The 72,089-nt window shown below is 45.2% G+C and overlaps 2 protein-coding genes and 2 pseudogenes across 2 annotated transcripts; all 4 read right to left on the bottom strand.

The window, feature by feature from the left end:
* Nucleotides 1-777, bottom strand: part of LOC121833787 — a 2,637-nt pseudogene extending 1,860 nt beyond the window's left edge.
* Nucleotides 778-19,243: 18,466 nt separating this feature from the next.
* On the bottom strand, nt 19,244-38,653 carry LOC8052339 (sulfotransferase ssu-1). The gene is made up of 3 exons (XM_029974327.4): nt 38,603-38,653; nt 22,860-22,953; nt 19,244-20,299 (listed from the first exon to the last, which is right to left on the bottom strand). Exon 3 carries the CDS (start codon nt 20,290-20,292, stop codon nt 19,348-19,350), a length of 945 nt encoding a protein of 314 aa, XP_029830187.2. The 5' UTR covers nt 20,293-20,299; nt 22,860-22,953; nt 38,603-38,653; the 3' UTR covers nt 19,244-19,347.
* On the bottom strand, nt 25,668-26,691 carry LOC8052340 (sulfotransferase 1C2A-like). Its single transcript, XM_002436099.5, has one exon. It carries the CDS (start codon nt 26,657-26,659, stop codon nt 25,709-25,711), a length of 951 nt encoding a protein of 316 aa, XP_002436144.3. The 5' UTR covers nt 26,660-26,691; the 3' UTR covers nt 25,668-25,708.
* A 16,917-nt stretch (nt 38,654-55,570) lies between the features above and the next one.
* Nucleotides 55,571-56,304, bottom strand: LOC115322398 (annotated as a pseudogene).
* Between the last annotated feature and the right edge of the window lie 15,785 nt (nt 56,305-72,089).

Raw genomic sequence — 72,089 nt, 5'->3', positions numbered from 1 at the left:
TGGCGCGTCTGTCCGTCAGGAAGTCTTTCACGTAGTTGTAAGAGCGCAGGCCGAGGTTTCGTTGTGAAATTTGTCGCAGAATCGCCGAGTGAACGACCTTGTCGAAAGCGCTTTCTTGGTCGAGTCCGAGGATCGCCCTAGTTCCCCTGGTCTTGTTATCCAGCACTTGGTGTTTTAATTGTAACATGGCGTCGTGCGTGCCGAGGTTTTGGCGGAAGCCTATGAGGGACGGTGGGTAGATCCCTTTTTGTTCCAGGTACACTTGCCGACGGTTGAGCAGTGCGTGCTCCATGACTTTAACGACGCACGATGTCAGCGATATGGGGCGGAGGTTGTCGAGGCTCGGTGGTTTGCCGGGTTTTGGTATTAGGATCATCTTCGCAGTCTTCCACTGGCGCGGGAGGCTGCCTCGCCGCCAGCAGGTGTTGATGTAGTCTGTAGCTGTTCCATTGAGCGGTCATCGAGATTCTTTAGGGCGCGGTTCGACACCCCGTCGGGGCCCGGTGCCGACCTGCTGTTGAGTTCGTGCAGTGCTGTTCTGATCTCTTCCACGCTGAAGTCTCTGTCTAATTCTTCAATGGGCTCGCCCTTGTACGGGCCGTGCTGCGCGGTCGGGGTCTCCGGAAGGTATTTCACTCGCAGGCGGGCAGCCACCACATCTTTCCCGCGTTCACCGATCTCCTTGTGTATCAGGCGTGCGAGATGGTCCCTCTGGTGACTCTTGGTGTTTGTTGCGTCCAGCAGATGCTGGACGCAATAGTAACTTGTAATACACATAAAATTATTTTTTTATAAAACAATATTTGAGAAGTTATTTAGACATTCAATTCTGGGCGGTTCCCTAATGTCTGAAGGTGAGCTCGTGCACTTTGCTATGGCTAGCGCGGTTGGCTCTGATGAATGTTGTCACCATTTGACCTGGCTAGATCACGTGGCTGCTTGGCTGCGATTTGGGGGGTTTGAACCCTGCTCGTGTTTCTGTAATTTTTTTCCACGACTCCAATTGGGTGAGCGTAAAACTAATGCGGGGTTCGTCGGTCATGAACGTCAAGGATCAACCCTATAGCGGTATTTACCGAAACAGGGATGGGAAAAAACATGCAAATATGTTTCGAAATACAAATACAAAATACTTCGTCAAAAATGTATTTAATTACAAATCTAATTACGATTCGAAACTAGCATTTAAGTACAAGATACAAATACAACCAAATGTATTTGGTCTCCTCCAAATACTTTTCCCAATACATTCCTCAAAATTTGCGTCAGGGACTTCAGGGCACCTGCGACGGGTTTCTGGGTATCTCATTTTAATTTTGCATCGCACACTCAGGAGTTAGTGTGCGAGGCTCTAGTTACGTAGTAGAAATATAATCACAAAAAAATGTAATCAGCTTGGACGTAACAGGTGAAAAAAGTACAGAGCTTCAAGCAGCTTATTTAGTCGATTACATTTTGGTATAGACCAACAACGAACCGAGACGACCAGGACGCTCAGCACTAGCTAGAGAATTTTTTTATTGTTGCAACTCGCACCAGTTACGAAAATCTGGACGACCCGCGCATTTGGAATGTTCCAGGCAAAAATATGGATGGAAATCAGGCTGGAAAGCATCACAAGTTGTCACAGATACTTATTTAGCCAGTCTGCCTGTGAACGTCGATTTCGTCACTATTCTTGCCCTGGACTAGCACCGTAATAACAAAGTCACTAAACGCTTGTGCTTGATTGAGAGACACTGCATTCGGTGCAGAACGTAGCTTTCTTCCTGCTCTGGACAGTGACAATCGATTTGAGGGATGTATTTTCGCCCACAAAATTGTATTTAATTACAATTGTATTTGAAATACCCACGTTTTAGTATTTAAATACACACGTCAAATACATGACCCAATTTGTAATTAAAGACAAGTGCAAAATACACGAAGTATTTGAAATACGTATTTCAAATACTTGTATTTGAAATACTGGATGCCCATCCCTGTACCGAAAGTACAAAACTTGTTCCATCGCCCCTTTGTGAACATGTCGTAAAGAGTTTCCGGTGGACTTGAGAGTTGCAATAAAGTTGGTGCAATAAGAACCGTTTCCAGCTGAGTTGGGTCAGGTGGGTGGTGTCTCAAGATGTCGCATCATGGTGAGTGAAAAACGGCGCTCCAGGGCCGCTCGTTAATCGTGACCTAACTTTCGCCCTCTAGAAGTGTACTACCCTTCCGGGAACGTCCTTGCAAACCCTTCACGCCACCAACAAAAAGAAAAGTTGCTTGATTACTGCGCATCCTCTTTAGCGAATGGAAAAAAACTGGAGGGCGCGAGGTTGATCAGTGAGACTCACCCACCCCTGCAGTTGTTTTACGAGCGGTCCAAGAAGCAACGTCTTAACTGGACAGCCTTCCTGTCTCGGTCACTATCGGAGACTGTAAACTGCTATCGTTTTTCCGGTTGAAATGTGAACGATAACGAGACGAGTGTGTGTGACTTTGCTTTATCGTTATATGATTTTAAATATAGCAATTTTGCATAAACTCGAACGAAACCTAGACTATATATTTTACGCGTAACAGGTGTATCGTTAAGTTATTTTTTTTTAAAGTCAAACAGAAAAAAGAAGAACAAAGCATAAACAAGGGCGTTTTTTTTTTTTTTTTTTTTTTTTTTTCTACTAGCAATGACATTTATTTTGACGGCGTGTGTTCGACGATTCTCCAGCGCTTTCGGGGAGAGGGGAACACCTGAATAAAGAGACAGAATAAAAACGAAAGTGGGAAATGATGATTTGTAAAAAAAAAAAAAAAAAAAGAAAAAAACAACCTTGATTTTAAGTTGGGCTCTACATTCTAAAAAAAGCCCATGCGTCCTCTTTCCCGCACAACACTTGAAGAGCTAATCGCCGCAACTTACGGAGGCAGCTCAGCGAGTGACGATGCCGAAACATATGTTTAGACCAAAAAACACAGTCTGGGTTGAGACATTAAGCAATGCAAAACGTCACGCTTGCATTGCCTAAAGTCACAACTCAGACTGCGTTTTTTGGTCTAAACATACGTTTCGGCATCGTCATTCGCTGAGCTGCCTCCGTAAGTTGCGGTGATTGGCTCTCCGAGTGTTGTGGAGGATTATAGACGTACGGGCTTTTTTTCTTTATTTTCTTTTAGAGTGTATTATTTATTTAAGATAAATAATTTATGCGGCTTTTTAGTAAAATATATTTTTGTCAGTGTTGCTCCAAGGATATCAAAGCGGATAAAAAAAAAAAATGCTGTGCGACGCATATCTTAGAACTATCCTAAAAAGGCAATGATCTATCTACTCAAGTATGTGGCAATTATTCTCCAGTTAGTTTTTTTTATATATAAAATTGGTCTGCTCTGTTTCAAAAAGAAACAGTGAAGCTGCCTTTAAGATATTGTCACTGTATTCTACCGACAAGGCGTTTGAAGATCTCCACAAGAAAGTGCACTACTGTGTATTGGTATGTGGCAGACAATATTATGATGTTCTAGAAGTGCACATGCAGCAGTAGAATTCATATTGCATGTTTGATGATATGAAAATGAATTTGAACCACAACCAACTTCTGTTTCCCCAGTTTAGACCAAGCCAACCTTTCTGACGTCACACCACTGCGGTGGCGCTGCAGTCGGCACTGCGCATGCGCGGATGCTTCGCCTCACGGGAATCTGGTTTCTGCGCGGTGCCCACACCCGATGTGGGCAAACAAGGGCTTGTTTGTAAACAGGGTGTGTTGGTGTATTGGCTAACTTTCTTTGGCAAGGGTGACTTTCGTTGGCACTTGTTATCGGGTTCTGCTGACAAACTTTGCCTGGACAATATAAGATACGCATTTTTATGGGAATATTTTTGTAAAGAGTACTGCGGCTCATATCTATGAGTTATAACAGGGGTGGTGGTTACATATTGCCTCGGTGTGATATTCTTACGAGCATTTTCTAGGGGCAGAAGCGACTGCCTCAACAAAAAATATCAAGTGACGGAAGAAGTGACGGAAGGATTGCCATTTCGTCAGACAAAGAATTCCGTTCGTTTGTTGTCCGAAAGAAAAAAAAAATATTTCAAGACATCGTGCATAATTCTATATTGTTTAATAGTTTTAATATGTTCAGTCTAGCCAAACCACTTGTTGAACCACTTCTCATTTTGATAAACCGCTACCATCACGTCGATCGTGTCTTACTTTCTTCAAATCCCAAATCTCCTAATCCCGGGTGCCGAAACCCGGGATTAGGAGACGCCCGACAAAACGAATGACAGATTCCCATCTGACAGACACGGAACCAGGACAACAACTCGCCTTCAGAGAATAGACCGACTGCGGAGGAAACGAGCCGTCATCCGGTCAGCGGTGACCAGTTGCAAGCTCTGCTGGACTCCCCGGATGCCACCACTGGTGAGCTCACAGAAAACATGAATATCCTCGAACTGAAGGAAGCAGCATTGAAGGCAGTTGACAGTGAGATTGAAGATGGGGTTGATATTGATCACCTTGAAGAAGATATGGAAAGCGTCGAGGTTTATCAAGTGTCGATCTGCCGTTTACGAACAAGAGCCACGCTCAAGCTGGGTGCACTGCGCACGCCTAACATCGTATCGAATGCTGTGGAACGGTTACAGGATCGGGACCAGGGCCATCAACGGTCAAGAACGATAGCGATCAAACTTCCAAGATTAGAGATCCGAAAGTTTGAAGGAGGTCTCCATAACTGGAAACCTTTCTGGGATGAATTTGAAGGGTCTATACACAACAACCCGGACCTTTCTTCAAGTGATAAATTTAGATATTTGACGAGCTATCTATTCGGAAAGGCGGAAGACAGCATACGGGGATTGTGTATAACGGAGAACAACTATAACATCGCTGTGGATCTATTGAAGGACAGGTTCGGCCAGACCCATGCAATAATTGACGACCACATGACGCGACTCTTGAATTTAAAAAACAAAAGAACAAAAAAAACGTCACCACATGAAGTGACATCACTGCTCTGAAACGGCTGTACGATGATATCACGATAAATGTCCGCAGCCTTGAAGCACTTGGCGTAAAGGCGGAAGGGTACAGTGTGCATCTACATGCTGCCGTGAAGAAGCGACTTTCTGGCGACCTTGTCCTCTGCTACTGCCAGCAAAGAGCTACGGACATCGCAGATAGCACCGGTAGTCTGCAAACGTTTCTGAATTTTTTGAATTCCGAGGTAGAGAGCCGAGAGCGCGTCCTGGAAATAAAGCCCAATCAAGCCAATCTATCAGAGGCCCAAAAGAAGTACTCATCAAACCAAGTGTGCAAAGCATACCTCACTCAATCGGCAACAGCTTTATTTCCAAGGACAGACGCTCAAGATGCAGAATGCTTTTTTTGCGACACACGTGAGCACTCGTTCAGTCAATGCAATCTGCGTTCCATCAGTGAGAAAAAATAAATACTGAAGAAAGACGGCAGATGTTTCAGGTGCTGCAAAAGATATCACCGGGTAAGAGAATGTCGCAACTCCAGATTTCTCCGCTGTGCCAACTGCCAAGGGAGACACATGACCTGCCTTTGCGATCCTGACCTCGAACCCACGAAGGCCAGTCCTAATCCGTCGTCACAGCCAGGCACTTCGGAAGTGTCAGTAACGAGTGCGGTGCCTAACAGCGTCGAAACAGTTCTTCTGCAAACCGTCACAATTTGGGCAGAAGGGGAGACTAAGCGCCGCCTATTCCGGTGCTTACTGGACGGAGGGAGCCGGCGGACGTTTGTAACAACCAGGCTTGTCAGCGAGCTGTCTTGTAAGGAAAAAGGCTTTGAGCATCACAGTCCTCGGCGATACTTCCCTTGATAAACTCCGAAAGGTAGAGGTATGGCTACAAAGCCAATACGATCAGAGACGGGTACGAATTAAGGCTCTAGATGTTCCTGCCATTTGCCATTCTTCTGCGTTCCCTGTAAGTTTTTGCAGGACAGCTCAAACGTGCACGCTGCAACTCGCCGATCCTTCATGCTCGGGGTTTAAGAGAGACATTGGCATTGATATACTGATCGGAGCGGATAATTACTGGAAGGCTGTCACTGGGTCCATCAAGCGACTTGACGAAGATTTGACAGCGGTAGAAACAATATTTGGTTGGACACTGCAAGGTCCAGTACGACCAATACCTGAAGTGGGCTGGCACCAAGCAACTGTTATGCAGATAATGACTCGACATCAAAGCGACCAGCCTTCTCAGCAGCTACGGGAAAGGAATACCCCACCTGTAATGGTGGATACTTGGGCTAGTTGGTGGTTGCTATACATAATTAAACAGCGCACAAGGAGAGGGACAGAAAAGGAAGACAGAACAGGCAAGCGCTGACTCGCAACTGACGATTTACTATGAAAAGGAGAAGGAAGAAAACTACACACATGAACATATATCGGAAAAGAGAAAGATGTGAAAAAGCTAATAAATTAAATAAAATTACACCTAAAATAATTATAGCTGAAAAGGAAAACAAAATAAAATGAAAATCAATCTCTCAAAGTCCTAGGCATGTCCAGTGCCGGCACTCCGAAGCCTTGACCATACACCTATTTGTGCGCAGCTGCCCCCATAAACTCATACTCGCTGTCTTGTAGTGTTAATGATGGCTGGCTCACACATTTGGATTCGAGCTTTCTTATCCAAAAGGCTTCCACTATTTCTCTTGTTGTTTTTTCTTTATGGGAAGCTAGAACAGTTGTTGCACAAAACTCTGGATCACATCCACAGGTTCTGCAGTGGATGGCTAGGTGGCTTCCAGTGGTGGTTTGAAGAGACTGTTTATGTTCCCTCAAGCGGTCGTTGAGACAACGCCCAGTCTGTCCGACATAGGTTTTCCCGCAGGACAGAGGAAGATGGTAAACCACTTGTAGAATGCAAGACACAAAGTGCACCTTGTGGTTTTTCATGCAGCAAGCCCTGCTGTCATTGTTCTTGTCCACAAGCGTGCAAATTCTACCCAGTTTGTTTGGAGCTGAAAACACCATGGGCACGTTGTATCTATTGGCAACATTTTTTAAGTTGTGCGACGTCTTGTGGATGTATGGTATAACTAGTGGTCGGATATTGGTAAGGTCTTTGCTCTTTTTTCTTTTGGTCGATCCTTTACAGGTTTGTATCAGAGTGCCCGCCACTTCACTTAACATGGCTGATGGAAAGCCGGATCTTGAGAGTTTGTTTACTTGAGTGCTGAAACTCTGTTCGATGGTGTGGTGACAGGATTTTTTCAAAGCTGAATACATGCACGAACTGGCTATCCCTCTTTTTATTAATTTTGAATGGGCAGATTGGTAATTAAGAATTTCTTTTTTGGAGCGTGGTAGGTAGGACCAACAAATGTGGTGATCTGAGATTTTTATAGATAGGTCCAGGAACTGCAGCACATTTAGAATAGGTTGTTCATACGTAAAACTCAGACCTTTACCGCTTCTGGTAACTGGAGAAAACACTCAGGATTGTATCTATTAAGTCTTCTGTTTGTTCTTCTTGGAGGATAATAATAATAATAATAATAAGAAAAAATAAGAAAGAAATTACCAATCTGCCCATTCAAAATTAATAAAAAGAGGGATAGCCAGTTCGTGCATGTATTCAGCTTTGAAAAAATCCTGTCACCACACCATCGAACAGAGTTTCAGCACTCAAGTAAACAAACTCTCAAGATCCGGCTTTCCATCAGCCATGTTAAGTGAAGTTGCGGGCACTCTGATACAAACCTGTAAAGGATCGACCAAAAGAAAAAAGAGCAAAGACCTTACCAATATCCGACCACTAGTTATACCATACATCCACAAGACGTCGCACAACTTAAAAAATGTTGCCAATAGATACAACGTGCCCATGGTGTTTTCAGCTCCAAACAAACTGGGTAGAATTTGCACGCTTGTGGACAAGAACAATGACAGCAGGGCTTGCTGCATGAAAAACCACAAGGTGTACTTTGTGTCTCGCATTCTACAAGTGGTTTACCATCTTCCTCTGTCCTGCGGGAAAACCTATGTCGGACAGACTGGGCGTTGCCTCAACGACCGCTTGAGGGAACATAAACAGTCTCTTCAAACCACCACTGGAAGCCACCTATAGCCATCCACTGCAGAACCTGTGGATGTGATCCAGATTTTTGTGCAACAACTGTTCTAGCTTCCCATAAAGAAAAAACAACAAGAGAAATAGTGGAAGCCTTTTGGATAAGAAAGCTCGAATCCAAATGTGTGAGCCAGCCATCATTAACACTACAAGACAGCGAGTATGAGTTTATGGGGGCAGCTGCGCACAAATAGGTGTATGGTCAAGGCTTCGGAGTGCCGGCACTGGACATGCCTAGGACTTTGAGAGATTGATTTTCATTTTATTTTGTTTTCCTTTTCAGCTATAATTATTTTAGGTGTAATTTTATTTAATTTATTAGCTTTTTCACATCTTTCTCTTTTCCGATATATGTTCATGTGTGTAGTTTTCTTCCTTCTCCTTTTCATAGTAAATCGTCAGTTGCGAGTCAGCGCTTGCCTGTTCTGTCTTCCTTTTCTGTCCCTCTCCTTGTGCGCTGTTTAATTATGTATAACCCCACCTGTACTTGAGGAGGATATGCCAGAGCCCAAGCAGTCAATTATCAAGAGTGAACCGGTGTCCGAGGAAGCAGCCCAGAAACACAGTGACGTGGAATCCGACAAAACGGAGGCCCTGGAATGGGCGCCCTGTACGGTACTGACATCTTGCAATAGCCCCGGCAATGGCAGGGAATCTGTCTTCAAAGATGACATTGAAGCAGCTGACGCTCAACTACTATCGGAGCCTGTCGGTTTCCAGCCCAAGCTGAGTGCCAGTGACTCTAAGGAGGACAGCGGAATCCCCGACGGGAACGTCATGAGCAATGATGGGGAGGGGTATGAAGCGACTCTCACTGGTACTGTTGAAACACAGGGGAAGATTCTGAAACCGGCGAACCTCATAAGCGTTTTCACTGAGATTCAGGAGAGCAAAGTTGTCGGCGTCGACTGCAAGAAATTTCGAAAACGAGACCGATCCGGAGCGTCCATGAGTTCACCTTTGAAGATGTTTGCATCACAGAAGGAACAGTTGAATTGCTCAGCGAATCGAAAGGTGGGGGGAAGATGTTGACGCAGTTGTTGGCAATGTTCTTCGTGGCCTCATCGAAAAGAGTGTGGAAGGGTCAAGTGTACTACTGGGTGAAACAATCTCTACCGAAACCCTCAGACATCTATTGCGAACGTTCCGAGAGAACAACGATTACCGTTACCAGGACTTTGTGAGTGACGAAGCGGGGCTGAATTTAAGTGCCCTCTTCGAAGAGCCTTCGCCCTTACAAAAATATGTATGGACACTTCTAGGACGTTCTATAGACCAGCGTCCATAGGGAGAACAAAAGGCATCTATAGGCAGACCACGACCTCTGTTGCCTCCGTGAAGTCGTCCTATGGCTGCCCTATAGAATATTGGCCAACGGACGTTCTATTGACGTCCTATTCTATAGATGATGTGTTGTCATCCTATACCCTCTCTATGGCAAGGCGCCATATAGAGTCTATAGGGACTCTATAGGGTGTCTACACAGGGTCTTTACGGTGTCTATAGGGTGCCTGCATAAAGCCCATACGAAGTCTACAAGGAGTCCCTAGGGAGTCCACAGGGAAGCCATACAAGGTCTACACAGGGTCCTCATGGGGTCTGCAGAAAAGCCATACAAGGTCTACAGGGAGTCCCTACAGGGTCCGCAGAGAAGCCACTCAGTCTGCAGGGGGTCCTATGGGGTCCGCACTGACGAACGTTTCTAGAACAAGTCAGTTGGGAAACTGCTAAAGAGCTTGCTCTGAAAAAGCGGCACTGATCTGTACTCGAAAACCAAACTAATTGCGATCGCAACGCCACCATTCCGCCCGCAGCGGCCACTTGGATAACTGCACGACTGCGTGTGTTGGTTTGGGACTATCGATATTCGACAGCGTGTGACTGTTCTGCTTTGGCTTTAATCGGTCACTTTGGCGCCGAAACATATACGGTAGAAGAGGGGTTTCAGGGATGCCAATCCCCGTCTCCCAGGCGGACACGCCACGAATTGCCACCGAAGTTAGGACGCACCCAAGTTGGGACGCGCTACCTGAAGTCGCCGGTGAGGCATGGCTGTAAAAAAAAAATATTAATTGTGCCGCAAAACCCTGTAAGCTAAACGTATGCCAACATCACGCTCTTGTCATTTTGTACTGATCTCCGATAAAGGAGTCTACAAAAAGAGCTTTTCCCCATTTGTTTTTACGCAAAAACGTGCTCTGTAAAAGTCATTTAAAAGAGTGTAGGGTCCTTGGGGGTCTGCAAAGAAGCCATACAAGGTCTATAGGGAGTACGTAAGGGGTTCACAGGGAAGCCATACAGGGTCCACAGGGACGCCATACAGGGTCTACACGGGCTCCTTATGGAGTCTGCAGAGAAGCCATACAGGGTCTGCACGGAGTCCCTACGGGGTCCATAGAGAAGCGAATTTAAGCGATGGTGGTACCGCGGTGTGAGAATCGCACTCCCTAGCTCCTGGATGATTGGCATCATAATAAAATGGCTTGCCTACACTTTCCTGACGTGAAAAAAAAACATAAAGTAAATCTCTGATACTGCGCGTATATAGCAAAACTACAATTACTTACGCGTCGCGCGCAGACCCAGCCTAGTATACCGCTTTTTAACGACGATCATCCAGATGACCGCAATTTTGATAGGCACCAGTGCGCCCCCTATGTGTTGTGAAAGTTGCGAATATCTACGGGGGCCGCAGCGACCCACATATACCTACCTCCCACTGAGAAACTAAAAACATTATTCCGGCACATACTATAACACTTCCATCTCCACAACGAGTATACCCTGAGGTTGGATATGCCTCCAGACATCAATGTAACATATTGATACCCGGAACTTAATTAACAACTCTTTAACTCGGACACTCGCTGCACCCAAAGAAAACGTCTACCCCGCATCACTTTATTAATGCACCAATATATAGCTCACACCATAGAGTGGCAATAAGGTGACCATAGACTCACTGGGACCATAGAACGGAAAGAGGAAGGAATGAAAAACTTTTTCTTTCGCGAAGATCTTTATAGCGTTTTTGTGCCCATTCTGTGGCAAACCAATGGTACATAGACGGTCTAAGAACTGTCTACAGGAATCCATAGGATGGACAAAGAGGTAATAGAACGGCAAAAGTATGGACATAGGACGTCCATACATATTTTTGTAGGGGCGGTGAAAATGCAAGATATTGCGATAAAAAAGCACCGCCGTGGTAGCTCGGACCACGGGTCGTCATCCCATCACGGTCCCGAAGTTCCACCCAGAATAATCAGGAAGCGGCGGAAATGTTCTACTCACGTTCCCGAGAAACGAACGCTCACACAGAGCCAGCGGCGCAGGACGTGTAACGTGAAATCTTTCAAATTTGGCCGCTTGGAGCTGGAATCTGCGAAATTGGTAGGCTCATCTGACTCTAGCGACATAAGAGTGGGAGATGTGGTGCTTCTCAGGAACGACCATCGCCCAAGAACATTCTGGGATATGGCCGTCGTCGACGAGACCTTCCCTGGTCGAGATAGGAAAGTGTGTGCCAGCACTATCCGACTCGGAAGGGGCGTGAAGAAAAGAAGGCCCATCCAGCTTCTGTACCGTCTAGAAATTCCGGCAAAACAGTCGGTCTGATTTTGTTGGGTGGGAGGATGTTGGAGAATGGCCACGAGACGACGAAGAAGTGGGCAACGGGATCACGCGCAGAAAAGCCCGCCATGTTCCCATTCTGGTAAACACGTCGATCGGGTCGTACTTTCTTTAGATCCCAAACAGCATGTGCATATGTGCACAAGTAAGCAAAGCCAATGCATGTGCATATGTGCACACGCAAGCCGTACTGCCTAGGGCTGACGGTACGTGTAATCCAAATGGTTAGAAAATTAGTAAAATATCGTATTTATTAAACTCTGGATAACAAGCAATAACGAATGAGAGTAGCATTTGGAACACATGTAAGAAAAATAACTGAAAATCAGAAAAAAATCGGAACACCCCCTCCAAAAAAAAAAAAAAGAAATGAGTTGTTTACAAATCTCTGTAATACGAAACTAGAGCGCAGCTCTTGAGGAGAAGTAGGGGAGGGTACGGAGATGAGGGTATGCCCCTCCTCCTCTACTCCTGCTCCTCTCCCCTCCCCCTCCTCCTCCTCTCCTCCTCCGTCTCCTCCTCCGCTAAATTACGCGAGGTAACTTAACCCGCTAAATTTAGCGGGGAAACGTCCAATAATGCAAAGCCGACGGCGACGCCGACGCCTATGCCGCTCAACCCGGAGACGGGCGCCTAAGAGCTGCACACTAGAATGTCCAAACCATCTAAAAAATCTACCATGTATGGGTGTCTCTTATACCCTCGCAATTTTGAAAAGAACATGGATCGATTTTTTAATATTCCGATGGGGTGATGAGCTTCTGGCAAGCAGCGGACAGCAGTACTTTGTTCTCGCCACCCTCATAAACATTGCTAAAGTGGCTGATTTATTCAGTCTTATTTTAAGACCTAAAATTGGCCTCAAGCTAGTGTAGCAGGCTAATAGTAGTTTTTTTTTTTTGTCAATATTCATCCATAAACAACCAAAACCAGCAGACTATACGTTGTATCAATGAATCGATCGAATTTTTAGAAAATCAGTAGCTCTGCTGATAAATCAGTAGCAGTGGCAACACTGCTTCGGCGACAAAGCACGACGTCATGTCCAATCGACGCGCTCCTTAAACCCAACTTTGTATTCGACGTGGCTAGGGCCCCTGGTTTGCCCTAGAGTTCCTGTATAGGCTCCCTACGGGAGCCAGAGTTGCGCGTCTGTTTTCCACGTGTCGCCCCGCCGCTATTCGCCGAAATCCGATCACGTGAGGAGCAGACTCAAATGCCATGCATGGGTAGATGTTGCGCGCGCCCCCGCGTACGTTCCCCTGCTTTCGAGAGCGCCGCTTGCCTCGAACGCGCCGCGCCGCTATTCGCAGAATTCAGTCACGTGAGAAGCAGGATCAACATGCCGTGCAGGAAAGACAGCGCAACAAGGAAGCCTATACAGGAACTCTATGGCAAACTGGAGTTCCTGTATAGGCTCCCTACGGGAGCCAGAGTTGCGCGTTCATCCCCGTGGCGCCGTCTTTCCTGCACGGCATGTTGATCCTGCTCCTCACGTGACTGAATTCGGCGAATAGCGGCTTTCGAGGCGCGCAGCGCGCTCAAAAGCAGGGGAACATAACGCCGGGGCGCGTGTAACGTCTACTTTTCTGCACGGCATTTGATCCGGCTCCTCACGTGATCGAATCTCGGCGCCGTTGAAGGCGTTGCACGTTCATTGAATACTGCGCAACACAGCACAAACAAACGAACGCCTTTTTTTAAAATTAATTTTCAGTCTGAGATTGAAAGTATAGACGCTTTACACACGCGCCAAATTACAGCCGCCATGGCTGACCTTCTCTTGTCTTACCGAGATGCCGAGCAACTGAAACAGTAGTTGACGATACTCCACAAAGGCCGATGCTTTAGAAAAGGACACAGTTGAATCTAATATGGCGATAACCTGGCCTGCTATGGTTATGATGAAGTGAAATAAACGAAATACGAGGAAACAAAAACTGAAGGTCAGTTACGGCGGCGTCCATGCACAGCTGCTGCAAAGCGTCTATACCATGTCTCATCAACGTGTAAGACAGCAAAGGATACAAGCGCGAGGTCGTTGCTTTTCGTACATGAGAGGGGCACGTGGTAACCACAATGTTTGGAAATGAAATGCTGCGTTTTGTACCTATTTTATTTATTTTCTAAGCTCTGGTGATCATGTAAACCTCAACCTATGATACTGTGTTTCGGCGACTGATTTGTCTGGTTGTAGCGCTCCGTCAAAACCGTATTTGTGGCTGTGGTTGAGCGAGAGAACACCAGCCGTACCCCGGAACGTTCTGGAGTGCTGCCGGCGGAAGTGAGTGAAGTGGATTCATTCTTGCCTTTAATTTACTCAAGATAATAGCACTCTAGTTCGGGTCCGCTGTCTTTGTGCCCGAAGGAAAAATCCATCATTGTAACCCTGTTTGGCAGTCAATGTTTTCTAGTGGACCGCTGACAGTGCCTGACTGTACGTCAAGCATGTCTGATTGGCCAACAAGTTACTCTGACCGACAGTCAAACTCCAGTCAGACCCCGCTTGTCGGCTTTCTGATGGTTTTCTGGTGGCAGTCGGCCGCCGAGAAATGCCATCAAGATGTCTTGGTGGTGATTCTGATTGTACATCGATTGTCTCTGACTGTACGTCAAAAAGCTTTGACGTGCAGACAGACGTACGGTAAAAGGACGTAAAGTTCGTTCGGATACCACTATTTCGTCAAATCTATGAATACGAAATATAATCTATTCACAAGAAAACGATTTCGGGACGTGAGCCCATAAAACCGCTGATGTTAGAGATATGACACGCAGCCGACCGACAACCTTGATCAGAAGCCGGCCGAAACGCCGAACACTCGGCGTTTCATGAACGATCGCTGTCGACTCGTTTTGTTTGCCCGCTTGCTCCAACCTGTCGATCCTACCCGGACTCTACAATGTCTTATGTTTTAGTAGAATTTCTACTCGACAAGACCCAGCCTGTTGTGAGTTCCGACGATGTAAGGGACTTTAGCGGTGTAGTTGAAGACGACAAGGTGTACCAGGTCTACTGGGCCGGAGACGCGCGAACAAAAGGATCGTTCTACGACGCGAAAGTACTCTACATGGCAGGTGAGTAGAGCTGAAGTACGGCGAGTGATGTACGAGTGCTTTGCATAACATGCTGAAGACTTAACTGCATTTGCAGCCGAAGCATCTCGTTTAAAACGAATGGTCAAATCGAGTTTCCCACGGGGTGGCATAGTATAGAGGTTAAGGTGTCCGATTTGTACGCAAGTGGTCGCGGATTCGATCCGCGGTGGTCCTGCTTTTTTTTTTTCTTTTTTTTTTTCTCGAACATTTTGTTTTATCGAGGCATTTGGCGATATTTATGCGTGCGTATAGCTTTACTCTTATAGAAATGCTGCCCTTGTTGATGAAATTCCCTTGGAAGTGGCAATCAGACGTCATCTGATGGACCATCAGATGACGTCTGATGGTCCATCACGTTCCACCAAGGCCACTGACTGGCAGTCAGTGTCCCAAGTTACGTATCTTGATGGAATTTTCAATAGGGTGGCGCTTGATAATGTTCTTTGCTTAAGAGTTCCAGTGTGTTATTCAGATTTGACAAGTTGCTATTCCTTGTCTGACCGATGCTGTATGTCAATTTGTTAAATAATTTAAAGTGCTTTAGTTAGTCTAATCACAGCATTGCGACAGTATAGTATGCATGTTTATCTAAGTTGAGCCTAAAATATGTACTTCAAGCACCGCCAAGCATCCAAACAATACTAGTAAAATATGTATATATTGAATATTTAATAACGCGCTCTTTCAACACGCAGAAAACTCCTCTTCTGCGGTTTTATGCAAACGCAAAAGGTTCCTCACAATCTTAATTTTCTATTGTCTTTGCAATGCGCCAACTTGGCAGTCAATAGATTTTAAGTCGGTTCTACTTCTGCTAAAACCATTCGGTGTTTACGTACTATAATCAAGTCATATACTGGGGTAACGAAAATTCTCCAAATCGAAAGCAATCACGAAACGTTGGTCATGCAAATATATCATTCACAAATAAAAACAATGACTAGTTTATTGTAGAGCGCGAATTCAGTACTCTATTATGAAAAGTGACATATTGGCAAATTTGCGAAATAAGTTAGTCATCGAATTGTGCTTCATTGCTGTTTCAACACGGAATGTTATGTTTTAACAATAATCTAAAGACAATAACTAAAATTTAAAGGAGCGTCTTGCAAATGTTCATCTGCACAAACAAAACAAAAAAGAGAGAATAAAAAAGTAGTGATTGAGATTAATTTTACATTGAAGAGATTTCCCGAGTTGCTGCCTAATAAAACACCCTGAATGCATATAAAATGTAAATAGGTGGGCAGTAACCATCCATTGAATGTTAATCACAGTGATTAGCACTTCGAGACGGAGGTCAACCCGAGACCGTGTTGCGTATCTTCAGCATCAAAGTGCATTTCATTGCTTATCCAGGATATGCCCGCAGTGTTTTGTCCACGATACCAAAGAGACAGCTCAGTTCTATCCCAGACCACCCACAGTCGCTGTACACTTTCAATACCTTCGGGGCGTACGCAGCCAACCGTAACCAACTCCGTGTTTGGAAGTTTGGAACACGAAAGGAGGCCGGGGAAGCAGAAGGCGTGCCGACGACTGCCGATCGCTGCGCTTCCTTGCCGGTTGAAGCGCTGACGATCGCCCAACTGCGGCGCCTTGTAGACATGCGCTCAGGGCCTCACTATTGCTGGCGAGGTACCGTAGTGAGGTACCTCCAAAAGCGAGTGTATAAGCTTGTGGTCGAGTCAAACAGGCTACACGTTCACCTTTCATGCACGGAACCGCCATGATATAGTGATGGTTCTTTTCAAATTCTTGATGATGTGATGAGATGTCGCTACCCCGCGCACTATACCAAACAGGGTGACCAACGGGCGGCCAGCACTCAGTTGGCGCGCACCAGTTTACCGCCGCCTTTTTTGTTATAATTAATAAATGACGCACGCTCCCATTCGCGCCATCCAGTCTCCGCATATATATACAGCCTCCAGATATTTTCGTTCGTGCAGTATCGCACGAACGCCGACCGGCCCAGACGGGAGCCAGAATATCGCGTTCATCCCCATAGCGCCGGCTTTCCTGCACGGCATTCGGACTCTGCTCCTCACGTGACTGAATTCGGCAAATAGCAGCGCCGCGCGTTCGAGACGCGCGGCGCGCTCAAAAGCAGGGGAACCTACGCTGGGGCTCGTGCAACGTCTACTTTCCTGCACGACATTTGAGTTTGCTTCTCACGTGATTGGATCTCGGCGAATAGCGGAGCGGATGTGGGGAACAGACGCACAACTCTGGCTCCCGTAAAGGGGTATTCACACGAGGGAGAAATCCCGGGGATTTCTCCCCGGCACGCGCGCATCACGAGATGAAAACGCGAGGCTTTTGCACATCGCAAAGCCTGACGTTTTCGTCGCAGGATGCGCGTGCCGTGGAGAAATCCCCGGGATTTCTCCCTCGTGTGAATACCCCTTAAGGAGCCTATACAGGAACTCTAGACCGACCTGTAGATCAGCGCCTTATCGCGGCGTGAAGCAGCAGGTCAGCGAGACTACGCGCGTATGACAGAAGGCACGCGCCTAGCCTCGCTCACTTGTTTTTTTCACGCCGCGATAAGGCGCTGATCTACGGCTGGTCGGCGTTCGCGCGATATTATAAAAAAATCTGGAGGCTGTACACAGTTTATCCACACTAGCACATCACATTCTGCGTTACCACTGACTCTGCCACGCGGCAAAGGGGCGACTTTCGTTTTAATGATAACACGGGAGCGTCGACCGGTGGCCCGTCAGCGTCGTGTCACAAAGCGCTGCGGCGTTATCAGCGAGTGTGAGCGGAGCTTTGATATCACCGCAGAGCTCCGTGATACGGAATGGACCGGCCCGCAGGTCGACGCTCCCGTTATTTCATTAAAAAAAAAAACGAAAAAAAAGCAGGGCTGTACATGCGGCGACAATCCAAACCTGCTCATCCATTTATATACCCCATGTACTCATTCGCAGACACGCTCAAACGAACCTATGCTATATACACACGCGCGTGATTGTAATTATGTTGTATGTTTATAGAGTAGGAAGTTAGTCAGCCTCAACGGGCGTCTGGTGTCTCAGCTTTAGATGAGAAATTTAGCCAGTGCAGTACAACCGATAGCCTGGGGTCTTTAACGTGCACCACGTAGTAGTAATACACGACCGCACGCCGGTACAATGCGCATCTAGATTGAAACGCGATGGGCTGGGGATTGAACCCAGGATCCCTGGCTTCTGCAGCGCGAGCTTTCGCTCCACGTGCTCCGAGCTGGTGTGCGCTAGCCCACTCAACCACCAATCCCCCCCTCTCACATTTTGTGAAAACCCACAGAACTGGGTCGAACGTTTCGATATGACAAGAAACATGTTTCCAATCCCGCTGAATATCTTGGTCTATCAAAGACCAAAAGTTTCCTTCCGCCATCGTTCCAAAACGCAAAGGCTGTGCGAATGTTTGTCTATTCATACTTCGGGCTACAGATCAAATGAACAATGTTATTGTGCGAACAATGTTCCCTCCAGACAGGCTGTATGTCTCTCCGTTTTCTCGCTGACGCAGATGTGGACTGGAAGTTTCATATTTGAAAGATGCGATATGCGGAGATTTTCGGGTAGTGAGATTCCAGAGGAGAAATGCGGGTCGAGAGGTTCGAGAACCGCGGAGCCACTGATTGTAAAAGCGCTTGGTTTGTCATTGGCTTCTTTTCCGCTGCAAGTCTCTGTGGGATCCTAGACACCGCAGTTCATGGATTTTGCCTTTAAGGGATCTTTTTGCGCAATTTTTACGCACAGCACAGGAGTCACTTGGGAAAGAGAGGGTGAGCATCTTGTTCTGCGCATCACGCTGAACAAGACAAAAACGAAGGAAGTACGGGGAGCTTTTGCGTAAACATTATGCCAAATATTCTAAAAATTTCGAAAATATTATAGCTTGAGAACGCTCTCTTTTGCAGAAACAGACAACGTTAGAACGACAACGACCGGCGGTCATATTTTAGCGGTGTAATAGGGTTAACTATACAAAATAATTAATGTCCGGCTAAAAGTTGAGCTGGAAGTTTACGTCACAGACGCACAAAAATAAATTAAATTAATTTCATTTTTCCTGGGAGTAAAAACGTCAAGGTAGATTACCTTGAACGACCCATATGAAAAAAAATATTTTCAGAATTAATTATCTTCAGACTCTTGGTTCCCAATGCTTCACAAAAATAAACATAACTTTTTTTCTTTTTTTTTTTTGCGTAAGCTATCTTGCATTGCCCAAGAGACATTACTGAGGGAGAGTGTTCTATTGTATTTGTTATTTTCCTATCAAATTAATTCAGCACAAGCACAGGGTAACGGAAACATACATAAACGCTGCTTCATTGCAAATTAACTAAAAAAAAGTGCTTTGCCACATTGAAACGTCAATAGTTGAGCTGTAGTCAGACCAAGCTGCTTGAATTCAACAAATTTATTCGCTTTCAGAAAAAAAAAGAATTCGATTAAAAAATTTTGCATATAAAAAATAAAATAAAAAAACAATAAAAAAAACACGCCCTAGAAGCCCAAATCGTGTTCCTTCCAGAGCTCCATCAAGTCCGAGCCGCGAACTTTTTCCTCCACTCTGGCCCGCATCCGCTCTGACTGCTCCTTCGTGAAGTGACCTTTCCAGTCTCCCACTTGTCCCTTTCGGACGAAATTGAGGCTCTTGTCGCCGCCGGCCTTGTCCAACATAGCCACCTTGAACCCTTCCGAAACAGAGTTCGGATCCTTCTCAACCCTGGCCTTGATTTTCTCCGGGTTGACGTCCAGGAGCTTTTTCATGAACTGGACGTCGCTCTTGGCCAGAACCTGACGGAACATCTGCTCGTCCTGTTCGAGCATCCGGCCGTACTTCTCTCCGAGGAAATAAGCGAGTTTGAGTACGACAGCCCTGATGTCCTTTTTGAGTTGCTCGTACGTGACGAAAAACACGTTCGGCTCGTGTCTGCGCTGGTACCAGGGCAAGACGTGGTCGAAGTAATCCCCGTACTCCGTTTCCCCCTTGAGGAAGATGTCGAGGAAGTCCGAAAATTCGCCGTCTTCAAACTGGTACTCTGGAAGCATGCGGGTGTGGTGGTAGAAGGAGACGGCGCAGTCCTTGGGGTTCCGACTGACATAGACGTACTTGGCGTCCTTGTTGAAGCGTTTCTCGTCAAAGGGCAGGTGGGTGAGCATGTCCCGGGGAGATGGGGCGCCTTCCAGCACCTTGGTGCCCGCCATCTCCAGGAAGGGCGTCTGCTTCTGGAACTGCCAGTAGTCCTGGGCGGATTCGCCACGGTGCAGGAGAAGTTGGATGATCTGTTTCACCCAGTGCGTGCCGCACTTGGGATAGGACACGAGCACGATGTCTCCGGGCTTTGGTCTGAAATTGAGCGCCTCTCGAATTCTCTCGGGACTGTAGGAGACCGAGACGCGCATGCCGTCCACCATCTGGTACGCGGGACGTCGGGGCTCGGCCATTTTCTTTCTGGAAATGACAACATCACGATGGGACCCCTTAATTAAATTTTATAACCTCATCTCAGATTATAATTAATTGTAGTTTCATGTGAGGGCTGATGACATAAATGGCTGTGGTCTGGTTTTGTTATTTAGAAGGGACTAACGCAGCCATATAGGGCAGAAAGTCAGTGCTTTCATTATTCGCTCTAGTCGCGTTTTATGCAGCTATTTTACTAGTTTGGCATATCATAAACTGGGCAACGCTATTTCCTTCAAAGAACGCTTCGGCAAGTTTTATAGAGCAATTGCAACGTATCGGTTGTCTGTGAGTATGATGTTTCACTTTCGCGCTTACATCAGCTTAAGGGTGATGACAGATTTGTACGAAGATATCTTTGTATAAGCAACTTAAGACTGCGGCTTTTTATTGTACTGTTTTCCGCGAAACATCGTTATCTCCAGTTTGAAGCGCTACCCTTGCATTTTTGTTTTGTTTGGCATCAAACTCGGTGGCGCCATCCAATGGGTAGCTCCGGCACACTCCCAGTTCTCGTATATTTCCTAACTTAGTACTCATCATTCTTTTACCATAAGAGTGAATTAAGTCTCACAGAAGTGGCCATTTCCAGAAGAATACGTGATTTCTCAAATACCTCTGAAACCCGACTCCTATAGTTCAAAACCGGAAGTGATTAGGGGCTATTTGCACACCGGCGCCACCACGTGTCAACTCACGCGAGAAAGAGCGAATAGTTACTTGAGGGTCATTGCATGTAATAATTTACGCACCTTCTGCTGCCTTTTAGGGACAAACTCTGATATGATACGATCGCTCAGACATGTAGCGCCGGGACTCCGTTTAGTTTTCGCCTTTTTGACATTTTTACTGCCCAAATTGATGTCCTAGATGGCGCATTCCACCACCCTCGTTGTTGTAAAGAGGTTAGGACACGCCAAAAATAAAACACGAGATAACTATACTGCTAGGACCCATGGTATGTTCCTATAATCCTGCTAATTTTGATTTGAATAGGGCGCGATAGTTTATATTTGTGCGGGACTCCGCATTCGAAAAGGCCGCGAGTTGGAGAGGTCATCCGTCCAACGCGCGATGTCTCCTTGCACGCAATCGCAGACTTGGCTCTCTCAGCGTCTCGCGCTTCAGCTTCCACGTCTACCTTCCACTTTTCGAAGACATGTGGAAGACAGGATGGAGACTTTGGGACGGAGTCACGCGAGAGGGAGTCCCAATTTTCCTCTGTCCCGGGTATCCCCAGCTGTATCGGTTAGTTTTACGTCATTTAATTTCCCCTGGATATTTTCCGCCAGTCTACCAATCTCATCTTTGTTATTAAAATGCAATTATCATCCATCCTTCCATTCTTTTCTGCAAACACCAGCCCTCCGGCTAAATCCGTCGCCCCCCCCCCCCCCCCCCCCCCCCGGGAGGGCGGGAGCTAGCCCTAGGCACCCCAACAGCACATGTTCTATTGTCTCGTCTTCTCCTTGACATTCAGCACACCACGTATCCATTATCTCATACTTTTTCCTATATATCCTATTCCTCAATACTCCTGTTCTAGCCTCCAATATCAACGAGCTCCCCCGTGAAATACCATACCAATGTCCCTTCCTTATTTCCTGTTTTCGTCCCTTATACATAGTTAAGGCTGATGTTTCCTGCGTTCTTTCCTCATACATCTTTCTCTCGGCTTTGTTTTCCCTTCTTTTTCAAAGAAGTAGTATCTTCCGCACCCACATTTAACTGTTGGTATTTGGTTTTTAGTTTTCGTGTTCGGTTTGTTCATTTAGAGTTCAAACTTTTCACGTATAGGTGCTTATATACCTTTCTCGCCCATCGTGTATCCTCAATTGCGTCCAGTCTTTGTTAGAATTTCAACTTACTGATCACTAGCCTCGAAAGATGCCCAGCCCATGTCTCCCTGCACTCCTTGATTTGGTGTATTCCCATGCGCCCCCAGTGCCCGTCTGCCCAAGCTCCTCTGCCGGGTCTCTAAGCTCGACTGGACGTCAGATTTCATGCTTAAGACCGCATTGCCAAAAGACAGCCCCGGCACCATGACTCCTTTCCATATTCCCCTGACAACTTCAAATTTAGTGTAATTATGTAGTGCCATGGTGCGACTAACCTGAGCATGTTGCTTGGTTACCAGACGAAAATAATTAACATTCATACATTGAATATTGCAATCACTATAGCTCTAAAAATCGCGCAACTTTGTGTAGATACGAAGTAACCTATCATCATGCCCTTTTAATAATAATGGACCTGTTTAATTTTCATGTCCTAAATCATTTAACAGAAGCCTTTAGGATGAAATAAAAAATCAGAGGAGACAAGATAGCAGTCACGTGTCCGTTCTGACTGTATGGCACTCTACAAATGCCTACGTAGGCTTCAAGGAACGTCAGGTCCCAAGTATTTTCGAGTATCTTCAGACATCAGGCGAATTCCCATTGTCCACGGTGCAAGCAAGTATTACAGCGGTTCTGGTTAAAGGGACAGTTGATGCTAAGACATGTTTAGCTCTGCCCTCATGAGACAGAAAACCAAGTTGACTTACCTCGACAACACACTAGGAAGATACAGCGAGGAGGCTTCTGAAGACGGATGTGGTGGAAGAGCTTTTATGCAGTGCCGTTAGGACGGAAAGCGCCCTGCGATAAGATAGCGGGTAAATTGTATGCTCAAAGGAATAACCCCAGACATGTTCAGCGTTGGACAGTGATTATCAATGCCTTGTCTCGTTGTGTTTTCACTTTTTTTTTAAATTCTAGCTCATATACATGGAGCTCAATCGGGAATCCCGGCCATAAGCCCACACCTTCGAACTGCCAAATATTTGGCTCAGTTTTCGAAACATCTGCCAAGAAACAGACAAGACCAACTTTTAACGAGAAAAGAGTCAAAGTACAGGCTAGCTGGTGGAAGTCAACCATTTCGTCGTTTACCCTGAGACTGGGGTTTTTTTTTTTTTGAAGAGCAGAAGAAACAGGTTGAGACCTGTCTGTTTTTTCTGTTTCTTCTGCTCTTCAAAAAAAAAAAAAAAAAAAAAAAAAAAACCCAGTCTCAGGGTAAACGACGAAATGGAAGACCAACTTATCGTCCCTTTCTTTTTTAAAACAAAATAAAACGTCTGTTTTTAGAGATACAAAAAGAATGTGTACATCTGGGTCGGCTGAATTCACAAGTTATGCGATGGTTCTAGACACACAAAAAGAACGTATACCCTTCGACTGACCGCAGTGTTCAGATCATATTTTGTGTGCTTTTGTTTTCATTGCCTTAGCATCAACGCTTGTGTTATTTCTGGTGCTGATACACACCTACAAGGACTTGAAGCTCGAGGGTTGTCATATACAACTGTGTTGCCGACGGGGAACAGCGAGCGTTTTATACTAGCTGATATTCGGAAGAATTCAGTCATTGAATTCTGAAGCGAAAGCCAAACAGTAAACACAATTAAAAAAAAAAAAACTTCCTAGAGTTAACGCTGGTTGAAGAATCAGTGCCTATATACGTCAACTTCTGTCAAACACGAATTGGGATTTGATGCAGTTTGTGTTTGACAGAAGTTGCCGTTGACACTTATTCTTCAACCAGCGTTAACTATAGGAAGTTTTTTGTTTTTTTTTGTTTTTTCAATTGTGTTTATTGTTTGTCTTTCGCTTCAGAATTTAAGCATTGGATTCTACCGGGGAACACTAAGTAGAAAGCGCTCGCTGTTCCTCGCGACGGCAACAGAGCTGTATATGACAACCCTCGAGCTTCAAGATGTCACGACACTCAAACACCATTTGGGGAGCTTCATTTCGCAACCTGTTTTAGCGAGACATCTGTGTTTTTATGACTGTGTTGGCAAACTGGACACGTTATCCGCTCATCATAGCGATACTTGTTTTGGCCACGACTACAATACATGTCAACTCTTGGAGTTTCCTCCGAGAAACTTTGAAATGTTAACAGCTGAAAGTCCAGTTGTCGAGACTCAGCACAGATGTTACACCTTGTAAAATGAGGAGTATTGCATGGTTGCCGAAGGGTTATTCATTTTAGAGACTAATCCCCAGCCAATCATAGAATATATAATTGCATATTGTCGGCTTTGGCACAGGACGACATTGCTGCTGGTGCTCTGGCCTTGACGATTTGTTGGGAAACACCCTTAGCCCGGTTGTGACAACGACTTTTTATTAATGCGAGGTTGTGTTTCATGAACGGACGTGTCAGATGAAGCGCCGCCCACGACGTTTCCCCGACGTTTAGTGGACGGTGACGTGTATTTCACTGAACATTGCTTATAAGCATTGACTTATACAATAAGTATTAACCAAGTTGTATGCGCAAGTTGTATGCGTGTGGCTTAAGGAAGATAAAAAATGGTGGCGTGCTAAGGTACATTATTGCGAGCACTAGGGTGGCATATCAGTGACTTCGAAATAATACCAGAATATTACGTATTTGTTGGAGCGAGACGCCCACTGAACTAAGGAAACTGGCGATTTGCTCGTACCCCATGGCTCCTCCATTAAGGGTACGACCAAGACAAGGTCCCCTCGAATCTCCTGATTCCTGTGATGGTATACGAGTATGTTATCTCGACGAGTTTGCTTTCGGAAAAATCGAGAGAAGCCCAGCACATCAGTTAATTTATAATCAAACGAAACGATTCTTCAATTCAATACTTTCGTTCATCAAATAAGACGCCGTTATACAGAGCGTTTTACCAAGGAAAATGGTCTCGAAACGAGTTCTCGCGTTTCGACGTATACTCCCATCATCTGAAATTTGGACACCTTCTCATCGCTGGGGAACCTTTGAAAAATTAGAGAGTTCCCAGCTGGTATTAAAAATATAAAATATAGGGCCTTCAACTGCATGCTGGTGCTGCTATAGCAAACATACAGTCCCCAACTGTTACTATAGCAAATTCGGAAAAAACAAAAAGTAATTTCTTAAACCTTGGGCATTTATTTCCGACCCGTGCAGGCATTATTGTGCAATAATATTAGGAGTGTGACCCGTAAAGTTCTTAGGGGTTTGCGTGCCATTCACGCGAACCGATAAGAACCGTCAAAAACAGGCTTGAAAAAGAGCCTTTAAAGTATTGCAAGGGGAAAGCGATAAGACAGACTACAGGAAGAAGATGTGACATCATAGGCTATATCATGGGCGTATTTTGTCATCTCTTTTGTCGCCTCTATAAAAATACGTCACTTTATTGTCACATTATGACGGGGAACGTAGACTCTGCATGTCCCTGCACTCATTCTTGTCAAAAAAAATAAGAAAAACACTGCATTATTTAAATGAAATTTTAAATCGAAATTTAACTATAACCAGACAGAATATGCATCGTGGCACACACCAATGCACATATCATTTAATCGTTTTATTCGTGTGACTTTCAGCCTACGCAAATCGAATATCATCCGACTGCCAAAAGTCCATTAGATTGGTACCCTTGGATTTTTCTTCAATTGTGGCGCGCATTCGCTGGAACTGCTCAGGCGTGAAATGCTCTTTCCAGTCGCCCACTTTGCCTTTTCGTACGAAGTTGAATGTCGCTGGACCGTTTTTCTGCGCTTGCTTAGTGGGGTCCGAGATGTCGGTCGCCGGATTCCGGTTAGTGTGGAAGGTAGCCATGAGTTCCTTGAAGTCCACTTCCATCACTTTCTTCATAAACTCGGGACTGCTCTTTCGCAGCACTTTCTGGAAAAGCTCGTCACTCTGTTCGAGCAGCCGCCCGTAATCCTCTCCCAAAAAGTAAGCCAACGCGAGCACGCTCCCGGGTGTGTCCTTCTTTAGCGCTTCGTAGGTGATGAAAAACACATTGGGTTCATCCTTGCGAGAATACCCGGAGAGGACATGATCGAAGTAGTTCCCGTAACCGACGTACCCCTTCATGTAAGCCTCGAAGAACTCGTCGAAAGTGCCGTCTTGGAATTCATACAGCGGCAGGCTCCTGACGTGGTGGTAGAAAGACACGCAGCAGTCCCACGGGTTACGCGCCACGTAAACGTACTTGGCGTTCTTGTTGAAGTTTTCTCTTGTAAGCGGGAAATGGGTTCGTATGGTTCTGGGGCAGCTCATACCTTCGAACGCTTGCTCTCCGTGGTACTCGAGGAACGGAGACTTCTTCACGAATTCGGAGAAGTTCGCCACGGACTCGCCCTTGTTGAGGATGAGCTGGGTGATCTGCTGGACCCAGTGAGTTCCTGACTTTGGATAGGTCACCTGAATGATGTCTCCGTCGCGTGGCTTGAAGCGGAGCGCCGCACGTACGAGGCCGGCGTCCAGGAAAATGCTTCTCGGCTGGCCGCCGATCATCTGGACCCGGGGGGAGCGTCTCGGGACACTCATGCCTGCGTTGCGCTCGCTCGCTATTATTGCCGCCTACCTGGGCTCCGGGATTCTTTTATACACGAGTGCATTCTGGCACTGGGCGCTTATCCACGCGATTGGCTCGCATACTCGGGGGTTCCACGAGATAACATTAACGCGCGCGCAGCGGCTTGTTGTGTGCAGCTCCACTGGGTGCTTCATACAGGGAGGAAACGCGTTTTTATTTTCTTCTTCCTTCGCTCGAAACCACGCGAATGCATATTCAAAAATATCGATTTCTTCGACGTACTTTATCAATCTGAGGTAAATCGTGGCTTTTATATATATATATATATATATATATATATATATATATATATATATATATATATATATATATATATATATATATATATATATATATATATATATATATATATTAGTAAAAATTCTTAGCAAATATTATACCATATAACAGCAACACCAAGAATGGCGTTTTACATTTTTCAGTAGAACGGTATTATTGTAAGATATCACATAAGTCATAAGGATCAAGAGAGGTCGTCATTTTTCTTTCCATCGGTAGTTTTGTTTGTCTGTGCGTACAAGTGTATGAGAGATTGCATGAGTGTGTATGCGCTTGCACTCGTGGCCGTACGTACCTGTATACGTGCGTGTGCCTGTGCACGGGCACGCATACGTTCATACAGCGGCCACGACCAATCCGGGAAGGGTCCCAGTCGTGATGTGACCTACCTCATGTTGTCAGTAGTACAAGGGGTATTCAGGCATCCGCGGAGTAGCAGTGTTGCTGTCTGTGCTCGCATGCACCTCAAAAAGAGTAGTAAAAAATATGGCAAATTTCAAGGCATTTCTGTTGCATACGTGTAACGTTCTAACATCACAAACGTTTAGCGATACTGAGTTTCACGTATGCAGGGCTGAGAACCCTGGCAATGTTACAGAGCCTTCCATACCAACACCGCCAAGAAGACAAAGCCGCAGTGCTGCCATTCTTGCGTCACCAGCGAAGGAACGCTGGACACAGATGGGAAACAAGTGCTGCGTCAACGCTCGGCTTCGAGTCAAGTCTGAGTCGAGCGTTGACGCAACCGTAGTGTCCAAAGTCACTATGGCTCTGTTATCTAGGAGGTGTTGTCCGTACTCTCGAGATCCTCTTCCTTAGTGCGCGCAGGTGGTCGAGGTTCTCGCCTACCCCTCTGGTCACGTGACGACGTCCCCCGTTAACCAATCAGCATCCAGCTTCGCGACCACGCTTGTCAGGCTTCATGAAATGCAGCACTCTAAAAAATGTGTTTGTGTCTACTTTCGCAAAGAACACTCGGAGAGCCAAACAGCGCAACTTACGGAGGCAGCTCAGCGAATGACGATGCAGAAACATATGTTTAGACCAAAAAGCGCAGTCTGAGTTGTGACATTAAGCAATGCAAGCGTGACGTTTTGCATTGCTTAATGTCACAACTAAGACTGCGTTTGTTGGTCTCAACATATGTTTCGGCATGGTCACTCGCTGAGCTGCCTCCGTAAGTTGCGGTGATTGGCTCTCCGAGTGCTATGCGTGAAAGTAGACGCACAAACATTTTTTTATAGAGTGTGAGCACCTAGCCAAGAAACGCTTCACGTTAAACAATTTCGGCGTCTCGCGGAGCATTACTGAATTAGTCTTCCCTGTGGTGAATTAAGATATCTGTAGGTGAATTTTAGATGAGCTTGCCGTTATTTTATTAAAACGAACACGTTTGAAACGTTGAAAGGATCGTTTCTTTTTCCGACATTCAAATCTTGTAAGAACTTCATTTCGTGCAGCGCATATGAGTAATGCGCGAAACTTCCTTTTTTCGTTCTGTGACGAGCTGGTATCTTTGGTGTACTAAAACAGGAGCATTTATAGCAACGATTCGTATCGATTCCGGTCTGTCACTCCGGCTGATAACAAAAACTTTTTTTTTTTTTTTTTATAGACTGCGTTGTGAAGAAAGATCGCCTCAAGGTTTCTCAAGTGTGCCGGGGTCGTTTATGGTAGTAAAATAATGTTTCGTCGCTGTCGCCATTGGTTCTGCAGTAGGTGATCTGACGTCAGGCGTCGTTTCTTGAAGTCCAAGGGTGGTAAGAGTTGAGAAACGTCTTTATATTGAGGCTGCTCTTGCCTCCAGCATCGGCGGGTTAATTTGGGGCAACGTATGGAAGCAGGGCCCCCGGTCCTCCGTTTGTCTTGACGAAGTTATAGACCTGCTGCCACAGGGGAGATGCACCGTTCCGAGCGGCAAGTCCTGGGGCAGAATTCGCTTCTCGTAGCTTTCAGGTTTCTGGTCTTGCGGTACCTCCGAAAGAGTTCGTTTCCGGGCTTTGGAATACCCTTTCTTAAATCTTCATTATGTTATTTTTAATTTAAATCAGTTTATAACGTCTGCAAGGAAGGCATCAGTGTTATACTGGGTGTTAATTACAGACGGGATAGCCATGCCGGCGTCGGCAGTGCCAATGTGCCAGAGTCGCCTATTTTGAATTATGCCGCCACGGAGGAAGACGCTAGAATATAGCTTGAGTTGTGCTCACGGGAGGGCGCCACAAATCTTTGCACTTCGATTTTTTTTTTATTGCATTTATATATTTATTGTTATTAGAGTTTTGACACAAAGACAAGGTAGACAGGGTTGGAAAAGCGCGTCTTGAACAGGTTTTAGCGGAACAAAGAAACGGATACGAATAGTACTAGAATGTGTGGCGAGTGTGGTAGAGTTGGCGACAGTGGACAGTTGTTGTTGTGTGTGGCGGGAAAGAATCAAAATATATACTTGTTTTACCTTTATTGGGGTGTTACTTTATGTTTTAATGCATTCGGAGCGATAGAGAGAGAGAGAAAAAAAAAGAGAGATGGACGTTGAAGAAAAGGGAAAAACGTCGGTCCATAAAAAAGTTTAACCGAGCTTATGCACCCACGTTACATCCACGTGACCTTGTCATATGCGAGTTGGGTGGTTGGTTGTAGGATATGGCCGTAGCATTGCTCTCGCTTCCGTACGGTATGGTTTACGTGAGCGAAGCGAAGGCCCGCGAGGCCCTGAAGCTCCGAGGAGCAGACGACGGACATCGCGGTCCGTCGTGCCACGGTCCCACTGAATGTGGCAGTTTAGGTATTTTTCGGCAGGTCATTACTCATCTCCTTTTGAATACTCTTTAGTGGGATTGATGTCATTCGAAAGGCAAGGCAATCCTCTTTCATTTGATATTATGTATGTGTTGGTTTTTACTGTTCATACGCGTTTGTAGCGTTGCGACTATGATGGCGCGGACTCTCACTTGTTACGTTAGTTCATGTTTTATGAACGATCCATTAAAGATAACACGGTTCCAATATATCAGTTTTGTTAAGATGATGCCGGAGCAGAATGTAACGATACACTTTTTTGGTATTTGCACTACTTTGTTTTTTTCATCCCTCCAAATATTGCCCTAAAATTGACATTTTTCAGCACAAATAAGTTTTTAATGACAAGCGCTAGGGCAATAAAATTAGCTACACATGTAGTGCTTACAATTGGTAACATGCAGTAAAAAAATTAATGTTGTGTAAAATTTTTTTGTTTAGATATTTTATATCAAACGTAGCCCTTTTTTGTGCTCCGAGTCGTGGTACTTCAAATGCCGCTGAGCAAATAATAAAACTATGATAAAATCTTTTATAACATTTAGAGCTACAATGATTGCCCAAGAGGTGGACGATGGATTTTTTTCATTTTCAAAGTCATAACGCTCCAGGAGCCCTTCAAACTTATCTGTTTTTGACGCATATCTTTTTTGGACATCAGACAGATTTATTGGCATCTAATAACATTTATTGTTTGAAATAGATATACATTGCGATGTATTAAATTTTCACAATGATCTTGTCTTGGTTTCTTAATAGGTGTAGAGCTTAGCTAATTTTAAAAACAATTAAAAACTGTTTGGGTGTTTTGTTGCGCTACCTGGCGGATGGCAGACAAACTGCTGATTTCTAGTGTTCAAAAAATTTCCGAGGGCGGCGTTGGCGTCTGTATCATCATCAATCTCCGTGTCTTTTTACCCTCACATTTAAATAATATATTGAAATATTTACTCTCGATAACTGAATGGTTTAAGTACTGTGTCAGGCTAATAAATATAAGACAAATAATTGCACAAGCTTAGCGTGATATAATGTGTTCACTCTTCTATATGATTGAAATCAATAAACACTGAAGACGAAGAGGAAAAGAATACACCCGAGTTCAATTTATGCCTAGAGTCACTTAATGCGCTCAGAGCCGTATATGTAGAGAGTTTGGCCATTCGCTGGGAAGTATAGGAGACAAATGAAGCGGCGACATTGGCCGAAAGCGGGCTGGGCGTGTTCCCAGGGCGTCTTCAGAAATTCGAATGTGACCAACCAGAAGCCGGAAATAATACCCTGGCGGTGGTCGCGAGAAACAAACCTGATAACTGCATTGGAGTAACTTTCGATGGCTGAAAATATGGTACACGTGATGTTTCAATCACACTCATCTAAAATGATGGTGGAAGAGTGCGACTAGCGGAAAGATCGACACAATCCTTACGCCAAACGCCGAGCGCCGGGAATCTGCCGTCAGAGCGGTCACACTCTGTCCGCGCAAAACAGAGTTGAGCGGCGCCTTCGTTTCTTACATCTTTCTGCATGATCATGATGAAACAACACGTGCACCCTATTTTCAACCACAAAGAGTTACATACACTTCACTCTTACGCACTTATTAAAACCATATACGAACAGAGACCTTCGATGATCGATCGGCTCAGAACTGTTTCTCGCTAGCACCGCTAGGGGATTCTTTTCGGCTTCTGGTTGGTCAAGAGAGCATGCCAAGCCCTCTTTCCGAGTCTGCCGCACGCCCTGGCTCTGCCCGCGCCTCCCATTGACCAAACTCTCTACATATACGGCTCTGAATGCGCTTTAAGGTATCGGCACTCCGTTCCCCAAAATTGTTTTGGGCGCCGCCATTTTGGTTCTTGCTCAGAGCAAACGCAACTGCCGATCATCATGATCCAAAAGTACGACTTCCTCAGCATTAGATGCGGTGCTAGGAAGCTTATGCAATATTGCAATTCTCTGTCGCGGGTTGTTTAAACATTTGTGAGGGACGGAAAAGCGTTTCCTGTGATTTTAGATAAAGCTTCATATAACTGGCAACCATGATCTTAAGCCACAATATGGCCAAGTGTCATTACTCTGAACCGTAGCTAATTTACTGGCACAAGCGGAAACTATGAAGAAGAGGCAGGTGTCAAAAGGTAGTGGCTTGTGGAATCCACGGGGCTTACGTGATGGCCCCTCCAAGTATTACAAGCCTCTTGAACAAGAGCATGAATAGTGTCATTAAATAAGCTGTGCTTCAGAGTAGCGACACTTGGCCTTATTGTGGCTTAAAATCAGGGTAAATTATTTGAAGCTTTATCTGAAATCACGAGAAACGCTTTTCCGTCCTCCACTTTAAACAGTTTGCGACGAAGCAAAGCAACATTACATGAGCTTCCTAACACCGAATCTAATGCTGAGGAGGTCGCTCTTTTGGATCATGACGATCGGCAATTGCGCCTGCTCTGCACAAGCACCAAAATGGCGGCTTTCACAACACTGTCGGGGAATAGAGTGCCGATACTCTAAGCGCAGCTCATTTATTGGCTCTATTTCCCGCGAATCTCCTTTTCCCTGACTGAAACTGAAAGTAAATATGAATAATACACCATTATTATATCTTATATAGTTATAACCAAATACACATAATGAGAGGAGGAAGCGGGCAGGTAGGAGAGACGCGGGTTTTATGTGCGACCGTTCTAACCGTCTCAAAAGAGAGAACGCACGACCTTGCGCTGGTTTAAAAAAAAAAAGGCATCCAAAGAAAAGAGGCGGCACGTTGTGGTTTTTGTTATTATGCGTCTAATTGCAAATTAGTGTGTGTATGTTTATACAGCCGGAAGTTAGTCTGCCTTAGTGGGCGTCTGGTGTCTCAGCTGTAAATGAGCAATTTAGCCAGTGCGGTACAACCGTAAACCTGGGGTCTTTGACGTGCTCCACGCAGTAGTGATACACGACCGCACGCCGGTATGATGCTCTTCCAGACCGAAACGGGCAGGGGCGGGGTGGGTTACGCAGCGCGAGCTGTCGCTCCAAGTGCTCCGAGCTGGTGTGCGCTAGACCACGCCACCGACCCCCCCCCCCCCCCCCCCCCCCCTTTGTGCATTTAATTTATATACAGGTATAAGTATTTGAACATCGACGATGGACGTCGATCGTCCCGAGGTAATGTAACGTAATAACATTATATAAATAATAAACTTGTCGAAGGACTGACCGACTCAATTTTTCAATTCTTGGATTGTAATATGGCGGTAGCCTATTGTACTTACTGTTAATGAAGAGCAATATGAGGTGACGAGGTAATGATTAAATGATGAGGCTCTATAAGGACGACGACATTAGTGGGTGTCGAACCACAACGTACAGTGCCAGACTTGTTTCAAGTATCGTGTACCCAAAGACTTTCTTCACCCGCAACAGTATAGGGTAGAATCAATGAAAATGCTGCTTTCCAACTGTACGTGGAACAGGAAAACTGGAGAAGTGCGGCTTATTCGTTAATATGAGGGACGGATTTCTAGCAGCATTCCATGATTGACTACTTGAAACAAATGGTCTCGTTGACGTAAAGTGTCCCCGTTCCAAAAGATTCTTGAAGCATACTTAAACCGCAAAGGAGTATGAGGCGAAAAATAAGAAAAAGGAGCCTGGTGTGAAAGGTCCAAATCACCACCATTGCTTCTACTATCAAATGCAAGGGCAGTTACACAAAACACGAAGACAGTTTTGTGATTTAGTTATATTTCCACTTAAGGGCATTGATATCCAACGTATTCAGAGAAATGACACCTCTTGGTCAACCAACCTAGAACCTTTTCTACTCAAGTTTTACATGGAATGCCCGACTTCCGCTGAAATTCCTCACGTAGACGAGTTGTCCGACCGAATAAACTGCTATTACTCCCGATCTGGGCATCTCCCGATCTTTGTTCGTAGGCCATAGTATCATGAGATCGAGGGGTGTGGCACTTCGTCCGCCGAATATTGCTTCGGCGGGTTTTTTTCCGTGTAAGATGAGTCCGTCGCGTGCTGCCGGAACAAGAACCTGGGCCCGTTAGGGCCCGTTTGCTCGAAGCGCTAATCGCGGCTAAAGTTAGCCGCAGTACCTAGGAGAGGGATTTTGAAATCACGTCACCGACTCGGTAGGGATGCGGGGAAACATGGCGGTGCACCGGTGAGTGAGCGCCGCTCGCTTTGGAACTAATATGTCGTGGTAGCTGCAGTAGCGGGCGCGTTAGTCAGCAACAAATGGTGCAGGAGGCTTTCGCATTGCATTACCTCACTCAAACCGCAAAACATGAGCAATGACCTCGCCGCATTTTTAGATAGCCTTTCGATTCTTGCCATTCCTAAGCCTAAATGAACGCGATAATTGTCGGCATGACAACGTCTTTGGAAAGTGGACTGCCTTGACTCAATCGGCCGAGTATTGATAGCACACAAAAGTAGTCAGCGTCCCAATAAATCTTTTTTCTAAATTTCCCAATCACCGAGGTGCATGCTACGATTGTAGTTATACGTGTTGCACGTGCTGGCGTCTGCAGTAGTAGTTGTTCGAAAGCAAAAAAAGCCTAAAACAAATTTTGCATTGCACGCGCGTTGGTCAAAGCCTTATTATGATTGGCCAGCGCGCGCGGACCGTAGAATTACACTTCCAGTGTTTTCCTTGATGCTTGCGATCAAAACCCGGCCGATTGAGTAAAGACAATTCGCTTTCCAAAGACGTTGCCATGCCGACAATTATCGCGTTCATTTAGGCTTAGTAATGGCCAGAATCGAAAGACTATCTAAAAAATGCGGCGAGGTCATCGCTCATGCTTTGCGGTTTAAGTGAGGTAATGCAATGCGAAAGCCTTCTGCACCATTTGTTGCTGATTAACGCGCCCGATATTGCAGCTGCAACGACATATTAGTTCCAAAGCGAGCGGCGCTCACTCGCACCGGGGCACGGCCATGTTTCCCCGCATCCCTACCGAGCCGGGCACGTGGTTTCAAAATCCCTCTCCTAGGTACTGCGGCTAACTTTAGCCGCGGTTAGCGCTTCGAGCAAACGGTTCTTCACTGAACTGTTTCTTCCGTAAGCTTCAAAAGGGCTTTTTTTCGTTTTGCACACCTTCTGTTCTGCTTGCTCGTTAGTTGCAGGATGGTATGTTGCACTAATGTGATGCTTGATGCCGGTGTTTCTTCTTCAAAAACTTGTTTATTTTATTTGAAGCAAGATTTGGCGCGTTATCAGAGAAAAGTATTTTCGGTAGGGCAAAAGTAGGTAAAAGCGACCGTAGAACGCCAATGCTGTGTTTGGACGTCGTGGCAGGCATCGTGTAAACTTCCAGAAACTTAGAGTACGCATCGCCCATGACTCCGCAGATATGGATACGTTTCGCCACCCACGGACTGAATAGTGGATCGTTTTCAGCTACTTCGAGTCTTTCCACAAAGTTAGCCCAGGTGCCAGGACTTTTGTCGAAAGCGGTAAGTGTTCGAAACCTCGGCAACGTCGGTAGCAACGTGTTGTGCTTGACACTGGACACTTACCATTCGCTGAGAAGAAACTTGCTTGTGATGGCTTTCATCATATTCCTCCTGAGCTGTACTTACAACATTATGTGTGTCGGTACTTTCGAAAATATTGCAACGGCGTTTGTTTTCTGGGAACTATAAAGTTATAATGTAACAACCTTTACATCTTCCGGACCCCGTGAAACATAATATTTCGTGACCTTTTTTAGTCGTCATTAAAATGGTGAGTTAAGTACCGTAAATCGCGAAGCAGTTTACTTGACGTCCGCTTCCACTGGTGTCTTGGAAGATTGAGTCTACTGAGCGTGCATTCCTGCAGAGGAAATTTTCATTGATAGAATATTGACACGTCAATCAACATTTGATTCCTTCTTGGTAAGATTTATTGCGAAAGCCCGTTAAAACCGCCGAACCGCATATTCTCGCATACATCCGTTTGCTGGGCCACGCTACTTGAGCTAGCTGAGCACAGCTGGCAGCGGCGCGACCAAGGCCACGAGGGGAACGTGATGGTGCTCGAGCCATCCCACTGTGAACCAATGTTTCGGCCACCCCACGGGTGCGTGTCGCCATCTATTGGTTGAACTAACGCCTTGTTCAAGATGGCTGCCGTGGGACCGCAGCCTTAATAAAAGTTTTACACACACACACACACAAAAACAACGCGATGTGTTATATGTGCGTTTGGGAGTACTGAGCTCGCTCCGTCGGATGGGACAGTGGAAAGTTGGACTAGTTGGTGTAGCATTGTGAACGGGTAAAAAACAACGCAAAAAATGACGCGGCAGAGAAGGTGTGCACACACAGAGCGCTGACTTTCAACAGTTTATATTGAAAAAAAAAGAGGCCCACCGGCGTGGTCACATACAATCAAATACGTCACATCACATCACCTGACCATTACGTCGAAATCTGCTGATAAACGCAAGTTCGCAGTCATATAAACGTATCGAGGGAGCACTGACACTTTATCTTTGTTCATTGAAATAAATAAGGCTTCCGTAATCTCTCTAGTCGTCTGTTCACGATGCTTTCCAAGAATTTTGGTATCGACTAAAACAGGAGTACACCCACACCTATCGCAGTGCACCACCAAGTGCCCTGAGGGTGAAGCTCTCATCAAGGCCGGGCACCTATCCCTGGATCTGTTAAGCAGCATAAAAATAAGTTTGTTCCTTGCGCGGGAGGGCTGGTTTATTGCATCCCGCTGACGTGTAAGAAGATATGCATCGGCCAAACAGGAAGTTGTATAAACGACAAATTACGGGAACATGCGTGCTCGGTGAAGGCTTCACCGTCAGGAAACTTGGCGGTGCACTGCGATAGCTGTGGGTGTACTTCTGTTTTAGTCGATACCAAAATTCTTGGAAAGCGCCGTCAACAAACGACTAGAGAGATTACGGAAGCCTTTTTTTTTTATTTCACTAAATAAAGATAAATGTGACAGTGCTCTCTCGATAAGTTGTTATGACTGCGAACTTGCGTTCATCCGCAGGTTTCGACGTAATGGTCAGGTGATGTGATGTGACGTATTTGATTGTATGTAACCAAGCCGGTGGGCGTCTTTTTTTAAACTAAACAGTTGAAAATCAGCGCTCTGTGTGTGTACACCATCTCTGTCCGTATCGTCATTCGCGCTGTTTTTTATCCTTTTACAACACACGGTTTTCCGAGAGCAACGTGAAGGCAAGACCACGAAGATCAGCATGAAGGGCGAGACGTACGAGACACTGATGGGTGGACGATGGACCACGACGAGAGGACGAGCCGAGCCGCTCAGCCGTTGGAGGAAACGAAAGTGTGTGGCGTTGGCGATGCCATTGATGGGGCTTTGCAGTGTGAACGGCTGCAGAAGCAGTATCGAACCGAAATTTTTATCGGTTTGGTTCGGGTTCGGGTTCACGGCTTTCCGTTCAGCTCCGGAGAGCAAAATAACGGTTCAAACAGGTTCGAAGCAGTTGGAACGGCTAAAATTTAAATATATTTTCCGATTTTTTTTTTTTTTTTTGTAAAACCGTTTTTTTTTTTTTTTTTTTAACAAGATGTTAGGGCGCAAGCGAGCTGGTAATGGTTTAACCTAATTTAAGACAAAACCCCGAGACTGGGGAAAAGACGAAGGACAACACAACACACATAATCTCAACAAAGTTTAGACTGTGTGTTGTGTTGTCCTTCGTCTTTTCGCCAGTCTCGAAAGTTTGTCTTTTTTTTTTTTCGTTTGCATAAGTTATTTTTATTTTCAAGTAACTAAAAGGAGAAATTGTTTACACCAGTCGCATGTTTTATATCCATCGAGAAACTGTCACAAAGGGAGGTTAATCACCTAAAAGTTTAATGATTACTACAACTTATTGTCAGTCGTAAATGTTAAATCGTTGTTCTTCTCTTAACATAAAGTATTTTACGATACATAAAAACATGCAATGCGCATCTCATCGACATATATGTATATCGTGAAATATATTTCACGAAATATGTTTTCCGATCTATACGCAAGCTAAGATTATACTTTCTAAATGTCATGTAAGTTTTCGGACAAATTCTTTCAGTCGACCTTTTATAGAAGCGCTCACCGAAAATCACAACGCTTGATTTCCTAATGAATATCGTCTACGTTGAACACCATGCTGCATCATGCAAAAAAGGAGCGATGGTCGAAGGTGGCCTGAAAAAGCGCGGAGCCATGGAAACATTTTCTCTTACATGGCTGAATTGTCCCAGCCTGGCTGACGTAGAAATCCGTCCTTGACAAGATTTCGGTCAAATTACTTTGCACTTGCGTATTAAGTTAAGTATAAAATGCTACTTAACACACTTGCGTATCGATGATTTTTTTAATACAGTTAAGTAGCATTTTATACTCTACCCGACATAGCAGCTGCCTTTCCGTCACTCTGAGTGTGTCACCAAGAGATCGTCATAGTTCTACCACACGCCCCTGTGCATTTTGTTTTTGTACAGCCCACACACGTATGATTGCTTTCTGGCCAGAGTATATAGGGTTGTTGTTCTACTCTCAACTTTAAAACAGTGGGTTGTGCTCATTACCTGTGCCCATTGAGAGTGCAGAGTAACCTCTTGTTGGATTCATTGGGAGTGCCTCGCCGCCTGTACCCAATAGGATCTGCGTTGAACCCATGATTGGACGAGATAGGTGGCGGCCGACTGGTTTTAACCCTGGGACGACCAAGACAGGGTTGACTTGTGAACGAGCTCGTGACGAGCTAACTAGGTTCGCGCTCCCGTGGTGTGCTCGCGAGACTTCTGCCGTACGCGGCATGTGACTGGAGTTTAACACTCACCTGTAATGCTTTATTTGTAATTGCTTTACGACCAGGAAACGTGTTCGTTGTTCTTGTTTGCGCAAAGTATCTGATTTGCGTAAATCTCCGTCGTCGGCGAAGAACTGGAGTTCCAGGGCGTCCTCCAGCAGTCTGCACCACCATCAAGAAAACAACATTTTTTATGTTTTCTTTTTTTTTTCCTTAACTTCAGGTTAATTCACCGTGGTTAATATTCACCAGCTCGCCTGCACCCTTACTATATTTTCTCTGGTCACTAACTCGTCCCACAAAGCCCTCCACTCTTTCCACTTTAGTAGAGTGAACGCTGGAGAGAAAGTGAGTCGAGTCCGTCCTCCCCTCCTCTTCAGCGTTCGTCCTGCTGAAGTGGAACGAGTGAAGAAATTTGCGGGGGGCACTTGACCTGGTTTCTTTACCCGAAACAGACTATACTTGGTTCACTGCTAAGCCGACAGGGCGTTGAAAGCTACGTGCGGTACAAGACCGACGGTTGACTGCGGGAGCCATCCCGCAGTCAACCGTCGGTCTTGTACCGCATGATTACGCCCTTTACGCATACTGTCGGGCAAAGAGCGGGGTCGGACAATAAAAAGCAAGCGATGGATTGGACCGGCGAACACGCAGCTTCCATCGCCTTGTCAGCTTAGCGGAGAACGAAGTATATAGGATGCCTCAATGTCCTTCCGTTTTGGGTAATGACATTCTTTGTAGTACCCGATGCCGACAGATCGCGCTCGCAGGAAAAACACGAAGAAATAGCCGGAAACAAAATTCCGTCGTATACAGTCAACGTCAAAGGCTCGTGCCAAAAAACATGCTTTCACGCGCTCAAGAAAAAAATTGTATATATATATATATATATAGAAGCATTGAAAACAAAATGGTCAGATGTAAAAACCCTAAATACAGTGGTTGAAACCCTAAGAAAAGCGCATATGAAGGCACCTCGCAGACTTTACAATAGCAAGCTCCGAACTCTCACAGTCCCTTCCAAGCACGTTTGTTATAGCAGTGCCGGCGTCGTTCAGAGCAACATGCTCGCGCTTGTTGCTTCAGCTTCGCTCGCACCAACGTTACTAAAAAAACTCGGGAAACTCGCGTCCCTTGACCACTGGAACCCGGCCACTGAGAGGAAGGTTCGATTACAGCGCCACCCCTCGGGGGTCAGTAAAAAGACACAAGTTGTTCTGTTCATTGGTTAGTTCGCTTCTCGGTTTTCTTATTCTTTCTCTTGGCTTCTGTTATTTAAACTTTTTTTCTATGCATTTCTTTTTGTATTGGGAAGCACGGCGCAACCGTTCTATCTTTTCCGTCTCGGTGTTTCCGGATATGCCGCTGCGGCAAAAATGGTGGCGCTGCAATCACGTCTAGCTCGGCGCTGCGTTACACTTTGTGCTACCACTGTCTTTGCCACGATAGTGCAGGAAAGGGGTGATTCTTTGTATTTAATGGCATTGTCCTCTAGTTTGAGGCCGATTTTTTGTCTCCCGATGATGCAAGACCAAAATTGTTTCAACCTTCAATCAATCTTCCACTTTCACGTACGCCTCTTCACAGCATGATGTTTTGTGACCCACTGGTCGCAGTATGGCCCTCGTTGCTGTTGAGCCATTAAACAGCTAAACCAACTGGTGACTCTCAGGTGTCAAAAATCTTGCCAACAAGGTGTCTTCGATGCACCTGCAAGCGCTGTTTGTTGTTTGGCGCATATATCCTCGCCGTGACCATAACCACTGTCTCCATATTATTAACCCTCGATTTAGGTACTAGAGGATGCCGGGAATGAAGTAATCATAAGTTTATTTAGGTGATTGCATTTCTGTGCCATATGCACCGAAGTACGTCAAAGTGCTTACCATAATAAGTACTGATACACTTTTTTTAATGCGAGTAGTTTGCGCCATTATTACGTGAAAAGATCATTTACCTCTATATTTGAGAAGTTATTTAGACGTTCAATTGTGGGCGGTTCCCTAATGTCTAAAGGTAAGCTCGTGCCCTTTGCTATGGCTAGCGCGTGTGGCTCTGATGAATGATGTCACCATTTGACCGGCACTAGATCACGTGGCTGCTTGGCTGCGATTTGGGGGGGGGGGGGGGGGGGGATTGAACCCTGCTCGTGCACTCTAAAAAAAAAAATAAAATCCCGTGCGTCTGCTTTCCTGCACAACACTCGGAGAGCCAATCACCACAACTTAAGGAGGCAGCTCAGCGAATGACGATGGCTAAACTTATGTTTAGACCAAAAAACGCAGTCTGAGTTATGACATTAGGCAATGCAAAACGTCACGCTTGCATTGCTTAATGTCACAACTCAGACTGCGTTTTTTGGTCTAAACATATGTTTCGGCATCGTCATTCGCTGAGCTGCCTCCGTAAGTTGCGGCGATTGGCTTTGCGAGTTTTGTGCGTGAAAGTAGACGCACAAACTTTAGAGTGATGTTTAGCTGACACCTCTAATAAGGCCCCAACTGTTCATGGACGCGGTCAAGACATTTAAATAAAAACCAAAATAATTTTGGGAGTGGAATGACAGGCTTGAAAATCACATTAATGAGTTCAATGAGTTCAGCTGAATTTTAAAAGTATACTGTGTTTACTCGAGTAATAGCTGCACTGTTTATGAAGAAAACCGGAGGGTTCGCTTTTCCGCGGAGCACGCGGATTGCCAATCACCGCGATCGACAGCATGATTCCTGCAGTTTACAGGATAGAGATAACGTCGTCGCGCGAAGATATGATCTGCGAAGGTTTCATTTGTATGGAGACTCGTGTTCTCGATCTAGTTATTCGCCATGTTATTTATGCGCAACGCGATGATTAGCTGTACATGTGCTTTGCGGGAAAGTAGACACAAGGGCCTTGTTCATAAATAGTGTGGCTATTACTCGAGTAAATACGGTATTTACTGTCCACATGCTGAGTTCGCATCATCATACATTGCTATATTTAAAATGTGACTGATTAGCATAATTAAATTTCATTGGCATTTTATTTTTGCTTCGAAATAAATGCTATGAAGTGTCTGCAGAAAACCGGGAAGGTTTAGAAGCGCTGTTTTAACTGTACAAGTCAACTAAATAATCTTAACACAGTATTCCCAGCAGAATTAATGAGAATTTCAATTTTACATACGTGACCGGACACCCATGGTGGTGACGTTTTCCTACTCGATGATAGATCCTTCCCGAGCGCACCTGTACACTCTAAAAAAAGCCCGTGCGTTTGCTTTCCCGCACAACACTGGAAGAGCCAATCACCGCAACTTACGGAGGCAGCTCAGCGAATGACGATGCCGAAACATATGTTTAGACCAGAAAACGAAGTCTGAGTTGTTACATTAAGCAATGCAAAACGTCATGCTTGCATTGCTTAATGTCACAACTCAGACTGCGTTTTTTGGTCTAAACATATGTTTCGGCATCGTCATTCGCTGAGCTGCCTCCGTAAGTTGCGGTGATTGTCTCTCCCAGTGTTGTGCGGGAAAGCAAACGCACGGGCTTTATTTAGAGTGTAGAAACTTGTGAATGATTGTGAGACTGTGTGGTGAAAAGTTATGTTTCAGAATGGTGAACATATCTTGTTTGGTGCTTTTCATCATAACCCCAGTGGGGGCAGCCTTTCTCCCTTCAAATCGCCTTCTCATACAGTGTTGAGTTTAGATTCGAAGTTTTTATTGGGCCGCGATTTCAAGATGCCTGATATGTAGTGGACTAACAATTCACCCGCGCTTTCTTGCCGCTCTGCACTTTTCCTTGAATTTAGTACTATGATCGCCACTAACGGTCTTTATCAGTTTGTTGATTTCTCCAAACGTCGTGCAAGTGACTGTGCATCAACGCCTGACTTGTTTTTTTTTTGTTTTTTTGTTTTTTTCAATTCCACCAGCTTAGTTCAGTCCGTCTTACCGATCCTGGTATAAGTGACCATGACGGTATCCTAGCTAAAGTTTCTTTTGGACGACCAATGGTCGTGCTTTCCCCTCTTCGAAGGGTGTGCATTTTCGATAAAGGTAGTTACGGCTTGATTACGCATAATCTGGAAGATACATTTGAGGAGTTAGTTACAATCAGTGCCACGTCCAGTGTTGAAGATCTTTGGAATTTATTTAAAAAAACAACCTGCTCTCGATTGTTCATTGCCATCCCAAATTGTTTTAGGTAAAAAAGGGCACAGCACGCCGTGGTTTACCAACGGGATTAAGCGCTTACTCAATAGAAGATGTCGCTTCTTTTGAAGGTACCTGAGCCAGAGGACTGATGAATTAAGAAATTGGGAACAGCGCGCAAAAAAGACGAGGACAACGAGAGTAGAACACAGGACAAGCGCTGACTATCAACTGAAGTTTTATTAAAAACGGCTCAAACAACAAAACGCCACAAAGCCAACCAACGCTGAAACAACCAATGGCGTGTCGCTCACCATGCATCTATAAAATATATCTCCTTTTTGTGAAGATAAACCGAAGGCTGGCTGACGGCAGTGCCCCGAGTCAGCTTTTTCGATTGCCATGCATGCGCCTCCAGCACCTCTCTTTGCACTTGTGTGCGCCCCCTGCCAATGATTACGGTATCTTTGAAGACGGGGTGACACAAGGAGTCTCTGCAGTGTCTGACTGATGAAATGTTTAACAGGCTTTATATTTTGGGCAAACAAATTAAGCTGAAAATAATAAGTGCCAAATATCACTTTTGTTCCTCCCAAGGTGAAAAGCTTAGGCGTAGTCCAAATGAGATGTGGAAGTTTGTTAAGGCTAATGACAAAGAAGATAGTACTATTCCTCCTATAATAGCTGAACAAGGTTATGGCATTAATGATGTCGACAAAGCGAACTGTTTTAATGATTGCTTTAAGTCAGTTTTTGCAGTTACTACAAGAAACATACTGTGGGAACCAGCTTCTTGTAAATTTGAGGCTGTCAGATATCACTGTATCGTATGCTTGAGTTGTAAAAACTTCTTTCTGAACTGAAAACTAACTCTTCCACTGGCCCAGATCCAATAATTTGTTTTGTATTAAAATTTTGTGCACCCATTATTGCCAAGTTTCAGGTTGTCTTATTTAAATTATCTCTATCGTCAAAAAAACAGCCTCAGGATTAGAAATTCTCGAATGTTCTTCCTGTGCATAAGAGTGGTCCCCGTACTTTGGTTTCCAACTATACACCCATTTCACTAACCAGCTTGTGTTGAAAGAGTATTGAACAGATAGTTTACTCGAACTTATTTCATCACTTGCAAACAAATAATTTTTGTCCAGTTTCAACATGGCTTTAGGGCAGGCTTCTCTTGCGTCACTAATTTAATCGAATTTTCGTATGATGTGTTTTTTTCTTTTGATTCTGGGAAACAGGTTGATTGTATAATGTTAGACTTTAGTAAGGCTTTTGATACTGTTCCACACACTTTATTGCCTTTAAAACTCTCATCTTTAGGTTTACCTGTTTCTGTCCTTGGTTGGATAGCAGACTGTTTAACCTGTCGTTCCCAAAAATTAGTCATTAATGGCTCAGAATCTTACTTTGTTTCAGTAAGTCGGGCGTTCCCCAAGGATTCGTGTTTAGTCCGCTTCTGTTTTTAACCTATATAAATGATACAGGCTACGGAACTACCTCCAAAATAAGATTATATTCAGATGATTGTGAGTTATACAAAGATATATATAACCAGGGTGATGCTGCCGCTTTAAACTCTGATCTTGATCAAATACTCACATGGTGCAACAAATGGAAAATGAAACTAAATTTTGCGAAGTATAATTGTATCCGTTTTTGCAGGAAGCGTCTAAACATACAGACTAATTACTATATAGGTGCAAATCAAATTACCCTGGCAAAGGATATGAGGCAGTTGGGGCTATTTTTTCATCGAACCTAACTTGGAACACTCATGTTGAATTTATAGCAATGAAAGCAAGACGTGCACTTAACTTTAGAAATAGAAACTTCAAACACGCACCTCGTAACGTCAGAGAAATACTACACATTTCTAACTTACGCTCCTTCTTAGAATATGCGACTGTAGTAGGGGATTTCGGCACTAAAATCTTATTAACAAACTTCAGGCTATTCAAAATCGCTCTGTCCGTTTTGTTATTAACTCTTTTTATACTGATATGAGCGTCACGCCATTAAAAAAAGAATCAATGTCATGGGACTCGCTCGAACTCCGCGGGAGGTTATCAAGGTACGTTTTTCTAAATAAAGTGGTTCGTGAACGGACCGACATTGATAATAACATCTACCTAAAACCCCCTACTTTTACTTCCCAGAGACTGGACCACACGAAAAAAAAAACAAAAAAAAACACGAGAAACGGCATTCCGCACATCTGTTTTTCAATCGTAATTTTTTCCACGAACAATAAATCAGTGGAAAAAACTCTCCGAAGCTGTTGTTTCAACTTCGGATGAAAATTATGATTGTCTTCTAAGGCGTTATTTACACGAGAATGAACCTTGACAAATCTATAGTTCTGCATTGTGCTGATGTTAGCAGCTAATAGTAGATATGTGTATGTTGTGTTCAGGTTTTTTTGTGATCGCGCATTGCATCAATTGTAGCACATGTTAGCATGTCTTGATATTTTCTGGATTTCCATTTGAGTATTTGTTGTGGTTATATGTAAGTTAGCACTCACAATAATGACCCCAGGGCGAAATGTAGGTAACGAATAAATAAATAATAAATAAATAAAACGAAGGCTAAGCAATTCCTCCAAAAGAGTTTTTGACTGGAACCAATAACATCATTCTAAATTCCAAACTGTCGATTCAAGAGCACATTAAAGTAGGGCTCAAATTTTCCCATGTTGATTTACAAGAGAAAGTGGTGGATGTGTTCCGGTATTTATTTTTAAAATATCCGTGTATTTCGATTCTTTGTTTGACGGGGCTCTAGAAACGGTGATTATCGGTGGAAAAAAGATTATGAAAAACTAAGAGTCCTAATCTTAGAGGAGAGGGTTTCCACAAAACCAGTCTTAGCCGGAGCAAACATTTTCAGAAATCGGTGTTTCTCAGTTCTCACTGATTTTATGTTTTTCACACCAGCACATGCTTGCCGGTGTTTATAACGTGAAACGTTCTTCGGCTAGGCGTTCTGCATTTTGTGAAGCCCAGATAAAAGTCTGCTCGCGAGGCTCTACACTGAATGGTTTTAAGTGGGGGAAAGAGGCGTGTTGCAGTAATTGAACGTCAAAGACTTACGGTATGAAAACTAAATGAATTTAGGGTGATTTCAGATAAGATCGACCAAAGGGTGGCTGGTCGACATTTTTAAATCAACTGATGTTTTTATATGACATTGTCTAGTGTCTGGTATAAACGAATCCACACTTAGTTTTGACCAGAAAAAAAAATTTGGAGACAAGAAAAATCGTAAGGCAGGGAGAGGTGGACAGTTGCAATAACGCGCACTGATGGAGGGGGCAAGTTTGAAAGTGAATAATTAAAACAATAAACTTAGGAGAATTTTAAAACTTTTTACAAACAAACTATGGGTACAACTTGCTTGTAATATAAAGTAATAATATTTATTAAAAATCTATTTAGTTTTCTAAAAATTGCCAAACATGCCTGCTCGAACGACAAATGGCAAACTTTGGAAATCTGTATCTCATGAAATAATTTAATCATTATTACATAACTTGCAGACATTATTTTACTAATATATGGCTATTATTGAAAAAATAAATAAGGTATCTGAGTGACACAATAGTTACAATATATTTAGGCAAACATGGGAAAAAAATCAAACAAAGAAAAATTCCAATGCGAATAAAAAAAAAACACCACCTTCGATTTTTTTTAAATTTGGGTACCCTGTTATACTCTATTTCGGCATTCATTTCTATTAAAACATGTTGCATCATTGCATTGTGAAAGAAGAAACAACTCCCCGAAGTAGGGTCCTTTTTCAAAGCCTACACTTAGCAGTGTCCTATACAAGAAGTGACTCTGAGTTCCAGTTTCATGAAACTTGCACAAATCTTTTATATACATTTATTCAGATGAGGTCATTGATAAAAAGAGCGATCGGTCACACAGTAAAAGGGAGGAGAAACTATATACAGCATTTTACATAAGCGTACAAAGTGGTATCATATTAGAGACTAATGATTTGAGAAAAGATGATGCAGTGTGAAGTTGTACCTTCCGGTATATTTTACATCTAGAGTAAAATAAATAACTTTACTTCCACACACAAAAACAAAGATATAATAGTAAGATATTTAGGTTGGCGCTGTATTTACGATTACAAACAATTTCAGGTGACGGATGCCATAGTGCCTAACTGGAGCAGCTTCGATGCTCTCGGTGTATGAATGAATCGTGGCAAGCCGATATATTTTATCCTGCTCGAGGATAACATTTTGGGATTTTTTTTATAGTGATCAGATAAAAATTATTAGTAACCACCAACAAAAACAGTAGGTTAAATACCCCGTGAAGAAAAATGTGATAAATAAGATGTCCCTGCATTCAAAATGAGCAGTCCTTGGGAAATCAAATTCGGCACTTTACGCTAAGGTTTTCCTCGCTGTACCCATTTAATAAAGTTGCTTCCAAGCAGATCCGACTGTCCGTGCTACATATACGTCACAGGTACCTTCTGTTGATGACTTGCTGAGCCGCCACGCGTGCCAAGACTCAATGCCAGGGAAGGCGCGCACCGTCAGCCACTCTTCTTTCTTTTGTTCACGATACCGAACAACCTCATTTTCGTCCAGATATACAAGATGCATGCCTTTCAGTTTCTTTGATAGAACGCTCACCATTGTCCTGGCCGTCTGAATTGCGCTTACTGAACGTTCTCTCAGGTTGTTCAGCGTGGCCTGGTGCTTCACGAGTCCGCCAACTCCGTCACATGCATTTTTCCCATGTCCAGATGCAGAAAATAACCACTGGGCTTGTGGGCAATCGTCCTTTGCAAATTGGTGAAGCTGGTAGCGATTCTTGAAATGACTGGCGGCGCCGTCACTTACGTACGTCACGTACGAGTATACCGCAACGTTGTCTTCAACCCACTCCTTCACTTTTTCTAGAGCCAAGCAAGCGTGAGCGGCGTCGTGACACAGGTCCTCACTGATGATGGCAAAGCTGTTTGTAGATTTTCTTGTCGTCACTACACATGTAAATATCGAAACTTGTTTTGTTTTTTTCCAGTGATATGCTTGCACTTCGTCAGGAAGCACGATGGTCCAGTTTTCAGCAAAGTCAAAATGAAAGACAATGCTCCCGCGTTGCATGCACTGTTTTTCATCGTAGATCGCTTTACCTTGCGTTTGCCGGATATGGTTGTGAAGTACCCAACTTCCAACCGTCACTTGGATGACTTTTAGGGAAGTCTCAGGTTCCAAAGTTTTTTTCACAAGGTCGCCGGACTCCCATGTTGCAAGCACAATCTCTTCATCCTCCGGGATATCAAGTTCCTGGAGTGTAAGAAACTGGCCTTTTGGGCAGTGATCACAGTCTCCTTGAAGGCACAGTTCTGTTGCTGGGTCGCACAGAAATGCCGAGCTCATTTCACCAGTGTTGAATGTTGAGCCTGTAACGTTCTCTAGAGCGGCAATACAAAGATAATAATTGGCGCAGCGCACACAAACGCACACTTCCTGGTGTGGAATACATTGGACCCATCTAGGGCGCAACGAATAAAATTTCGTTAGCCCAACGCCGGAATCGGGATGCTTGTCTTTGTATATACGGAAGGCCTCTCGTATTGAGCGTGTCATGAAGCGCTTTGGCACGAACGTTTTCTCTCCGTTGAGCATGACAGAGATGACGTCCTTCTGGTTGGGACTTTGGCGCGAACATTGTAGCTCGTCTTTCGTGAAGTACTCTAGGGCAGCAGACAGGTTCTCAGGGCTCACCTTGCACCTCGTGTAAGGATCCGGCTCATACCACACGCCATGCTTTTCCTTGAGTTTTCGGGATTTACTGATGAGGTACATTGAGGCCTGTGGAATCATCTTTTGAACCTCATTCTTCGTCAGTGTTGACGGCAGGAGTGTAAGCAGTTGACAACGTTCCCGGAGAGAGGTGGCGGTTTCAAAGGCCTGCCGAAAGTTGTCCACCCACTCAGTGCATGTGGAGCATGTTGGTTCGGACGACCCCGATGGTGCGTCCCTGTCGTACGCAATACGTAGCCTTGAGCGTATATTCTTGACAGCAACCTGCTCCAGTTCTGTCTGCTTTCTCTTGACATAGGCAGGCCTGTCCCGACTTCTTACGACGCTTGGTTGTCTCAGCGGCGACACATCTGTAGGTAGTATGCTGCGATTTAGATCTTCAATTTCTTCTTCAGCTGGCACAAATATGCCAGGGCACTGCTCTGAGCTTCGCATCGAGATCTCCTTAGTGATGTGCATGAAGCAATGGTAGCACAGGTAGTCCGTCGACTCACTTTGGTGGAACAGTCAGGCGGAAGAATTTGCTTCAACGAGTTTAGGTCCAACTCGCCAACACTTCGAAAATTCCGCTGCTTTGGTATAGTCTTTTTGTGTTTGCAAAAGTAATCTGCACAAAACACTCGTTCGGAGCTCCAGGACGTCTTCATAATGTATACATAAATAATAGAAATTAAACCCCAACTGATGGCATATAATTGCCAAGTGAAAGAACTACTGGGTGCACAAGTGACAAGTCCGAGGCTGAGGAGCTCACTCACTGCAAACGTACATTTGAAAAGAGAGGTCACAACTGAGGCTGTCGGCAAAGCTTGATCCACGTCAAAGGAAGAAAGAGGGAAAGTCTCCAGACAAAAAATTGTGGTCAGCGGCCTTCGAAAAAGACTTTCCGGAATCGCACTGTCGTCCCTCCACGCGCTGATATGAAAGCACCCGAGCTTCTACCACGTGGTTCATGACACAGCCTGAGCCATGTCGGCGACCGGTTCGCGAGGGGTTGGCGGTGGGGTTACGTTGATGGTCACTCGGATTAGCCCTTGCTGTACTGAGCTACCGCCTGCAGTGCCTTATCGCCGGCTGGTGTCAACAACGAGAACACACACACCCTGTCTACACCAAAACTACAAGCGTTCACCGCACACGCGTCGCCGCCGCTTTTAAGCTTTTGTGAAATTGCTTTCTTTTGCCGCGGAGAACCGCCTTATCTTAACTACGCGCCTGAAATCCTTCCAGGCGGGCGTACACAATATCAAGCGTTTCGAGAAATGCCCGTGGAGTAGAACTATGGGAAAATTCGGAGCCCGCGATGTCGATATCGTCGCCGTTGTGTTAGTACGCCGTCGCGTACTGCAGTCCCCCGTTGGGGGAGGGGGGGGCGGTCTTACTACGATAACATGGCGACAGCGTTTACACTCTATGTATTTACGCGAGGCTCGAGTATTTGGGGATAATGCTGCCGGTTGGTGTGCCCCTTTGTGCCTGATATTATCGCCCGTGACGCCAGCGAGTGAGATGGCGACAGGCATGACTGCTCAGTAAACAGGCGTCGGCGGCCATGTTTTGCTGGTTGAAGCGAACCCCCTTGTCCTTGACAGCGAGCGGGGAAATGCGAAAAAAAGATTGTATCGGCCGTTTTGCCAGAACTAGCGACGAGTGTCGTCTGCGGTTTCCGGCAACTATTTTGCCATAATCGTGAGCTTAGCGAGGAAATGATTTTTGCTAGCCACGGAACACTACCACGCAGAAAGGGAATGCTTGAACATGTTTTTGTTCTGGATATATATCAGGGATATATATATGAGAGAGAGAGAGAGAGATGAAGGTAGAGCGGAAGAGGGAATAGCATATAGTGTCGCAGGAGAATAAAGTAAACAAAGTTCCTAGTGGCCGATGGCTGCATGATCTTTTCTCGGATCACTAGTCCGTAATATGATACCTCTTTGTACACAGTAGTTTCTCCTTAATTTAAGTGTGTGAACGATTTCTTTAGTTATCATTGGCCTCATCTGAATAAAAATATATAAAAGATGTGTGTTGGTTTCATGAAACTGGAACTCAGAGTCAGTTCTTGTATAAAACACTGCTAAGTGTAGGCTTTGAAAAAGGACCCTACTTTGGGGAGTTGTATCTTCTTTCTCAATAAAATGATGCAACATGTTTTTAATGGAAATGAATGCCGAAATAGAGTATAACAGGTTACCTAAATTTCGACGGAATGGCGCTGACGGGGAATGACGTGTCTGACAGCGCTCCCCCGAAGGGCGTATGCGGCGCGTGTGCTGTGCGTTTCTACGGGAAGCAACAGTTCCTCATCTGCTCCGCCGGTTGTAACCGGCGTTTCCACTGTAAGTGCATAAACGTAGGCCAAGAAGAGTACAACGTTTACATGGCAAGTGGTAAGAGCACCTTCAAGTGCACGGGCTGTACCAGGAGACGCAGCCTGTCACCAACGAACGCCGGCACGAGTTCTCCTTCGGGTGATGTGAATACTACTGACGCAACGCTGGACGAGGATGCGCTCACCGCACTGGCTGGAAACTTCCCCCCACCCGGTCTTGTACGTGTCATCGAAAGCCTGTCAAGCAAGCTCGATGTACTAAGGCCGAGATCATGTGCCTCAGGGCTGATAACAACAGTCTTCGTTCAGTGGTACAACAACTGCGGAAAAACGTCATGGAAAGGATGCCACTTCCGTCATCCTCGCCGCCCCTGTACGCCTCCGTGACCGCACATTCGTCTGTCGTGTCATCTGTCGCGTCATCCTCGAGATCGACTCGGGACGCGCCAATTCCATCGTCTGGGCCTCCTTCAACGCGTGAGGCTTTCGACGCATCTCCCCGACGGCCTGCTGGGACCACGAACCCGGAAATACTTTCTGGAAATGGTGCGCATGCAGCTACCGAAATCACCGACGATGACGGCTTCACCATGGTTAGACCAAGACGACGTACCAAGCCGTCAACTGGAACAGCTAAAACAATAAAGGTGACTGCTGTTCCTCGGTCAAAACGCCCTTCAGCGTTGTTTGTTTCTAGGCTTGCTCCGGACACGAGTGTCGCCGACGTGATGGCACTAATCGCTCCTTTCTTAGAGGGAAAGCCAGTCATCTGCTCCAAGATGATAGCTAAATTTGATTCCTACTCTTCTTTCCACTTGTCAGGCGACGAGTCAGTGTTTAATGCTATCAACAATCCTGAAGTGTGGCCAGAGGGCAGCATTTTTCATCAGTTTTTTGGCCGACTTGACAGCTCCCGTGTTCACCCTGTTAGCGAGGTAGATAGTGGAAATGGCCCAGAAGGTTAGTGTTTTCTATCAGAATGTAAGAGGCTTACGTACGAAGGCTGCCGAGTTTATGTCAAATTTGGTAGGTTCTCCGCACAATATTTATTGTCTTTCTGAAACGTGGCTTTGCAATAGTTTACCAGACACTAATTACTTCAGTCCGAAATTCAATGTATATCGCCGAGATAGAGACTATTCTTGTACAGGGCAGAAGCTAGGCGGTGGTGTTTTGATTGCCTGTGAAGTCTCTGTTGCCTCGCATAGAAGGTTTGACCTTGAATCTTACTCGGAATGTGTATGGGTGGAAATTAAGGCAAGTGACGGTTTTAATTATCTTTTGGGTACGTATTATTTTCCACCTCTTTCTGACCAGACAGTTTTTATTGAGCATTTTGAGGCAATCAGAAAACAAACTAATTTCGATAAGTATCGTGTGCAAATATATGGAGACTTTAATTTACCAGGTGTTGACTGGGCACTTCAAAATGTGAATAGCAACAGCATCACAACTAACAAAGCATCTTCGTTATTATCTTTTATAAACTTCTGCGGGCTCGAACAGCACAATACGATAAAAAATAGCGTAGGAAATATTCTTGATCTTGCTCTTTCGAATATACCGATTTTAAACTTGAGTCCTGCCTTCGATCCCCTTGTACAGATCGATGTTTTTCATCCACCTTTTATTGTCCAGTTTTATCTTCCCTTCAGGTCACGAGTATCGTGTATGCCATCAAATTATTGCTTTTCGAAAGGTGATTATATGAGTGTTTATAGATCTATCGAGAATTTTGACTGGAGCAATGTTCTTGCTATCTCGGATGTCGATCGCGTTAGCGAGACGCTTACCTCAGTTACTAAAGATGCTATCGATAGCTTTGTGCCTAAAAACATAAACAAAATTTCCATCTATCCTAACTGGTTTTCGCAAGAACTTAAAGTATACCTGCGCAAAAAAGAACATTTTCACAGACTCTTCAAAAATACTGGTTATACACTTTGGTACACCAAATTTAGCATATATCGTGCTTTAGCAAAAAAAATTGTTCAAGCGTGATAAACGTTTTCACCTCGATAGCGTTGAGAATAGCTTGATTCGTCGACCAAAAGAGTTCTGGCAGTTTGTAAAACACCACACGCGCGATGCAAGTCGAGGCATCTGTTTACGTGATGATGTAGTGCACACACCGGCCTATCATTCGTCGCCTGATGACGTTGCAAATATTTTTGCCGATTATTTTAGCAAATGTTACACTAGCGGCCACGGGTCTTTCCAGCCTGGTGACGATAAGATAAGCTGTCATGACTTCTTGCATTCCGTACAAGTGGATCATGTCGAAATTGCGGAAGCGATAAGAAAATTAAAACCAAAGTTTTCAAGTGGTGTTGATGGTATACCGAGTTTTATAATCAAAGAATGCGGTGATTTGTTTATTCCCATTTTAAAGCACATATTTAATCTTTCGCTTAGTTCTGGGGTCTTTCCATCTCTTTGGAAGAAATCAGTATTGTTCCGATTTCAAAGAGTGGTGATGCCTCGGTTGTTACGAATTATCGTCCTGTTTCTCTGCTCTGTGGGTTTTCTAAGGTTTTCGAGATTGTTGTACATACCCGGATGCTCTTTTATTTCCGTCAAAAATTAACACCTTTGCAGCATGGGTTCCTGAGTGGTAGGTCTGTCCAGACTAATTTGTGTACTTTTCTTGATTTTTGCGCTCCATTTGTTACAAATAGGGGGCAGGTAGACACAATATACTTTGATATTACTAAAGCTTTTGATAAGGTCAGTCACAAATTACTCTTGCATAAATTATTTTTATATGGTCTATCCCCAGAGTTATGTCAGTGGTTCCAGAGTTACCTGTCACTCCGCTCGAACTCTGTTCGCGTTGTTGATAGTTATTCCCATAGTTACTTTTCAACGTCAGGTGTTCCACAGGGGTCAATCCTGGGCCCTCTCTTGTTTTTAATATTTATAAATGATATAGTATCTTGTGTCCAGAGTTCCCAGTTGTTACTTTTTGCTGATGATATCAAGTTGTTTAGAATGATTCACTCTCCTGTGGACTGCGAGATCCTACAGCGTGATGTGTCCCTCATTTTTCAGTGGTGTGAACAAAATCTATTATTGCTTAATCCTGCAAAAACAAAGGTCCTATCCTTGTGCCGACGCCATGTGCCTTTCAGTTTTACTTATCATCTTGATATCATGCCAATTGAACGTGTACTGTGTGTGAAGGATCTTGGCGTGTACGTTGATAGTGCCTTGTCTTTTAGAAATCATGTATCTTTTGTGGTAGGAAGTTCTATGAGAGTTCTGGGAATCATATCACGTTTGTCGAAGAATTTCAGGAGGCCTCATTGTTTGTTACATCTTTACAAATCTTTAGTTAGGTCACGTTTGGAATTTGCCTCGGTAATATGGAACTCAATATCTAGGGCGCAGGCCTTGACCATCGAAAATGTTCAAAAAAGATTGATTCGTATTGTTTACGATAGGTACTTTGAAAGGCGCTGTTATTATGACTATGAATACATACTTAGGTCATTTTCGCTTACACTCTTGTCTGAAAGGCGAACGATTCATGATTTTGTATTTTTGCATAAGGTTGTGAATAGTGTAATTGATTCGCCATCAATGCTCAGCAAAGTTAATTTTCATGTTAACTTACGCCATACTAGACATCCTGTATGCTTTGATGTACGTTCACCTTGTTGTACTTCACCGCTTTCTCGGATTCAGACATTATACAATAGCATTGCTCCTAAGCACCTCGATTTCTGTACATCCATTTCATTGTACCGCCATCAGTTGAATAACCTTGTAATTTACTGATAACATTTTGTTTGTTTATTTGTTTTTGGGTGATGGTAATATACCAACGTGTTTCTAGGATTGAACAGGTGCACCAAAGTGAAGACCGCTGTGGTTGTTTTTGGGCACTGAAAATAAAGTCATTATTAGTATTATTATTATTATTAAAAAAATCGAGGGTGGTGTTTTTTTTTTTTATTCGCATCGGAATTTTTCTTTGTTTGATTTTTTTTCCATGTTTGACTAAATATATCCTAACTATTGTATCACACAGATACCTTAGTTATTTTTTAAATATTAGCTATATATTAGTAGAATAATATCTGCAAATTATATCATAATGATTAAATTATTTCATGAGATACAGACCTCCAAAGTTTGCCATTTGTCGTTCGAGCAGGCATGTTTGTCAATTTTTAGAAAAATAAATAAATTTTGAATAAATATTATTACTTTATATTACAAGCAAGCTATACCCATAGTTTGCGCCTAAAACGTATTAGAGTTCTCCTAATGTTATCGCTTTAGTTATTCACTCTCAAACGGGCCCCCTCCATCAGTGCGCGTTAATGCAACTGTCCACCACCTCATGCCTTACGATTTTTCCTGTCCCCAAGTATTTTTTCTAGTCAAAACTAAGTTTGGATTCGTTCATACCAGACACTAGACAATAACATATAAAAACATCAGTTGATTTGAAAATGTCGACTAGCAATCCTTTGGTCGATCTTATCTGAAATCACCCTTTACTATTTACATGGCGAAGTTAATCTACGGGTGTCGGTCATCGCAGTCGTTCCGTACATCTTCTTCTTCGATCTGCCCTTTGCCAAACCGTTCCTCCGTCTTCCTCGCCCTCGCCAACCACATACTTACACGAGCACCGCGCGGCTGCTTCCCGCGAGGAGGACTCCAATTTACAATTCACAACACACTGCCCCCAAATGAGCGTTTTTAGATCGCTCATTCAACATAAAGCTCTAGGGTATATAAAAGTTGCACGGGTCTTTTCAGCACTTGTCCGCCTGGCACGTTCACAGCGCAGGATGACACTATACTATCCCGGCCGTAGAATACCTGCCCAATTCGTCCAGTCCGCCACAGGTGTCTGGGCGTTTTGTTTTCCTCAACTAGAACCAGATCGCCTTCTTGCGCTTGGCTGTTTCGGTGACAAGTTGTTTCGTGTGCTGATCGCAGCTGGAGCAAGTATTCTTTTCGCCACCGCTGCCAAAAGTGGTCTAGCAGTTGTAGATGCTTTCTTTAACGCCGGGTGACATTTTCTCTCGTAGAGGTTTGGAATTTCTCGGCACCCGCAATTGGAAGAGCTGTCGGTCGCTTTCCAGTAAAAAAATGCGCCGGGGTCAACGCTTCGGGCTCGTCGGGAGAGGCTTGCAGAAATGAGAGGGGTCGTGAGTTAACAACTGCCTCAATCTCATGGAGTATAGTGGTAAGCTCTTCAAAACTGCAGCAATTTCTTCTAAGAGCTTTCCGAAGGCATGTTTTGGCAGCGCTCCCCCCCATACCATACGCTCCCAAAACAAACCCCACCGGGCAGCTCGGTCAACAATGAATTTACACTGTATTCGTTATTCGGTAGTATTCTTGCATTCTTGTCTTTCAGCACGTTCTATAAGCCGTGGAGTCCGGGGTCAGTATGAAGCTCTGCCAGCGTGTCCCCGCCCTGTTCCGCGATCGCATCTTTCTGAAGACATTATTTGTACAACCTCCGCGCCGTGATCAGCTCCGGGTATTTGTCTTCTGATTTGACGACAGCGAGCAGCCCTTCTATCAAATTGTCTTGCGATGTAGTCGCTGGACGGACTGGCAAATGTTTGCAGTCAAACTTGTAGAAATTGCGGCACGCACGGCGGAAGTAGTTCAGTCCGAGAATTTTTAGAAACATTCGCCCACTGGTCAAGTAACGCGCGTCCCTGCGTCTCGTGGGTGCAGCATGCCGAAAGGATGGATCTTTCTTCATAGCCTTCAGGTTGGAAAGGTTGAAGACGAGATGATGGTCTAGTCCTAACCCATGTATTCCTCGACTGCTCAGAGCGACGACCAGCGTAAGTGAGACGACGGCAACTACAACTACCACGGAGTAAGCGAAGAGCTCTTTGTCGGCAATTCTTCGGTTTGTTCTCTTTCGTTTGAGAAACTTCCTGGTCGACGTCTGATTGCAAAACACACTGTCGGACTGCAAATTACGCTCGCCGTTGTCCTCTTCGCTGACACTCGCTTTCTCAAAATTATTGTGAGCGCACGACACAACCATGTTCGAAGACTGCCACGTGTCGGATACTCTCGACTTCTTTGATTGCGAGCGGCTGTCGGAAGTCTTATTCAGTCTGATTTGAACCTCGGGCCCAACACTGTCAGATTCGCTTGAAACATCCAGCCTCTGGCCCCCATCGATGTTAGAGCGTTTTGACGAAGACAGCTGACACTGCCGGTCGTTCCTTTGATTGGTTAATTTCGGGGAGCGCTGTGAATGCGGCGGGTGACTGCACTTGAGGCTGCCGCCTATATCCTTGTAAGTGCACTTTCCGACGCAAGTAAGGTCTCCTTGAATTCGTTCTTCGTACTCGTGGTCGTTCTCTTGCCACTGCAGGTTTGCGGAAATCGGGGATCCGACGGAACGTTTATGCTTCGTCTTGGCGGTGGTTTTCTCGGTGTCGTCGTCTTTTTTATTAGAGCCCCCCTTGTTTGTACTGCAGGTTAAGGAACTCTGAAGTGATGTAGGGCCTTGAAAAGTCCACCCAAAAGTTGTGTCTGAAGCCATCAGGCTGCAGTTGCTTTCACAACGTCGCACCGGCTCCCTGGCGACTTTCCACATTTGGTCTGACCCAATAAGCAGGCTTATGCCTGGTTCGGCAGAAACGCCGGGGAAGAGAAGCTTGTCAGCGATGCAGCCTCCGTCTTCCTCAATGCTGCGGACAAATTCATGGTTTACAGGTACCTGAACAATGTCCTCGCATATAAATGGGATTTCTACCGCTTCAACACTGCATTCTTCGTTGTTGTACTGACTACGCAGCTTCGCTTGAACCAGCCTTCGTTTTTTCGGCAGTGAAGTAGAACTTCCAAAGGTGTTCAAGCGTAGTCTGGTCTCTCCTAGCACCTTAAGACCCAGCTTGCGAGAAACGTCTTCTCGTATAAACGTTCGCTGACCTCCACCGTCTAAGATGGCACGTGCGTAGACAGTATTCCCATCCTCGACCACCCAGGTCCGAAAGGTCTGAAGTAAGACATCGTCGTCTATCGAAATCCCAGTGCTACCAATGCCAGCGCTTTGAACGCTAGTCGTTATGGTTTGTGTTGCACTAGTGTTCGCTGAAGGTTTCCAAGTCGGATCGCACATGGATGTTGCGTGTCGCCCCGCACAGGAAGTGCAAGACAATTTCCTGTGACAGTCCTTTGACCTATGCCCTCTTAGGGTGCACCGGAAACATCGCATCTCTCCTGAAAGTTTCTTCTTCTTCTCCATTAGAGAGATGCTACTGGTGCAGTTTTCCGTGCTGTGTCCTGTAGTTTTGCAAAAAATGCACTCCTCCTTGTTATCTTGAGCTTTGGCATGGAGAACCGCAGAAGTCGGAAGATGAGCTCGTTGATGTAGTTGCTCTCGATTTGTTCTTGGTGGACGATCATCTCTGACACCAGATCTTTTTCTACTCTCGATCTCGATTAGCAGATATTCAAGCAACTGTTGCAAATCTCCCTCCGCCCTTCTGCTGTTCAGTTGAGCGTCCTCGTTTCGATGTGTTGGTCTGGCGGTCAGCTCAGCAGTTCTGGAAGTACCTGAGATTGACCCCTCATCTGCTTGTAATGTGGGTGGAGATGAATGTGCAGCCACGTCTCCCTCGTACAGATGGACGGTCTTCCTTTCAGAATGGCCAGCACGTCGGTAGAAATCCACCACTATTTCAGATGGAAGAGCCTTGATGACAATGTCCATCAGCATGGTCGAGTAGCTGTCTGAGCTGACACCAAGTCCATGAAGACCGCGGATGTGGGTTTGCACCTGATCGTAAAGTCTCCTCAAACCCTTGGTGTCGTTTGAGTAGGTGACACTCGGAAGCGTTCGAAGCTTTGTAAGGTGGTCTTGCTGGATTCGCCTGTAGTCTCCAAACTGTCTAGTTAAGATTTCAATTGCGTCGTTGTAGCACGCATCCGTCACTTGGAGACCATCTATAGAGGCCTTGGCGGGTCCACTAACCAGCGTCCTTAAGTATTGAAACTTCTCGCCGCTTGACAGCTCTCCGTTTTCGTGAATGGCACGCTTGAATTGTTGCCAAAATGGCTGCCACTCAGCAAGCTCGCCCTTAAAGGATTGCAGCTGCAACTTCGGTAGTTTAATACCGCTCCGTCTTCGTTCTTCGCTTCGTGAGGCAATTGCCGATGTTGATGGTCGCGCTGGTTCACCAGAACGTAGTTGCACTGCTCGACTTTGAAGCATGCTCAAGGTGTGGGTCGTTTCTTCCTCGTACTCAATTACCGACTGGTATTCGTTCTCAAGATCTCCATCGGCAATGAAGGGCTCGAGTTCGGTGTTCAGCTTCTTGAGTTCTTCATAATTTACCTCAAGCTTTCTTGCTACGGCCTCGATTTGAATTACATCCGCAGTGTTGAGAATTGCGGTGGCCTCTCTGACAATTCGGGTATTTTGTGCTCTGCGAGCAGTCCTTTTCGTTCGCACCCTTTCCATGTTTGAATAAATCGAGAGGTTGGTAAGCTTCGGGTAATAGTTACTTGTTCCGATGTCGATCCAAATTTCGTTCGAGGTTAGTCCATGGCGTTCACTCGTTCGCTGCTCAGCAACTGACTTCGTTTCGCTGAGGGTCGTTCCTGGCTTGAAGTCCCGGGTTTCGGCACCATTAAGTTGTTGCAGTAATTGAACGTCAAAGACTTACGGTATGAAAACTAAATGAATTTACTATTTACATGGCGAAGTTAATCTACGGGTGTCGGTCATCGCAGTCGTTCCGTACATCTTCTTCTTCGATCTGCCCTTTGCCAACCCGTTCCTCCGTCTTCCTCGCCCTCGCCAACCACATACTTACACGAGCACCGCGCGGCTGCTTCCCGCGAGGAGGACTCCAATTTACAATTCACAACAAGGCGCCATCGCAGTAATGAAAGCATTTGCGCCAGGCGGAAATCAAACCCGGGCCATTTAGATTATTAAGCAAGTGTTTTTCTAGCATGTCACGACACATCGCTGAGAATTGAGGTGCAATTAAAAGGGAATGTTCTTTGCCTGGATGCCCGGCATTTCGTGAAGCCTAGATAAAAGCATGACTGCGTAGCTCGACACTGATTGGTGGACGTATGGGAGAGAAGGAGTGAGGTGCTGGACGCTGACTGGTCAACGGGGAGGTCATGTGACCATAGGGGTAGTCGAGGAGGAGCTCGAAGACCTGTGCGCACTTGGGGATTGGCGCTCGAGAGTATGGAAGGCTCCTGAAGATCGCAGGTTTATCAGCCCGATTAGCGGTAGTGTCGCTTCCTTCTAGGAACAACTATCAAGTGTACACATGGTACGATGAAGAGTGCCGTGAACGTCTGGAAACTCAGAGTATCGCAAAATGTTTTTGATGTTGGAACGTTTCACGTATTCAACACAATTGCCTAGCAGTTTGTCGCAATCTTGTCTACTTTAACCAAAATTGTCTTTTTTTTTTACGCTGGCGGGTGTTTGCACGTGTTTTTCTATTGAAATCGTAAAGTCCACAAGTAATTTCAAACTGAACGGCAAGATCCGCTTGATGTAAACTGTAAATACCCGCTTGGCGATATCCTATAGATCTTTGGAAAACTCACCCAACAAAGAGATTCAATTTATCATTTCAAAGAATAAATTTAATTACTCTATCTCAGATAACTAACGTCATATCATTCTATACAGATGGTTCAGTGTACTTAGATCAGGTGGGAGCAGCATTCATTATTATAAAACATAATGGAGGAATCAAAAAAAGAAAAATATTGCTTGCCAAAACACAATACCATGTTCGATGAAGAGGCTATTGCCATATTGAAAGCCCTTGAGTATATTCTTGCAACAAGAAAGGAACGAAGACTTTGACGAGCGTGTTGGGACAGATGTAACAGTAAGGGACAAAAACATGTCTGTTTTTGTCCCTCTGTTTGTTTCGTGCTTTCTTACTGTTACAAGAAAGGAACACCACTGTAACGTATACACCGACAGCCTATAAAGGCACGACCACATTGGCGTCGCGGAGGCCTGCGGCGCGCCGGTTGGCGCTGCCGGTTGCCGACGAAAACCAGTTTTCGGCTTCCACGGCGCGACGTACAACGCCGCAGAGTCAACCGCTCCTTGCGCGTTTCAGAGCTCGCCGCCGCTCGCCGCAGAAGAGGGGAGCCAATGGGAGGTGGCGTAGATAGTGACGTCGCGATGCCATGGCAACGCTCAAGCCGGTCCCCCGCGCGTCTTTCACTTTCCGAAGGACGTGTTTCGTGTCTGCTATCCCTATTTCCCCCCGATGCCTTCCCCAACGGAGCGGTTCCTTGAAACTGTGCGACTGTTTCCCTTTTTATATGACAAGACGCAGCCAGACTACCTAGATAAGGACGCTAAGAACAACCGCTGGGAAATTATAGGAGAGGAATTCGGAATTGCAAGTGAGTTTCTCCGTGGCACTTGTTGCATGTCGTCTGTGTTGTGACGGATGTCGTGTTGATTTGGTGACACTTTCGAAAGTAGCCGTCATCTTTGGCCACGGTGTAGGAAGGCTCTTTAGGTGTGGAGACTCCTCTCCTCGCCCCGTCGGAATGGCGAACACATCACGTCCCCTACTTTCCTATGTTTTCTCCGCCTGCCCCTAGAGGGCGCCAAAACGCTCAGGCCGTCCGGTCGCCGGCCCTCCGCCGGAACGTGGGCTAAGTCACCCATTGCTTACGCCGCCACTAATTGTTTCTAACTTTTTTAATTTTTTTTTAATGGTGAATTGAGCATAAAAGAAATGTAAAAATCAAAGATCCAAAGCCAAACATTTCAATGAATGCGCCGACTGCTCTCCAGCCTGGGGAAACGTCAACATTTTAGAAAGTGAAAACAATGTCATGAAAATATTGGTAAAAGAGGCGGTTAGGATAAAGACGTCTTCCGAATGGATCAGTCACATGCTCGGTCGTTGTTCTCTCCAAATCGAAGGAGCCTCGTAGGGGATTGTCTTGCATGCGGTAGACGCAGACACAACAGACTGCCCATCTGTTCAGGGTCGGATTCTGTCTGGCGTTCTCGTGGAATGCAGACGCCTCCGTGGAAGGCAGACGCTTCTCCGGTTTCGGTAGAACGTGCAAAAGGGTTCGGATCGCATTAAATGCGACAGGACTGCAAAGGAAAAAAACGAGATGCAAAGAAGCAGTCTCGAGAAAAGAAGAAAGAGTCCCGACTGTGCGACTCGAAATGTGAAAAAGAACTCCAAAAGCAGCTATAGAGTGTGCCATACATTAAACAATGTTTTAACCGCGTTTTTTTTTACAGCGATTTTTTTTAAAGTTTGTGATGATATTATTATTATACTTATATTAGAAGTGTCATTAATAAAACCAGTTTGCTTTACTGGACGAGTGGGGTTACTACAAACCTTTGCTGCAATCTGCTGCATGCAAATGTAAGTGTACTAACAAAGTGAACCTTTCAAAGAATGCTGCTTTTATTAACGTCTGCGTGCAAACTGTGTAACTTCGTGCCAGTTCGGCCAGCAGTTCAATTTAGCAGGACTCAAAGGCTGCCTTAAAATGTAAAAGAATAATCGCGTTAGCTGCCCCACATGTTGCAAAAAAAAAATTTGTTTTTTTAATAGTCCAGTTGAATCAACGGTAATTTGCGAACCCGATATATATATATATATATATATATATATATATATATATATATATATATATATATATATATATATATTTAGAAAAGTCATGTGAACGGTGCTTAAAGCAATTCAGTTCCTTATTATCCGTTAACAAGGTTTGTGTTAATCATTCTTTATTTTTGTGCATTTTTTTTCTTTCGGTCGCACTCAAGTTATCGTTTACCTGCTCTACAATCAGAGTTTATTCATTTTACAAACGCTTCGCGACGTTAGTATTGCGCTACTGAGGAAACAAACGACGGAATGTAAGCTAGGCTAGAAATTATCTACAGGAGAGGGATATTTCTTTTCGCTCGTAGACCGCCGCGTCGGCTCGTATTAGGGAGTTACTCTTGTTTGTCCGTCTGCCATTTTTTGGGTTATGAAAACTTCCGTGTGCTGAGAGAGATGATAGTTGAATGGCCCCACCTACATACCACATCGTACGCGAACCCGTAGCCACCGGAAAGCAAGCTGCACCCTTAGCAGGCAGCTAGCACAGGCGGCCCCGTGCGCTGCCGGATGGCCTGAAACTTACGGCGCCATCTGGGGGTGGCTCCGAGAAGCCAAGCGCGCGGGGTGTCATTATCTGGTCGCGGCGGAGAGCGGAGTCTCCACACCTGAAGAGCCTTCCTACACCGTGTCTTTGGCGCGCCGCCGGGGCAGCAAGCACTAACCTGTCCTTCGGTGTTTCGGTAGAACCAACTCGGCCGGACCCAAAACCTGCGCCTCCTTCACTTCAGAGCGCGGCGACGTCACAAGATCAACGAGCGGGCTAGGATAATCACATTGACGCTGATCGCCAGGTCATCACGGACTCCTACCATGTGGGCAGCGAGTGCGGTTTCGATGCTGATATATGCGAAAGGTGAGAGCCGAAGCGGAAGAATCTAACGAAGAGCAGACGACGAAAGAGCGGGAAATCCGACGGGAGGCGCGATTGCGCGATCCAGTGCTGTCACGTGACGCCCACAAAACGGAGGCCAATGTGGACTCCTCGCGTTGGGACGACGGACGGCGGCGCCGTTCACGCTAGTGTGGTCAGGCCTTAAGTCTTACAAGCATTGGCAAATCCAAATAATAGAATTTCTTTAATTAACAGAATAAAACATAGAATCCAATCAGTCAATACATTTAATATAACGTCATTCTTGCACGTCTAAAGCGATTCTAATGTATTAGGGAACGATCTAGCCGACCAATTTGAAAACTTGGCACATTATCACGGCCAAAAATACACCTACCAAAATAAAAACAAAATATAAAACATACAATAATGAGACTAGCACGTAGGAGATGGGATCACTCTTGGCGAAACGATGGCAAAAACGCAGAATTATTTAAATGGATACTATCAACAAATCACATACCCATTAGCTTTCCTCCTTCTAAAAACATCACCCAAATTATTACTGCACATGGCAGATTTACTTTTTATTTCTATATATTTAATATACACAATCTCACTATTTATCCCTGTGGGCAAACATGTACTACTATGGATCATTAATTTACTACATATCATCTAACAAGGACATAAATTCAAAAGCTTTAAATTTCAGACTTAAACTTGAATGTTCGTCAAAAACTCTTAAACTTTAAAACTCACATAAATACTCTGGAGGCAATAGTTAAACATACTTCATAACACATTCCATAAATTCCATTATATATATATATATATATATATATATATATATATATATATATATATATATATATATATATATATATATATACATGTTGCGGGAGTCTCAGTTCATGGGCTAAACGGGCAACCCGGAATTCAGTCCCCCGTTCTCCACACTGCCTCGTCTTCTTCTTCTCCTTTTCTTCCTTTTCCTTGCCCGTTACACTCGCCCCTCCCTGTTTGGAAGTCCGTCCCGAACGATGCTAGGGTAGTCACCACGTGTGACATAAAGTTTCAGATGGCTTGAATGGGCTGTCAAAGTGCGGCGTCGCCCACGCTGAGGCAGGGTGTTAAGGTTTTCGAGACGGTACGTTACGGGTCCAAGTTGCCTGCTGGTCTTGAAAGGTCCGCATTATCTGGGCAAAAGCTTTTCCGAGTGCTGTGGACGTCTTAGGTGCCTTCGAAGAAGCACCACATCACCTGGGGAAACGACGGTAATGAGGTGTCTCTGTTGTGTTCGGCCAACTTTGATTGCTTATTTAGAATTGCCAGCCGAGCCAGTTTTCTGGCTTCACTTAGTCGTTCAGCGAAGTTCTCTTCATACTCTCGCGCCCGACGGGTCCATGCAGCGCCCATCCATGATTCCTGCGGAAGCGTCGGGAGTCTTCCGTAAACAAGCTCAAATGGAGATTTGGCGGTCACTTCCTGTTGTGAAGTGTTCAAAGCGAACGCCGCTGTACCAATGAACGTGTCCCAGTTCTTGTGAGATTTATAGACGAACGCAGCTAATATATCTCCAATGCTGCGGTTGGTACGCTCTACTAGGCCATTCGTTAGAGGATGGTAGGGTGAAGCGGCCGCATGTTCAATTCCGTAATCTCGCAAAGCACAACTGAAAGTACGGGACATAAATGACGTTCCCCTGTCAGATATTATCCGGCGGGGTGTACCATGCCTCAATACAAGGTGTTTGTTGACGAAGGCGACGAGATGCACAGCTGAAGTATCGGGGACCGCCTCCACTTCGATCCACTTCGTCAGGTAGTCCGTTGCGACAATGGTACTTGTTTCCATCATCAGATTTTGGAAACGGCCCCAGGTGATCAATTCCAACTACCTCAAACGGGCTGCCTGGAGGTGGTATTTGCTGTAGCTCGGTCTTCGCCGGGAGCGGTGGTGTTTTCTGCAGTTGGCATGTTGCGCAAGACGCGACGTACTGCGGGACATCCGTCCTGAGGTGCGGCCACCAAAATCTCTTGGCGACTTTGTCGAGCGTCCGGTGTTACCCGAGATGACCCGCAGTTGGAGCATCATGGCACATCTCAAGAACGTTCCGACGAATTTTGGGGGGAACTACGGGGAGCCACGCTCCTGAGGGATGTGCTCGATGACACAGCAGACCGTCCCGAAGCTGGTAGTACGCTCGTAGACACCGTAAGCGACGTTCTGAAAGTCGCGGTCTCCCGTTCACTTCGTCAGAAAGCAACTGCATTATGTTGAATGTGTCGCATTCCTCTGCTTGCACTGACTCCAACTCTAAGAGTGCGAGTACAGGAGCAACTCTGGCGTCTTCGAGGGGTGCCGTGAGAGGAAGTCGGCTTCTTGGTGCTGTTTCCCACTTCTATGAACGATCGAGAAGTCCAACTCTTGCAGTTTCATTGCCCACCGAGTCAATTTCGGAGTTAGATCGTTTTTTGACTGAAGCCAACAGAGAGCAGAGTTATCTGTCACGACTGTAAAATGCTTTCCGTACATCTATAGACGGAACTTTTCCACTGCCCAAACAACAGCGAGGCACTCGAGTTCTCAAGAATGACATCGACTTTCTGGTTCGCTGAGTTCGCGGCTTGCGTATATGTCGGGATGTTCTACTCCTGCACTGTACCTCTGGAGAAGAACAGCGCCAAGCCCTTCGCCACTGGCATCAGTTTGAATGAACGTCGGTGCTTCTTCTGAAAAATGAGCCAGGGTTGGTGGTTCAAGAAGTGCTCCTTTGATATCAGCAAAAGAAGCATGTTCTTTTGCGCACCAACGCCACTTGGTGTCTTTTTTAAGAAGCTCAGTCAGTGGAGCAGCTCTGAGAGAGCAGTTTCTTACAAATCGACGAAAATAGGACGCAAAGCCTAAAACGCTTTTCAACCGCTTCGTGGTAGTGGGCTCAGGAATATTGGCTAGCGTTGCCAGCTTGGTTGGATCCGGGCGAATACCCTCTTTGTTGACAACATGCCCTAAGTAAATAACTGTGTCGCATCCGAAGAAGCATTTCGATGGTTTCAGACGGAGATGCGCATTGGTGAGGGCATTCAGCACTAGACGCAGACGGTGCTGGTGTTCTTCAAAGGTGTCAGCGTACACGATGACATCATCAAGATAAACTAACGCCATCGTCCTCTTCAGGTGTACAAGCACCCTATCCATGAGGCGTTGGAAGGTCGCAGGTGCATTGCAGAGTCCGAATGGAAGACGGTTAAACTGGAACAATCCGTCAGAAGTCACAAAGGCAGTTTTTTTCGGAATCTTTCGGCTCCAGCTCCACTTGCCAATATCCGGACATGAGATCCAGAGTAGTAAAGTAGCTGGCACCTGGCAGGGCACCATGAAGGCGATCAAGGGCATCATCAAGTCGTGGCAAAGGATACACGTCCGGTTTCGTTATGCTGTTAAGTTTCCGGTAGTCCACGCAGAATCTTGTAGAACCGTCTTTTTTCCTAACCAGGACAACTGGTGACGACCAAGGACTGTTGGAGCTAGTTATAATGTCCCTTTGAAGCATGTTGTCTACCTGGTGGTTTATCTCCTCCCGTTCTCTCATCGAAACACGTCTTGGATTGTGATGTACTGGCGCGTGATCACCAGTATTGATGGTGTGGCGCACAAGTGGTGTGCACCCTCGGAGCACGTGGAGCGAAAGCTCGCGCTGCAGAACTCCGGGATCCTGGGTTCGAGCCCCATCCCTGCCCGTTTCGATCTGGATGAGCATCGTACCGGCGTGCGGTCGTGTATCACTACTGCGTGATGCACGTTAAAGACCCCAGGCTAGCGGTTGTACCGCACTGGCTAAATTTCTCATCTACAGCTGGGAGACTCGTCGCCCCTGTGAGGCAGACCAAGTTCTAGGCTGTATAAACACACACACAACCCAATTTTTTAGCTTTTCTGGTGTAATAGCAATGCACTGCCGATAGTCCAAGAGCAGTTCTTGCATCTGTGCCTTTTGTTGTTCTGTTAAGTTGTGGCCAAAATTAAATTCCGACCACGGAAGGTCACTAGCTTTTTCAAGGCAATCTTGCTGGACAGACATCATTGATGCCGCACTAATTGTGGCGACAGTGGCATGTGAGAGGGCAAATGTCACAGGTCCGAAGTCTTCACCGGATTTCAGGAGCAGGTCACCATTCGTCAGGTTTAAAACTGGAAGCATCAAACTCCCCTTCTCGTAGGAAACAAGGCAGCGAGGTATAGATAACTCCATCCGAGGACGAGATTGTAGCAGTGATTCAACTAGGATATCTCTTGACGTCATTGAACCTGGAATTATTGCTGTAGCCCAAACTGCAGATAACTTAGGTACAACAATGTCCGATGCTGCGACCATACGGAAGACCTTCTGTGGTTTTCGATTGACCATCGGTGCCATTAGTGTAGACACAAATGTCGTAGCAGTTGCGAAGGTAGAACATACTTGGGCTGCAGTGGTCTTCGTCAGGTTTTTCAAGCTGGACCACGCTAGGACAAATCCATTGAATAAGCTCTCAAAATTCCAGGAAGTTGCTTCTTTGCTTCCCCCGCTATCTCCTTGGGGCAACTCTGTCGCAGAAAAAATGGTCTGATCGCCAGTACTGAAAGTTGGCAGGGCTGACAAACTATGTTCACCTCCTTCAAAGGATAGGGAGAGCTGGACGTTTGAACACCAGTCACGGCCGAGTATCATTAACCATTGTAACTTGCCCACGATTACAAAGGGGAGGTTGACTGTTGTTCCTAAGGTTTCTACAGTCAACGAGATCTGTCCTTCTTGTTCGATTGTAGAACCGTCGGCTGATATAAGACAGATGGCACCAGGAAGTGTTTTGGGCGTGGTGCACTTCGGTGATTGCAGTAATGCATAATCAATTAGACTTACTGCAGCTCCGGTGTCCACGATAGCATTCACATGTTGTCCCAACTCATGAAGATGAGCTGAAAGACATGGCGTTGGTGAGGTGCGCAGTGGCGTTGTCATTACATGAGACTCAACCTTGCCAGGCTCACTGTCACTTGAAACGTTTGGCGTTGGTATAGGTTGCGTTTTGCACGGGGCCAAGTGATTTGGGCAGGATCGAGCTAAGTGCCCAATGTCACCACACGTGAAGCAACGACGTTTACTTGAACGTACCGGAGAAGATCGGTGAGCCACCCCCGAAAGCTGGATTCCAGATGTCGACACCAGGTCCATTGCTTTGTTGGCTGCTTGAACTTCGAGTGCGCGAGCAAGTGCTGCACGAGTCGTGGTTGGGTGGGCGAGTCGCACAAGAAGCTGGTTGTCGGTGTCTTCGATTGCGTCGATGAAAGCAGTGCATGGTTGCTATCTGCCCCACGTCGACTTCCGTACATCCGACGAGCGCTCTTCTCGCCATCCGCTGGATTACGTCAGCTAGCTCCTGGAGTGTGTCCGTGCCTTGGCGGTGATGCTTTAAAGCAGTCAGGTGAAATTGCTGGATATGTTCATCACCAAATCGGGACTTTAGGGTTTCTATGAGTAGTTGATATGAGGAACGACTTGTGGCAGACATGCTCTCCAAACATTCAGCAGCGTTCCCCCTCAACTGGGCCATCATTGCTCGAGCTCTGGACGTTGAGTCGAACCCGTAAAAGTCTGCAACCGTTTCGAATTGGATGATGAAGGCTTGCCAAGACGACTGCCCATCGAATGTCGGTAGTTTGAGTGGCAGTCCGTGGTGCACAGGCAGTCGAATTCGAGATTCCACGGACGAAAGGCCATCATTGAGGCGTTGCCCTACATCGGCAACTTGACGTTCGACCACAGTTTCCTTCAGAGACAGACGGGTTGCGAGGCAATCGTCGAGGGTTCCAAGCGGGTTCACAATGTCCGTAGCACTCCTTTCGGCGAGCAGATTAGCTAACCGCTCCGTGATTTGCATCGCCGCGGAAGTTGAGATGACGCCACTTGCCTCCTATTGGGTTGCCATTTCGTAATCCCACCGCTGCCACCGAATGTTGCAGGAGTCTCAGTTGATGTGCTAAACGGGCAACCCGAAATTCAGTCCCCCCGTTCTCGACACGACCTCGTCTCTTTCTTCCTTTTCCTTGTCCGTTACAATATATATATATAAATACTTGAGAATAGAAGATATCGATCTCAAGAGAAGAAAAAAAACTACAGTAATTTTTTTTTATAAATTACATTTTCCTTTAAACAAGAACGGAATCCAAGAAAAAGACAACCAGCAGTCAATTTTACACACCAAACTGCAAAAATTCACACTTTCGATGGCCTTGGAAGACCCAAAAGTGGTGGATAAGGGAGTTTGGGCCAGCTACATTCTCCAGGCTTCCTTAGCTTCTTAGAACAAAAATTAAAAAATGTTATCTCATGAGAAGACTCCATCTTTGGATAGGAGAGCCGTGGACTAATTCCTGGGCTCGGAGCTTCTCCTAGCTTACCACCCTGAGCCAACACCACAACCAATGGCATTTGGAAGACCCACAACAAGATGAGTAGGAGTGAGCCCGTTTCCTCCACCGGGCTTCTTTTAAGCAACAACGACAAACAGCCTAGAGAGGACGCCAAATAACAGGTTAGGAGGACCTAAGACTAGTTCCAGGTTCTGAACCTCTCACCAAATATAATGAGCCTATGAATAACAAAACTGGACCGAAAAATCTACTCTCAAATCAACAGTGTTGAGGAATGTTCATAAAAATCGTTCAGCCTTTCCACTCTCGTGAAGAAGGAGACCAGCGGAGCTGTACTTGATACACTGTGTACTTCTTCGTTGTCGTCTGTTTTTTGCGCTGTTTCCTACGATGAATTACCACCAACGCGCCCAACTATCCATTCTTTTATTATAGCTGGAAAGGTTGCCGCCATCTACGAGCGACGGCGGAAACCATACTGGTTGTGTGCTTGCCGCCGTCGCTTATAGATAGCGGTAGCTGTCCGGCCAGGTTTGTGTCGACATACCGGACACGATCCTGGAGAACCTAGCCCTTAACAACTCCGCTGTAAAAACATACAGTGAAAAAAAAAGCAGAAGTGGATCTTTTTTTACAGCACCTCAAACCAATCACACAACACATGGACAACTGTACAAAATAAATACGAAAACAGGAAGCTTAATAAGTGTGATCCTTCTCATTTGAGAAAAAGTGTAAATATGTAAATAAGTAAATAGCAGGGTATGTACAGATAAAATAATAAATAAATAATATCTAGCTGTAAAGAAAATAACAATTAAAAATGAAAAACAACAAAGAAATGGAATTATCTCTGCCTCCTCCCCCCCCCCCCCCCCAAAAAAAAACATAAAAATAAGAAAAAGATTATTAATAAATAAAATGAAAACTTACATGAGAGTCCAAAGATACGCAGATATACATAATTAGTTATAAAAAACATTAAAAGAGAATAATATTTTCAAATTGTTTCCAATTTAATTTCTATATATGCCAGTACGACAATTCTAAACAAGAACAAGACAGCTTCCTCCTCGTCAAGAAAACAAAAGACAAGAGGTAAAATCAAGCGGAACAACAATTAATACCTTAATACCAAAGAAAAAAAAAACACAAATAATCATAAATGCCTGGAAGATTTTTTCAAAGTTCGTTCCAATGCCAAGGTTCAGCTGCCTCCCTGTTCTTCTTTTTAATTGACTCTAAGAACTAAAGAAACTTTCGATCAAGTACGGCCCTCAATTTTTTATTTTAAATTGGATTAAACCTGTTATACCGTCAGCTTGGCAGGTAGAAAGGAACAGTTTATTTCCTTTTTTTTTTAGCTCTCATTTAGAAGTTGAGAAATTGACGTAAACTGAGAATGGCTGTATCTATAATCACGCATCGAAGCCTGGGGTGTCACTTTGTTATACGAACACCCCATATCCCTAATTCCAGAACACAATAGATGCGCCCCTGTTGCCGTAAAATTGCACTACTTCTCCATTAGGACCATAGTCCCATCAGCAAACGGGAGAACAAATCATATTGTGGAACGTAACAGTCCATTTATGCTTTATTTCACGCACAATTTAGTACAGAGACTGTGCAACGTACGTGCTCTTAGTACCGTTGGTGGTATTTGATTGAAATGAAGGTCAATAAGACCACACACACACGTTTCGATGTGCCACCTAATTATATAAAGAATAGAGGCATACAGACACCAGCGACTGTGAATTTGCTGATCGGCAATATCTTGCTGTAGACGTTTCGCTGTCTCGCGACGCGAACCCTGATATTGAGCGCGGAATCGTGAACCGCTCATTTTCGCGAGACCCTTGATTTGCACAAACTTTCAATCCGTGACCTTTAAGGAAACAGGAAAAGTTCTCGCCACACGTGGAAACCCCACACTCCGCTCAAACCCGCTAGCTTTCGGAACCGCGAGTGTGTCGCATTGACCTATCCTGATTCGCGAGAACGCGTCGTCATAAAAAAATTTTTTTTACCGCTATATGGAAAAAACCATATAAACACAATGAAAAAAAAAAAAGAAAAAAGATGGGGCTGGGTTACAGAGGTGCTCTGTAGAAGTTGGGAAAAACATCTATAATGTCCTTCAAACGTCGTATACATTTCTATGCGGGTTAGAGCAATATCCAGAACACCGTTTGTTCGACCCGTCAGCGGGATGGGCGCGCGTGCGCCTGCGTGATATAGGCCATTTTAAAACGGGAAAGTTGCCTCGCGGCCGCACGTACCGAATATATTCGCAGAGACGCACCTCGCGCGCCCCTTTGGCTTCAGAGAAGCACGAAAATGA

Source organism: Ixodes scapularis, unplaced genomic scaffold, assembly GCF_016920785.2.
Source record: "Ixodes scapularis isolate PalLabHiFi unplaced genomic scaffold, ASM1692078v2 PGA_scaffold9__187_contigs__length_104089568, whole genome shotgun sequence".
NCBI classification, from domain to species: Eukaryota; Metazoa; Arthropoda; class Arachnida; order Ixodida; family Ixodidae; genus Ixodes; species Ixodes scapularis.
This window is presented reverse-complemented; position numbering and strand designations above follow the sequence as displayed.

What these genes read in the sequence shown, in the direction of transcription:
- LOC8052340 (XM_002436099.5), bottom strand. Translation starts at nt 26,659, where the DNA reads ATGAGTGTCCCGAGACGCTCCCCCCGGGTCCAGATGATCGGCGGCCAG.
- LOC8052339 (XM_029974327.4), bottom strand. Translation starts at nt 20,292, where the DNA reads ATGGCCGAGCCCCGACGTCCCGCGTACCAGATGGTGGACGGCATGCGC.